The 71,293-nt window shown below is 45.2% G+C and overlaps 2 protein-coding genes and 1 pseudogene across 2 annotated transcripts; all 3 read left to right on the top strand.

Annotated features, from left to right (window-relative positions):
• Window positions 1–1,802: 1,802 nt before the first annotated feature.
• On the top strand, window positions 1,803–2,674 carry LOC118574519 (annotated as a pseudogene).
• An 8,200-nt stretch (window positions 2,675–10,874) lies between these two features.
• Rps4x (ribosomal protein S4 X-linked) lies at window positions 10,875–14,440 on the top strand. The gene is made up of 7 exons (XM_036174646.1): window positions 10,875–10,966; window positions 11,909–11,986; window positions 12,368–12,548; window positions 12,743–12,840; window positions 13,182–13,353; window positions 13,956–14,113; window positions 14,256–14,440. Exons 1-7 carry the CDS (start codon window positions 10,964–10,966, stop codon window positions 14,355–14,357), a joined length of 792 nt encoding a protein of 263 aa, XP_036030539.1. The 5' UTR covers window positions 10,875–10,963; the 3' UTR covers window positions 14,358–14,440.
• Window positions 14,441–49,101: 34,661 nt separating this feature from the next.
• Window positions 49,102–67,812, top strand: Ercc6l (ERCC excision repair 6 like, spindle assembly checkpoint helicase). Its single transcript, XM_036173913.1, has 2 exons — window positions 49,102–49,260; window positions 63,815–67,812. Exons 1-2 carry the CDS (start codon window positions 49,193–49,195, stop codon window positions 67,467–67,469), a joined length of 3,723 nt encoding a protein of 1,240 aa, XP_036029806.1. The 5' UTR covers window positions 49,102–49,192; the 3' UTR covers window positions 67,470–67,812.
• The last annotated feature ends 3,481 nt before the right edge of the window (window positions 67,813–71,293 follow it).

Here is a 71,293-nt window from a genome sequence, read left to right as displayed (position 1 = left end):
CACTGAACCTAGTAGAAGAGAATGCGGGAATGGCCGTGAACGCATTGGCACAGGAAAAGATTTCCTGAACAGAACACTGATAGCACAGGCACCAAGAGCAACAATTAATAAATGGGACCTCATGAAACTGGAAAGCTTCTGTAAAGCAAAGGACACCATCATTCAAACAAAACATCACCCTGCAGAACGGGAAAGGATCCTTACCAACTACATATTTGATAGGGGGTTAATGTCTTAAAAATATAAAGAACTTTAAAAACTGGATATCAAGAAAACAAACAGCCAGGCAGTGGTGACACACACCTTTAAGATCTATTTATTTGTTAAGTATACAGTGTTCTGCCTACATACATGCTTGCAGGTCAGAAAAAGGCGCCAGATCCCATTACAGATGGTTGTGAGCTGCCATGTGGTTGCTGGGAATTGAACTCAGGACCTCTGGAAGAACAGTCAGTGCTCTTAACCTCTGAGCCATCTCTCCAGCCTGACATATATCTTTAATCTCACACTGAAGAGGCAGAGGCAGGTGGATCTCTGTGAGTCTGAAGCCAGCCTGGTCTACTGAGAGAGTTCCAGGACAGCCAGGGCTACACAGAGAAACTCTGTCTCAAAAGAAAAATGAAATTCATGCCAGGTGTGGTGGTTCATGCCTTTATTCCCAGCACTCAGGAGGCAGAGACAGACAGATCTCTGTGAGTTCCAGACCTGTCTGGTCTACATAGTGAGTTCCAGGACAGGCAGGGCTATGTAGAGACTCTGTTTCAAAAAAAAAAAAAAAGAAATTCTCAGGTAAATGGATGGAGCTAGAAAAAAAAATCAGCCTGAGTGAGGTAACCCAGACCCAAAGGACAAATATACTTTTTTTTTTACGTGTGGGTGTTAGCCTTTAAGCCTTTGAAAGAATGCATGCCTGGCACTGTAATCTTGGCCAAAAGCCAATGGCAATGTGGTAGTATATGCTTTAAATTCTAGTACTCAGGAGGCAGAGGTAGGTGGATCTTTGTGAGTTCGAGGCCAGCCTGGTCTATAGTAAGTTCCAGGGCAATCAGGAATACAGGTGAGCTGTGTCTCAAACAAACAAAACAAAACAAAAGCCAATGGCTCAGGAGGCCATAAGCCCTAGAGGATGAACCTACTACTGTTGTTTTGCTAAATAGATATGTTCTCAAATTGCCTTCCAAACATTTATGTTCATGCCCATAGATTAGCGCTGCTTTCAGACCTTGACCAGAGAATCTTCATCTGCAGTGGGCAGCAGATCATTCAGGGACTCGTATCTGGCCAAAGTGCTTGGAATAAGTGAAGGCTGAGTGCTCGGCTCTAAATGGGACATCAATCCCCACCCAAGGTTCAAGGAAGAACACGGAAGAGGAGGAAGAAATTGTAAGAGCCACAGGATGGGGAGAGTGCTGTGAGTGCATGTCTGCTGGTATGACATGGCTGTTGTCCTCAGAAACTCGCAGCACATATGTTTGCCTGCACAAGAGGAAGCCAACGAGATCAAGCAACATTCCAGTGGGCCGTACTGACTGGACTCAGTCAATCAGCGGTTTAAAAAAAAAAAAAAAAAAAAAGAAAAGAAAGGACTTGAAGGTGGTAGGGGAGGTGTGGTGGGTGTGGAATGTAATGGGAGGGAGGAGGGGGAGGGGGATGTGGTCAAGATATGTCCTATACTCATGGAAAGTCAAAGAATAAAAGATACAAAAAAGAAAGGAAGGAAATGTAGGCGGAGGTAATAGGAACTTAATGGATACATTTTCTTTTTATGAAGAGGAAAGAATTCTGGCTTTCTCCTCCAGCCGAGCAAGATGCCCAAGGGAAAGAAGGCCAAGGGGAAGAAAGTGGCCCCGCCCCCCCCCCCCCACCCCCCACCCCACCCCCCGCCGTCGTGAAGAAACAGGAGGCCAAAAAGGTGGTGAATCCTTTATTTGAGAAAAGGCCTAAGAACTTCGGCATTGGGCAGGACATTCAGCCCAAAAGAGACCTCACACGCTTCATCAAATGGCCTCGCTACATTAGGCTGCAGCAGCAAAGAGCCATCCTCTATAAGCGGCTCAAAGTACCTCCTGCCATTAACCAGTTCCCCCAGGCCCTGGACGGCCAACAGCTACCCAGCTGCTCAAGCTTGCCCACAAGTACAGGCCAGAGACGAAGCAGGAGAAGAGGCAAAGGCTGCTGGCCCGTGCTGAGAAGAAAGCTGCTGGCAAAGGGGGACGTCCCAACTAAGAGACCGCCTGTCCTTCGAGGGGGGGGGTCAATACAGTCACCACCTTGGTGGAGAACAAGAAAGCTCAGCTGGTGGTGATTGCCCACGATGTAGACCCCACTGAGCTGGTGGTCTTCCTGCCTTCCCTGTGTCGAAAGATGGGGGTCCCCTACTGCATCATCAAGGGAAAGGCCAGGCTGGGGCAGTTGGTCCACAGGAAGACATGCACCACTGTAGCCTTCACACAGGTTAACTCGGAAGACAAGGGTGCTCTGGCTAAGCTGGTGGAAGCTGTTAGGACCAATTACAATGATAGATATGATGAGATCCGCCGCCACTGGGGAGGCAATGTCCTGGGTCCTAAATCTGTCGCTCAGATTGCCAAGCAGGAAAAGGCAAAGGCCAAAGAACTCGCCACTAAATTGGGTTAAATGTACACTGCTAAGTTTTCTGTACATAAATATAATTACAAACTTTAAAAAAAAAAGAATTCTGGAAACAAATGGTGAGGATTGCACAAAACTGTGAATGGATTCAATGCCACTGAATGCTACTATTAAGAATGGACAAGTGGGCGGGGCTGGGACATGGCTCAGTAGGAAAGTGCTTGCCACACCAGCATGAGGGCTTGTGTCAAATCTGAGTGTGGTGGTACACATCGGTGATCCCAGCAGTGAGGAGGCAGAGAGGGGGCTCCAGGAAGTGCTTGCCAGCTAGCTAGTCTACCCGAAGGAAACAGCTAGCTCCAGACTCAGTGGTGGGTATGCATGCATGCATGCGTGCATTTGTTTGTGTGTTTGTGTGTGTGTGTGTGTGTGTGTGTGTGTGTGTGTGTGTGTGTGTGTGTGTGTTTTAAAAGAGGGGCTGGAGAGATGGAGAGATTGCTCGGTTAAGGAAACTCACTGCTCTCCCAGAGGACCTGGTTTGATTCCCAGCACCCACATGGCAGTTCATAGCTGTTTGTAACTCAAGTTCCAGGGAATCTGATACCCTCTTCTCGCCTCCTTGAGTACCAGGCACACATATGGTACACAGACATTTATGCAGCAAAACACATATATAAAACATATACATAAAAACAAATGAATAATTAAATAATTTTTTAAATAGACAAAATACTAACTTTGTTATACATACTTTACAACACAACAAAAATACTCTTTATCAAATCTAAATTGATAAAGATTTTAAATATGTTTTTAAGATAGAACTACAAGTAGTGGTTAACCCAAGAACCCAGGAGGCAGAGGCAGGCAGAACTCTATGAGTTCAAGGCCAGCCAGGACTACATAGTAAGACTGTTTGAAAACAAAAACCTAAAAAGGACAGAATCCTCAATCTAGTAGGTATTCAAGCTATGACAGAAGAATTCATGAAAATAGATCAAGTCCCTCCCATGTTTCCCAAAGGTAAATGGTCAGAGACAATCCACACAGGAGAAAATGGAATGAGTAAACAAGTATCTGGTGGAACGCTGAACATCACTAGCATGGTTTTTAGTGCAAATTAAAACAAATTACATTAGCAAAAGTTTAAAGTAAGCAATTACGGAGCTGGCACCAGTGTGGTGGAATTGCAAAGATCCTCTGGGAACCATTCTTAGCAATGCACAGATGCTACTCAAAGAAATTCCAGAAGCTTTAAGCACAGTACTCTTTGTTTGGGTTCTGGCTGGTCTTGGGGTGCTGAAGATAAAACCCGGGGCCTTGCATATGCTAGCCAAGAACCCTATGCAGAACCACATCCCTAGACTCACCGCTCCCTTTTGATGGGTGGTTATTTCCAGTCACTCCAGTGGACAAGATCGCACACCTAAGTTTAGGCTTGTGTGTATAAGATACCTCTCAGCTAAGGGTTCTTCCACCCTCGGTCCCCCACACAGACCTCCTGCCCTTCTCCCCAAGCATGCTGCTCTGCTGCCTTCTTGTTCAGGTAAGTACAAGAACTCAGAAACATGGCAATCACCCTAATTCCTTGCCCCTTATTGAGCTCCCCGCATCCATCACTTCCCAGTCACATCCTGTCATTATTCCATCTGCCATGCCTTTTTATTTTATTTATTTATTGTTTGTCTGTTTTTATCGAGACAGGATTTCTCTGTATAGCTTTGGTGCCTGTCCTGGACTAGCTCTGTAAACCAGGCTGGTCTTGAACTCACAGAGATCCGATGCCTCTGCCTCCCAAGTGCTGGGATTAAAGGCGTGCGCCACCACTGCCCAGCTTTGCAATGTCTTTTTAATCTGCCCTGCCTCTCTAATACCAAATTCACAGATCTGGGTCTCATGGGCCTCTTTCTTACTTGAATAGCTGCAATAACCCTGACCATGCCTTCTCTGTGCTGAAGTCCAATCCTAGATCCAACCTGCTTCACCACCACTTTCCTGCCAGCTTCCCAGCAGGTTCCCTCTTCCCCTGCTTCTACCATTATAATGTGAGCTCTTTGCAAGCAAGAACTAAGTCTCAGTCATCTCACCATCCCGAGTGCATAATACAGAGCTTGACACAGAGTAGGCACTCAATAAATGGCAGTTGAAGGAATGAATATTTCTTTTGCTTATCTGTTGGTTTCTTGATATTTTTAATTGTGTACTTAAATATATAAGCACTTGAGTGCATATGCTTATAGCTGGAGCTACAGGTGGTTGTCAGGCACCCAACATGGGTGCTAGGAACCCAACTCTGGAACATAGCAGTACATACTGAGCTGGAAAGATGGCTCAGTGGTTAAGGTCCTGGTTACTATTACAAGAAGACCCAGGTTAGATTTCCAGAATCTACATGGTATCTCACAACTGTCTATCTTCCAGTCCCAAGGGACCCAATACCCTCTTCTGGCATGTGAGGACACCAGACATTCAAGTAGTATACAGTCATACATGCAGACAAAACACCAATACACATAAAATAAGTAAACATATAAAAAAATTTTTTTTTGGTTTTTCGAGACAGGGTTTCTCTGTGTAGTTTTGGTGCCTGTCCTGGATCTCACTCTGTAGACCAGGCTGTCCTGGAACTCACAAAGATCCACCTGGCTCTGCCTCCTGAGTGCTGGGATTAAAGGCGTGTGCCGCCGCCACCCAGCAAAAAGAGTAGTACACTTTCTTAACCTACAGTCCTGGGTTTAGTCTAAGGCAATCAGCAAAGTGAAGGGAAAGAGCTATTAAAGAAGCTGTCCACCATAGCAATATTCCTAGGAAAGACAAAGGAGAAAAGAAAAGGAAAGGAAATGTTCAACAATAGAGAACTTTTGTTAATTATGGGGTGACCACTTAGTGGAATATGATGCAGCTGTTAAAACGGTAATTATGAAAATTATGTAGTGATTCAGAACGTGTTCCTAATATAATCAAAGCAGAATAGAAAATGGTCTGTATGCTGGGACTAAAATTACATAAAAGTATGCATATACACAAACTGATCAGAAAAAGAACAGGAGAGAGGACAGATGATGTGTTCAGGGTGTTTGGGGAGGTGCTATTTGCAATTTACTTACCATGTTCCAAATTCCCTTCATTATTGTTACAATGTCATTTGTGCATAAATATAAATTGAGAGCGAAGAGAAAATACTGCAAAGGATGTTTTTGGTTCTCTCAAGTTCTTTGTCAAGCTGTGGTATAAAAACAAACCAACAGCCTGGGAAGCAAGAGATCAGGCTGTTCATCTCCCCAACACTTCCTCTAATGAATGGTGTGATCTTGATCTAGAGGACAGCTCTGACCAGCCATTTCTCCTGTCCTTTCTAAATGGATATCTCATGGTCATCCCTCACTCCTCAGATCAACTCTTTTCTCTTTTTTCTTTTCTTGAGTCCAGTCTCAGATAATCCATGTGGGCCCTGAACTTGTTAAGCTGACAAGGATAACTTTGAACTCTACCTCCCAAGTGCTGAGACTACAGGGCACCCACAGTGTTTGAATCCCGTTAGCTTCACCACACCCTTCACAGTGAGTGCAAAACTAAAAGCATGCAACCTTCATTAAATCTGGTCCCTCCATTTCCTTTCTAGCCCCCCCCCCTCAGTTGTTTTGTTTGTATCTTGCCACAGGGTCTCACCATAGAGCCCAGGCTGGTCTCAAACTCACAATCCTCCTGACTGCCTCAGCCTGCAGAGTGCTGAGATCACATGCCCAACTTAATTGCTTCTTTCCAATAATTAGTTATAACAGAAATTACTATAAAAGTTGACTTACTGGTCTCTCAGAAAATTGGGAATCGATCTTCCTCAAGACCCAGCCATACCACTCTTGGGCATATACCCAAGGAATGCTCAATCTTACCACAAGGACACATGCTCAACTATGTTCATAGCAGCATTATCTGTAATAGCCAGAACCTAGAGACAATGTAGATGCCCGTCAACTGAAGAATGGACAAGTAAAATGTGATACATATACACAATGGAGTACTACTCAACAGAGAAAAACAATGACATCATGAGGTTTGCAGGCAAATGGATGGAACTAGAAAATATCATCCTCAGTGAGGTAACCCAAACCCAGAAAGACAAACATGGTATGTACTCACTTATAAATGGATACTAGATATAAAGCAAAGGACAATCACACTGCAAACCACAGATCCAGGGAGGCTACCTAGCAGGGAGGACCCTGCTAATAGTATGACTAATAGGATGACTGTGGCTAATAGTAGGTTAACCAATCACTGGGCAAGCTTTAGTGAAACATTTCACTATTAAGAAAAGAATTTGTACCGTATCAAGCTGATGAAAGAATATGCTGGCTGTACTTCCAGGAAGGGAGGCTAAAATCTTTTTAGATCATGGATTAGCCTATAGAAAAATGTCTGCCATAAATCAAACAGTGAGGGGGAAGATAAATAGGAATCTCACTTACACAACTTAAGTAAAACCTAGCCCAGCAGTGGTGGCGCACGCCTTTAATCCCAGCACTGGGGAAGCAGAGCCAGGCAGATCTCTGTGAGTTCGAGACCAGCCTGGTCTACAGAGCGAGCTCTAGGGCAGGCACCAAAACTACACAGAGAAACCCTGTCTCAAAAAACAAAAGCAAACAAGCAAACAAACAAAAAATAGCTCTCTGAAAAAAAAAGTTGTCTTAGTTTTAAACAAGGACTCCTTTCCCTCCTTAACACTGTCTGGTGGGGAAAGAGCTAAGACAACACCTTTCTCTTGTTCCTTTGCAGATCACTAATGGGTAAAGAGAATACAGAAACAGAGATCTGTAAAATGGAACCTCCTGAGTCCGGGAGCTCAGGCCCACAGTGGGAGGAATAGTATAGGAAGATGGCAAGATGAGCAGGCTGCTGACTCAGCTTGTTCATTCTGCAGCTATTTACCAAGTGCTGAAGTGCCGAGTTCTCAAGTACTCTGTCAGTGGTGAAGGGTCTGCGGGAATGAGTTAGGACAACTCTGTTCAGCTCAGCAGAGCAGGCAAGCCAATCACTCCTTCCTGCCTGTTGAGCTAAGTGTCCTAGGGAAGCTTTGGAGCTGGGAAAATGAGGGATTTACCCTGTCTGAGGTCTGGCAGCTCTCAGACAGAGAGTGGAGCTGTGGGCATCTCGAAAGCTGAGGAGTGGGATTAGGTGGTACCATGAAAAGGATTGGGCTGCTCATGACAGTTCTAAACTGAGGAACCATGGGCTTCACAGGCAGTCTTGAAAGAGCCAGCCTCCAAAATGGAACAATAGTGTGTGTGCACGCGTGTGTGCACACGCTTGCAAACACACACATACACACACACACACACACACACACACACACACACACACACACACACACACACACGAGCTCCCAGGGGATTTGAGAGCCAGAGGATGGGAGGAGTGCTGTCTTCTGAACAGCACTGAATTTGTGGCCAGTGTGCTCACGAATTCAGCAGCTGTGGTTTCCTGCCTAAGACCTGTGAAAGATACAGTCATTAACATTCCTGCATGGAATGGGGGAGGGGCTCATGAGGCTCCATCCCTAGCTGGAGAGCTATGGGCTGTTAATGGCTACTGAAGAGTCTTTTTTCTTTCTCCCCCCCCCCCGAAAAATTTGTTTTCTTCAGGGATGTAGTCACTGTTAAGTTGCCCATGATCCAGTAAACAACCCCACACCCATGTACATGCAAGTAAGATTTAAATTCAGTGGACTTTTTATTTGTTTGGGTTTTGTGGAGATTTGTTCTGTTTTGTTTTTGAGATAGGGTCTCACTATGTAGTCCTGTACCACTACACCCAGCTACTTCAGTAAGTTATGAGAGAGAGAGAGAGAGAGAGAGAGAGAGAGAGAGAGAGAGAGAGAGAGAGAGGAAGTCAGCCAAGTGTGGTGGTGCATGGCCTTTCTTTCATTCCAGCACTTGGGCAAAGGCAGACAGATTCTGTGAGTTCTAGGCCAGCCAGGCCTAGAGACCCTGTCTCAAACAAGGAAACCAAAATAAAAAGAAATTAAAGTTCAAAGGGGCGTGTTGGGAAGGAGTGTCCCAGAGGGAGCAGGATATGAAAGGGGAACAGACCAGAGGAGGGTGGTGGCGGCGGCACATGCTTTTACTCCCAGCACTTGGGAAGCAGAGGCTGGTGGATCTCCGAGGCCAGTCTGGTTTACAGAGTTTCAGGACAGCCAGGGCTACACAGAGAAATCCTGGGCAGGGGAGGGGTGTGTGTGCATGACTATGACCAAAATACATTATACACACACATGAAATTGTCAGAGAATCACTACAATATTATTTCTTTTTAAATAAAATAAAGGGGCTGGAGAGATGTCTCAGCTGCTAAGAGCACTTGTTCTTATAGAGGATCTAGGTTTAATTCCCAGAACACGGCACCTCACAACAACCTATAACTCTAGTTCCAGGGAATCCAAGGTCCTCTTCTGACCTCTGGGGACACCAGGCATACAAGTGGTGCACAGACTACGCGCAAGCAAACACTCATACACACAGAAAAATAAAATAAATAAACCTGAAAAATAAATCAATTACATTAAAAACTAATGACAAAGCAGTAGAGAATAGTGGTTCCCAGAGCCTGGAAAGGATGTAAAGAGGATGGTTAGTGGATTGTACAGTAGGACAGTGATGACTGAAAATATTTGGTTGAATGCTTCAAAATAGGTAGTAGAGAAGGTTCTGAATGCTTTCAACACAAAGAAGTTCTAAAGGTCTGAGGTGAAAGATGCAGCAATTACTCTGAGCTGATCACTATACATTAATTACATGCATAGGCATATCATACTGTGCCCCATAAAGCTGTACAGTTGCTATGCATTTTAACTAAAAGTAAAGACAAAGCCTGGTGGTGGTGGTGGTGGTGGTGGTACTTACCTTTAATCTCAGCACTCAGGAGGCAGAGGCAAGAGGATCTCTCTGAGATCGAGGCCAGCCTAGTCTACAGAGCAAGTTCCAGGACAGCCAGGGCTACACAGAGAAACCCTGTCTCGGAAAGCAAACAAAAAAATTAAAAATAAATAAATATATAGTCTGCTTGCTTGTAGTCTGAGGCACTTGGTAGGCTAAGGTGGGAAGACTGCTTGAGTCCAAAAGTTAAAAGCCAGCCTTAGAGAAAATCTATCTCTCCAACAAAACAAAACAAAACAACAACAAAAAAAAACCATCAACTATAACATCTACACAGCGGTGTGTGCGTGCGTGCGTGCGTGCGTGTGTGTGTGTGTGTGTGTGTGTGTGTGTGTGTGATGGGGGGTTGGTGTATGACTGCACACCCAACACTCAGAAGGCTGAAGCAGAAGAACGATGAAATTGAGGCTAGCCTGGGTTACCTAATGAGGTTCTGTCTCAAAAGAAATACACATATGTATACATACACACATATATTATATACACATATGCATTTTATCCATATATATACCTGTACATTTAAAAAGGGTGTGACTCCTCCCCAGCAGTCATTAATGCCAATACATCACATCTATATGATTATTTAATTATGTGTGTGTGCGCGCACACACACACATAGATATGAGAGGATGAGGAGGAGGAGAGGAGAGAAGAGCAAAGGGAAAAACTCCTTCATAATAGTTTGAAGGGATTGGATCTCTGGGGTTTTGGATGGACAGAGTTCACTCACCTGGGGGAGACCACAGATAACTGAGAGAGCTCTGTTCCTTCTCCAGCAGGAACTGGAGAATAAGGGACAGCTTCAAAGGAGGAAAGCAGAACAACCAGATCTATACTGGCTAGGTAACCAGACACTCTCTAATGTTCCCTCTCTTCCCTTATAGTACGACAAGTGCCCAATGTGTTCTACAGGAATGGATGGGCTGGGTGCCAGGCTCAAGGAGATATCTTACCCTCTCACCCTGGATGGTCCATTTGCTTCAAAAGCAAAAGAGCAAAGTACCTTGGGCTCTATTTAGCTCTTAGTATGGGGCTAACTGGCTCAGGAACTCGAAGATGAAAGAAACCTTTTATAAGAAAAGTATCAAGTATTAAAACGTATCTTTTTATCACCCAACCATCTGTGGGAGCATTCTCCTTGCAGGCAGATATCTGGTGCGGTTGGTCTGGGCATTCCCAGCACTCATCATTCAGTTTGGAAAGGGACTCAGCACATAAAGGAGAACAAGTGGAGGTGTAAGGAGGAACCAGCTTCTCAGCCTCGGTGTCCTAGCTTTGGACCTCTGACCTCCCACCAGCAGATGGCAAGAGAGAGTCCCCGCCCGCTGGGAAAGTCTCAGGCTGGGCGGAGCATTCCAGGCTCCGGCGCGCGCAGCCTCCGACCCTAATTTCTACGATCACCGGAAGAAGGCGAGTCTCTTTCCGTTCCCAGCGCAGCCATGGTAAGGCAGGGGTATAGTGAGCTCTTGGGTTGCATCAGCTTCCATCCTCCCTGACCGAGGCTACCCGGGGTGACCAGGGGTCGTGCAGCCGACTGTAGGGTGGAGGCAAATGCAGCACTGCTGCGGGATGGCGGAGATGGACTCTGCGGCGAGGGAAATAACTGGACTGGGCTAGGGAGGGAAATCTGTTGCAAAGGGCGAGGCCTTTGGCTCGATCACACTTACCCTAGCCCCTGGAGAAGCGTTTTTTCTCCCAGGCAGGGAATTCGAAAGGCCAGGAGTGCAGACTGCAAGCCTGGGGCAGGTGGACGCATTCTGCTTGGAAAATGGACTCTTGTCTCATTTGTCTTTTTGACACGGACTTACTTTACATTATATAGCGGGTAAACTTGTGTGAGAAGCATTAAAAAGGCTTCCCTCCGCATTTGAATGTGGAAATTGGTACCAGTCCTTTCTTATACAAAGGAGCAGTACACGTGGTAATGCCGAGGCTAGATTGATTTCTGTACCTGAAACTTTTGTCCAGCTGTGTGCTAGTACTGCACTTTTTGATTGACAGTTGAGATAACGTCCTGGGCCATTTTCTGTTGCTGTCTGCCTGTGTGTCTTGGGTCCAGTCACTGGGCGCTTCACAAGCATGGTGCTATAGACAGACAGAATAGAATTTTTGTGACCAGGCACACTTAAGCAGTATCGTGGTGTAAATGTAAAAGATTGTAATCTCTAAGGTACTTTGTATAGTGGAGCACTGGGAGCTTGTTAATACTTACCTGCCTCTTCGTTTTACTTGGACCCTGTGCTTTAAACATTACCCACATTTTGTTGACCGGGAAAATGTGAAAGTCAGTTCTATTAAGGAAATTACACAGTACGCTTTGTAAGCCTGCTAGTTGAAAAGACCGGAAACGTTGTTAACAATGTTTCGTTTAAAATTTCCTTCAGGCTCGTGGTCCCAAGAAACATCTGAAGCGTGTGGCAGCTCCAAAACATTGGATGCTGGATAAATTGACCGGAGTGTTTGTAAGTATTGTGGTGGAAATGCCTTAAAGTGTACCTTTAGTAAGCTTTATTCATGAAGCGGAATGCAGAGGATCTTTGGTTCTTCTTTACTCTTATAGACCTGTTTCCTACCTTGGTTTTGATAAATTAGTGTTTCATTTACTCCACGTGTTTAATAGTATACTTACATCGATGCATAGACTGGGTCTTAGGGTTGGCAGACCTTATCCGTTGGAAGAGGAAATGCTGTGGAATTTAAGTTAAGGCACAAGATACTTTTGTAAGTTTCTAAACACACCCGTGTAAATAACCAAAGTTTTGGTGCAGTAAATAGTCTCCTCTGTTTTGCAGAGCTCAAAACCAGGAGGTAGGTTAAAATAACAGTTTTAAAATACTTTACAGGCTCCTCGTCCATCCACTGGCCCTCACAAGCTGAGGGAATGTCTGCCTCTGATCATTTTCCTAAGGAACAGACTTAAGTATGCCCTGACTGGAGATGAAGTAAAAAAGATTTGCATGCAGCGCTTCATTAAGATTGATGGCAAAGTCAGGACTGATATAACCTACCCTGCTGGGTTTATGGGTGAGTCTTTAGAAAAGACACTTGGTAGTGGCCACCCCTTAACTCCTTCCCCAAAATGAATGGCAGGTGAACAGGAAATTCCCATTTACTTTAAACTTTAATGTGGAGTCCAAAACGGGGTGTGTGTCCCCCCAACCCCCAGTTCATTGTGGGGTAATGAGGATTGCTATGGTGACCTTATTCTTTGGTATCAGATGTCATCAGCATTGACAAGACTGGAGAGAACTTCCGTCTGATCTATGACACCAAGGGTCGATTTGCTGTTCATCGTATTACACCTGAGGAGGCAAAGGTGAGTGGGGGTTAAGTTAGAGCATGGGAGTGAGGTAGATGGCAGTGATGGTGTGCACTTGGGAATGAGTTCACAGTTGAGTGAGGGCCTGCTTTAAATTAGTTTGGTGCTGGGTACTGAGCATGGTTTCTCACATAGTGAGCACATGCCCTGCCTCCAGCCCCTCTAGTCTCTGTAAGGTCTGAACTTCTAATACTAATACAGTGCTGTTTGTGGAGCAGAATGCACAAAATGCAGTTGTGTTTTTTGAAGCCAGTGACTTGAGACCTAAAAACAACTTAACAGGGTGTACATGAACTAGAGTAAATGAGTTTGTTTAACCCCTTTATTTATGCTTTTAGTACAAGTTGTGCAAAGTGAGAAAGATCTTTGTGGGCACAAAAGGAATCCCACATCTGGTGACCCATGATGCTCGCACTATTCGCTACCCTGATCCCCTCATCAAGGTGAATGACACCATTCAGATTGATTTGGATACAGGCAAAATAACCGACTTCATCAAGTTTGACACTGGTAAGCATCCTTTGTCTCCTGTGTGACTTGTAAAAGTTTTGGTTGGGTTCCTGGGATTTTTCCAAATGTAAATTTTGTTAAGCTTTGTGGAGCACTTGATTTTCACTGATCTAAATGCTTAGAATAGTCTTGGTGGCTGGGGGAGAGGTATGAGAGGCACCTGCTCCTACAATGGTCCAATTAGTGCAAAATTATCACCAGCTGATCAAGATGGCGGCAGATAGGCTGTAAATTAAAGACCAGGCTAGACAACTTAGGTTGTCAGAATGTATAGAGACACTCATTTTCAGGCTAATGGTGATGTAACCACCTTTAGTACTGGGATGTTAGTCCCTGGGGTATGTCATTGCAACAGCTTTACCTCGGGGCTGGAAGTGACCCAAGGCTAGAAGTGACCCTGACCCGGGAAGGAGAGATAAAATCAGGACCGGAGGGGTTCACTAGCTGGTAATTGAGGGTTGGAACAAATCTTAAGGCTACAGGTGCATACAAGTAGCTAGACTGGCGGAAGGGCTAAATTGGCTTGGCTTTTGTTTGGGGAGGGGGTTGATTAGGAGTTTATCTTGTACTTTGCTTGAGGCACATTGTTTCTTCCTGCCTAGGTAACCTGTGTATGGTGACTGGAGGTGCTAACTTGGGAAGAATTGGAGTGATCACCAACAGAGAAAGACATCCTGGCTCTTTTGATGTGGTTCATGTGAAAGATGCCAATGGCAACAGCTTTGCCACCCGGCTTTCCAACATTTTTGTTATTGGCAAGGTAAGTCTGGGTCTCCCTTCCCAGCAATCTATGGTACATGGAGGTGTATCAGCCTATCACTGGCTTTAGTTCCGGTAAATTAAAGGCCAATTGTGTCCTATACTATCCTGCTAATGGAGTTGTTTTAAATCTTTCCATCTAGGGCAACAAACCATGGATTTCTCTTCCCCGAGGGAAAGGAATCCGCCTCACCATTGCTGAAGAGAGAGACAAGAGGCTAGCGGCCAAACAGAGCAGTGGGTGAAATGGTCTCTAGGGGACATGCTGGAAAAGTATTTGTACAAGCCTTTCTAGGCGATGTGCTAGATTAAACAGCATGATGAACTACTTGTGGTTTTGTGTCGCTTTTTTCAAAAATAATTTGTTGGTGGTCTATAACGTGAATATTGATTAAATTCTGGGGCTGACTTAGATCTTCTAGTATCTGTCTGTGGGATCCCTCTGTTAACAAGTCCTGGGTGACAGAGAACTATGGAGGCTATATATATAGAGCATGGGGGACCCTAGGATGACTGGCTTATAATAAGTTTTGGTTTAACTCAATTACTGAGCAAGCCTCAATGAAACATCTCACCATTAAGAATTTATGCCAGGCAGTGGTGGCACACGCCTTTAAGGCAGAGCCAAGTGGATCTCTCTTGAGTTTGAGGCCAACCTGGGCTACAGAGCGAGTTCCAGGAAAGGCGCAAAGCTACACAGAGAAACCCTGTCTCAAAACCAAAAAAAAAAAATTATGCTGTATCAAGCTGATAATAGACTAATTAAAAAATAAAAATTTTTAAAAATTCCTGGCTGAGTCAGACACCTATGCAACTTTGTATTCAATACTGACACTCTGACCCAGGGCTTTGGTATACCTATATAAGTGTCACTGAGGTTTTTTTGGTGGAACTGGAGTTAGACAGTTGTGAGCTGCCATGTGGGTGCTGGGAATTGAACCTGGGTCCTCTGAAAGGAGGCAGTGCTGGTATCACTGCATTTTAAGTGAACTAAATGAGTAGCCCTGGCTGGCATGGAACTTAGAGTGATCCTCCTGCCTTCCTGTCCCACGAGCCATATACAGAGTGAAAAAAATCTCCAGGCACTAGACTATCAGTCTCCCAAGAGTATATTGCTTTGATTTCTGCTGGTGTCTGGAGGCCTTGTGGTTTGATTTCTAAAATCTTAAGTACTCATGTCAACAGTAAAGCGGACAAATAGCCCTGAGATAAGACAGACCAAAATAAACATAAGTTTATCCACTGCGGTTTATGTCCCTGCACCAGCAGCAGGATGGGCTTTACACACTCCTGTCAGCAGTAGGATCTGAGGAGCAGCTGATATGTCTACTGGAAGCAGTATTTTTTTGTTTTTCGAGAGGGTTTCTCTGTAGTTTGGTGCCTGTCTTGGATCTCGTGCTGCAGACCAGGCTGGCCTTGAACTCAGATCCTCCTGGCTCTACCTCCCAAGTGCTGGAATTAGGTATGAGCCAACCATCGGCCGGCTGGGAGCAGTACAGTATTCTATTAAATAACCTAGTGAGTTAGGAATAGGTGTGGAAATAGGAGCTAGCCATGTGCTGATGGTGTTGATGAGGAGGTTGGTATGCAGGAAGCTCTACATATTTCATAAATTATTAAAAATACTTAGCATGAGGTCTGCTTTTTTTGTTTTGTTTTTTTGAGATGGTTTCTCTGTAGCTCTAGCTGTCAAGGAACTCTTATCTGTAGACCAGGTTGGCCTTGAACTCAGCTCGGCCTCCCAAGTGCTTGGATTAAAGGCGTGCACCACCATCACCCAGGCTAGACTAGCCCTTTTAAATTTTTCAAATTGGCAAAATATTTACAGTGTGGAATGTCTCATTAAATATATATACATTGTGGAATGGTTGAGAGCCACCACTGACTTGCTAACATTGGATGACACAAACCCTTAGCTTGTCTATCCCTGCCATCTCAGCCCAGCAGCCAGAGGAATGGTACCTTTAGGTGTAAGTTCAGGTCTTTCAGAGGCTGCATGTGGCTCCCACTGACCTCAGACCAAAGCCGCAGCCATCACCTGCAAGGCCCTTACAAATGTGCCCTCAGACCTCATCTACCCATCCACCCCACCCCCAGTCTATTCCAGGCACACTGGCCCCCGGGCCCTTTCCTGTTGGAGGCAGCCCAGTCTCAACTCGGGCCCAAAGCCTCCCACTTTAGCCTTCCCGGTCCACAGGACTAGTTAGTGCCCCACTGCCATTCCCCGTGTGTGCCTTTTCCCTCCTGGCATAAGATGATCATCCCATCATCTGGGGAGAGAGATTATCATGGCACAGTAGCTGTGGCAAGTAACTGAGCAGAACAGTGTACAACCAGTCTTCATTGTAAAGGTAATGGAGCTACTGACTCCTGAGTAGGAGAGGGAAGGGGTAAAGAACCTGTATGTTTAGCCAACCCTCCAGCTGCAAGTGATCATGGGAAATGCTTGGGAAAAGGATAGTTAACTAAAGGGGAACTTGGTGAAGCTTCTGTAAGGCCGTCTGTCCTTCATGATGGGGTGGGACTTGGAGGTAATGCACATGTTTTTGGGTCACCAAGGCTCCTTCCTATAAGTAATCTCTCACCTGGGTGTGCTCTTAAACACAATACACCATAGATAGCTGGGATATAGGGGTGAACCCCAACACCTGGCTGCCTTCCTACTTACCTCACGCTCCTCTTCCGTCGTTCCTTCTATCTCCTTTCTTTCCTTCCTTTGTTCCTCAACCCTCTTGCCTTAGCCTTTGAGTAGCTGATATTACCAGCGTGTGCCACCAGGCCCACCGAGGAAACTAAGCAACTAGCCTCAACTTGGGAAATGTTTGGGAAAGTTTGATGTAGGTTTGAAGAGGGATTATCTTTTCAGGCAAACAGTCTTTTGCTGAGCACACAGCAGGGGTCTGAAGTGGGTTCAGGACCACCATGAGAAAGCTTTAAATTTTTTAGGGAAAGGGATATTTTACACTTCCGGGAAGTGGCCTTTCTTTGTTAATGTGTCTTTGGGACAGTCACGACTTAAACTACATAACAGGATCACTCTTTCTCTGGGTAGGGGAGTGGTGTTTGTTAATGTGACAGTCGTCAGGCTGCTGCTAACCCCCAGGTGGGGTGGGGCGCGGCGGCACTGGGTGTTCTTGTCCTGCTTACAAAATTACACGTGTGTGTCACAGCCCTCTGGGGTTTGGTTCACTAAGAAAGAAAATTTCTATCTCAATACCAGGTTGTATTAATGGACTTAGGAAATTAGGCCAGTATCATCAGAATAAACTATAGGTTTCCAAAACAAATGGCTTATGTGTACTGTCTAAAAGAATTGAGAAGCAGGGCTGGAGAGATGGCTCAGAGGTTAAGAGCACTGACTGCTCTTCCAGAGGTCCTGAGTTCAATTCCCAGCACCCACATGGTGGCTCACAACCATCTGTAATGAGATCTGGTGCCCTCTTCTGTATACATAATAAATAAATAAATCTTTAAAAAAAAAAAGAATTGAGAAGCAAACTAGTGTGGTGGAACCCACTGTAATTTAAAAGGACTACAAATTAAAATTGGATTTTAATGAACTGAACTTAAAAGCCAGGAGATAGTGGCACACACCTTTAATTCCAGCAGTCAGAAGGCAGAGGCAGGTGGATCTCTGTGAGTTCAAGGTCAGCCTGGGCTAGAGAGCGAGATCTAGGATAGGCTGCTCAAGCTACACAGAGAAGCTCTGTCTCAAAAAACCAAAAAAAAAAAAAACCACTTATTATTTTGTTGTTTGGCTTTTTGGCTTGGTTTGGTTTTTGTTTTGCTTTTTTTTTTCCCATGCTGACCCCAAACTTGATCTGTAGCCAAGGATGACTCCTGATTCTCCTTCCATGCATGTTTGGCCACACTATGACCAGAGACAATGAGAATGCAGTCTTCCTCTGTAGCCCAGGGTCTTTAATTTACTTCACAATCCTCTTGTCTTAGCCTCCCAAATACTGAGATTACAGACATACACCAGTGTGCTTAACACACTTCAAATCTAATCTGCATTTTTTTTCTTTTTGATTTTTCGAGTCAGGCTTTCTCTGTGTCTGGAACTCACTCTGTAGCCGAGGCTGGCCTCTAATTCACAGAGATCTGCCTCCTGAGGGCTGGGATTAAAGGCGTGCACCACCACCCCACTCTAACCTGCACATTTAACATCGTCTCCATCATGTCCTTCTAGAGCAGCAGATCTCAACCTTCCTAAGGCTGTGACCCTTCAACACAGTTCCTCATGCTGTGGGGACCCCAACCATAACATTATTTTTGTTGCTACTTCATAACTGTAAGTTTGCTACTGTTATGAATCCTAATGTAAATATCTATGTTTTCTGATGGTCTTTGGTAACCTCTGTGAAAGTGTCAAAAGACTCACCCAGAAGTGGTTATGACCCAGTTTGAGAAGCGCTGTTCTAGATAATTAGCCAAGCACTGATTTACAATGTCTGGCAGCTACAGGTATGATTTCATTCAACAGGGCATTGGGAATAGATCCCTGTGGTCCCTGCATGGTATAACAGGCTCCAGTAACCTTGAGGGCATCGATTAGAGTAAAATATAGTGACATAAATATGAAGTGTTGAGGGCTTTTTTTATTTGTATTCGTTTTGGTTTTGGGTTGTTTTTTTGGGTTGTTTTGCTCGTTTGTTTTTTGTTTGGTTGGTTTTTTGTATTAGGGCCTGAGCTCAGGTCCTCATTCTTGTTAAGCACACGCTCCACCAACCAAGCTTCACACTCAACTCTGGGAAATAATGTGTTCAGTCTTTCATGTCTCTGTGTTTAATGTAATTTACTTAATCGTAAGTTTGTATATTAAAACCTTTTAAAATGTCCCTAATATTTTTAGCACAAAATAACTGTTTCTAAACCAGAATAGGGTCTCACTATGCAGCCCTGGCTGACCTAGAACTCAAAAAGATTTCCTGCCCCTTCATCCTAAGTGTTGAGGTTAAAGGCATGTATCACCATGGTTGGAGACTCTGAAAAATTAAGTTGTCTCTGCCAGTCTGGTACAAGCCTGATGCAGTACACCGCCCTACCATGCTACAAGGTCTATCTTGGTCCTGTCCAAGTGTGCTATCTCAGTACCTTTCATGAGGGCCCTCCTCTGCCACCTGGCTCATAGAGCTCTACAGAAAGCAAAGCTACTTCATCTGACCCCAGCCCAGTCTCTCTTCTACCGTATGGTCCCATCCCTGGAAATCAGCTCGAATCCTGTTACTTGCTCTTAAACTTAAACACCTCTTGGTTCAAAGGCATTGACTATTCAGTCAAAACCAAATTCCTTGGGCTTCTTGCAAGACCCCCTCTCTCTCTCTCTCTCTCTCTCTCTCTCTCTCTCTCTCTCTTTCTCTCTCTCTCTCTCTTTCTCTCTCTCTCTCTCTTTCTCTCTCTCTCTCTCTCTCTCTCTCTCTCTCTCTCTCTCTCTCTCATATTTTCGAGACAGGGTTTCTCTGTGTAGCTTTGGAGCCTGTCCTTGATCTTGCTCTGTAGCCCAGGCTGGCTTCGAACTCACAGAGATCCACCTGCCTCTGCCTCCCGAGTGCTGGGATTAAAGGCATGCAAGACCACTTCTTTTACAGTGGCCCTAAGCTACTTATCTGTTGAACTGACTACACAGGAGCTCCCAATTCATTGTTCACTACCACATCTTTCTTTTTTCTTTTCCATAAGATTTATTTTAATGCTTTATGTACATGTGTGTAAGTCTGTGTGAATATATGTATACGATGTGTGTGTAGGTGCCCATGGAGGCCGTGGAGGCGCCTGTATCAGATCCCTTGGAAATGTCATTACAGATGGTTTGGAATTATTGTATTGGTGCCACTGAGGTGTCTCTCCAGTCTACACACAAGCTCTTTGTTGATTTGAAGTCTACACAGTCACTTAACATCTGGACATTTCCTCTTGAGTGGTCTCCAAACAACTAAACTCAGCATATCATAAACAGAACTCATCATTTTCCTCCCCCATCCCACTTTCAATGACCCTTCTATTCCTGTAGTTCTTGACTTTTTCTTTTTTCTTTTATTTATTTCACCCCTTTTCCTATATTTCCTTTTATTTATTTACTAATTTATTTATTTTGAAACAGAGTCTCACCATGTAGCTCTGGCTGTCTGGCCTAGAACTTGATATGTGTAGACCAGGCTCAAGTGATCCACCGGCCTCGGCCTCCTGAATGCTAGGATTAAAAGTGGGCACCACCACACCCAGCACCCTCCGTTTCTTTTTTTGTTCAGGGTCTCACCCTGTAGCTCAGGCTGACTTTGAACTTGTGGTTCTCCTATCTTCCTGCCTTCCAGGTTCTGGAATTACAAGTGTATACCATCACACCTGGCTCCATCACACCTGGCTCCTAACTGTCCTTTAGGCCCCCCAGTTCACCCTGTCCCCTTCTTTCTTCAGATTTTTTGGACACTTTTTTTTCTGCAGGAACAGTTTTTCTTCACTCTGCTCTCCTGCCGACCCTCTTCCCTCACTTATTGTTCTAGCTGACTTTCAACTGTCCTCCAGACTTCAGCTGAGATGCTGCCTGGTCTGGCAAATCTCTGGAAAATTAGGGGCCCATATGCACTGTTTCCTGCTCTTCCATCTTCCAACACACATGACAACTGTCTGCTTAGCCTGGTATCAGTGGTACATGCCTGTAATCCTAGCACTTAAGAGATGAGGGCAGGGAGATCAGAAATTCAAGACCAAGCTTGACAACTTAGAGAGTTCAAGGCTAGGCTAGGCTACAACCCAAAATATTTAACAAAAGCCATGCCCCACAAAAAAAGTCTGTCTCCCCTGAGTGACTGTGAGGTTTATAAGAGCACGTCATCCATAGCTCTGTACCAAGCACTTGCCCAGCCACTGGCATACTGGATCTGAGCAGAGGAGTTTATGAGTGAATGAATGAGAGGGACATCCTGAATTTTCTCTAGAAGCCTTCCCTTCCATCTGTCTGTTTGCCTTACTGTGCCGCCAGTACTTTCTGGCTGCTGAAAACAAAACCAGAATGCATAGTTTTTGCTTGTGCTTAAGGGGACATAGTTGGAAAATGTCGCCTTCTGAAATTGGAACTAATAGAATCAGGATTTAATAGATGAGATCAGCCATCTGCAAAATAATCCACTTTAAGAGTTGTTTGTAAATATGATACCACTGAGACAAGGGTGCTTTTTCTGTCTCTGTGGTGATCCGCAGGTTGCTGCAGGCTGGGAACCTGGCAGATATAAAGAAAGTGATAATGTCAATCGATGGTAACCAGATTGCAAGTGATATTGCTGTACAAACTGGACAGCCTGTGTCCATATGGGGGCTTGAGGAGAAGTGAGCCAAAGAACACATTTTCTATGTTTGATAATCGTAGCTTACAAAGCACGGCTGAGTGTGTTACCTCTGAATCTCCAAGTAACACAATCTCCAAGAAGATCCCACCAGAAAGCCATTTTACAGATTAAAAAGAAGTCCACTGCTGGGCAGTGGTAGCACACGCCTTTAATCCCAGCACTCCGGAGACAGAGGCAGAGGCAAGCAGATCTCTGTGAGTCCAAGGCCAGTCAGGTCCACAGAGTGAGTTCCAGCCAAGGCTACTCAGAGAAACAAAACAAAACAAATGTCCACCCCTTCCTTCATTAAGAGCGAGAGTGTTATAAACTCAAGGACAGAAATACCTCTGGAGGATTGGGAATGTGTCTCATTGGAAGAGTACTTGCCTAGCATGCATGAGGTCCTGAGTTTGATCCACAGACCATAACTTGGGTGTGGTAGAATACACCTATAATCCTAGTACTTGATGGAGGCAGGAAGACCAACCTTCAGCTTTATCCTCAGCTACATAAAATGGCTGAGGCCAGCCTTGGCTACTTGCGATCCTCTTTCACACACACAATTATATAGACTATCTGGGCAGATACAAGAAGTTCTCAGAGTGACCAGGTAATCAACCCATCCACTTTTGTTCAATCGCACTTTGTCATACTTCTGGCTTTGGAGAAGCTTGTCTTAGGGCCTAGGACACCTTGTGAAGGGAGGTGGAATGAGAGAGAACACTGCTTACTGCCAGTGGATCTCTTGTTCATTCAGCAAACATTAATGGGTCTATGAGCCCAGCAGAGTGCTTGGAATTCGAATATGGTGGCAAATAATTCATAGGGTTCCTAGTTGGTTCAGTGGCACATATCTGTAGTCCCAGCTACTCTGGAGGTTGAGGCGGGAGGATCCCTCAAGCCTAGGAGTTTGAGATTAGTCTAGCTAACTCAGAAAGACCCCATCTAAAGAAAATAAAGCAAGATATCCAACTCCTTATTAAATCGATGACCAAAATTTCAAGGGGCCAAGAAGGAAATGAGTACAGTATAGTTAGTGTAGGAGATGCTCTATGAGGAAAAGCTTGTGTGTGGGACCCACAGACTGGCCATCTTCACTAGTCTGGGGGTAGGCTCTTAGCAAAACAAAAGGGCTGCAGGAATCAGCCAACGGTTTCAAGAAAGGTGTTCCGGGAAGAGAACAGATGAGGAGGAGGTCTGGGGAGGGAGGGTCTGTGACAAGTCAGTGAGGAGAAGTGAAGTCAGGGAATCACAAGACCCAAAGTAATATCAGAAAGACTTCCTAGTAACAGGTTACATGACAAAAGAACAAGAGCTATCTTGTTAAAATCATCATCACTAGTCTACTAAATCAATACTGATTTATCATCTTACTAGTCCTGATAATTTTATTTACACAATTATTTTTTTCTTTCCTTTTGTTTTTTTTTTTCACTTTCATTTTCATTTTTGTTTTTGAGACAAAGTCTAGAAATGTAGCCATGGCTGGCCTGGGACTCACTACGTAGACCAGGCTGGTTTGGAATTCAGAGATAGCCTCTGCCTCCAAAGTGCTGTGCTGGGATTAAAGGTGTGCCATAATGCCTGGCCCCTGCTAAGTTTGAAATAAGCAGAGGTAACTGGCAGAATATTATTAAGGTGTGTGATTGCCAAAGCTGGTGTGTTGTGTGTGTATTCCTGTGGTTCAAGTCACCCCTGAGGCTGAGAGGTAGGAGGAGCCCATGAGTTTGGTGTCAGCCTCAACAACTTACTCGGAGGCTGTCTCTAAAAGAAAAAAAAATGGCTGGGTGGTGGTGGCTCACGCCTTTAATCCCAGCACTCGGGAGGCAGAGGCAGGTGGATCTCTGTGAGTTCGAGGCCAGCCTGGACTACATACAGAGTGAGTTCCAAGAAAGGTGCAAAGCTACACAGAGAAACCCTGTCTCGAAAAAAAAAACCAAAAAAATAAATAAAAAAGAAAAAAATGTTTCCAGGAAACTCAGGGTGTAGATCAGTAATGAAGTGAGTATATGCCTAAAATTTGCTAGGCCTAGGTCTCAATCCCCAGTACTGGAAAATAGTAAAATAAAAATTAAATGCTACGAAAGGTCATCCTTACTATGAGGTGTTGCTGAATATTACTTTAACTAGGCAAAGATGTATTACATTTGTTTATGCTGAGTTTGTTCAGCTATGTAAAGGTGTGTTACATTTGTTTCTGCTGCATTTGTTTAATTACGTAAAGATGTGTTGCTGTGTCACCTTGCCTGCCTAAGGCACCCGATTGGTCTAATAAAGAAGCTGACTGGCAAATAGCTAGGGAGAAGAAGGGATAGGCAGGGCTGGCGGGCACAGAGAACAAGTAGGAAGAGGGATCAAGACTGGAGAAAAGAGAGAACAAGGGAGAAAGAGAAGGAGACGCCTGGGGCCAGGCAGCCATGCAGGAAGCGGGAAAGTGGGACATACAGAATGAAAGGTTAAAAAGCCCTGAGGCAAAAAGTAGATGAAGAGAAACAGGTTAATATAAGTTATAAGAGCTAGTGGGACAAGCCTAAGCTAAGGCCGAGCTTCCATAACTAATAATAAATCTCATGACTGGGGGCTGGCAGTCCAAGAAAGCCTGCTACAATGAAGTGGCTGGCTTGGCATCAGAATCAAATTTTCAATGAACTCCAGAACCCATCCTCTAAGTTGGTCTAATGGGACAGCACCTCATCACACAAGTACAGGAATTTGGATGTAAAGAAAGCCATCAAAGGATTTTGGGTCAAAGAATGAACATTCAAATTCTGTTCTAAAACTCACTCTGGCTGCTGAGTAGGGGAGAGGCCAGAAGGAGAGAAGAGACTTGGTGAAGGCGGCAGAGGTCTGTGTCTTGGACAGCTGGGCCTTGGACTAGGTAAGCAGTCCAGAGGGTGAAGAGACGAGGGGGACACACACGAAGCAGAAGTCACAGGACTTGGTACCTGATAGGATGTGAAGAGTGAGGACAAGGAAACAGGAGGCCTACTCCCAGCATCCTGGCTTCAAGAAATGGACAAATGATTCATGGGTGTATGGTGAACTCTTTCAATCCCAGTACTCAGGAATGTGAGGTTGGCCTGTGCTACACAGTGAGACGCTGCCTCAAAAATAAATAGATAAGGGGATGTGCAGGCTAGTTTTAGGTCAACTTGACCCAAGCTAGTCACCTGAGAGGAGGGAACCTCAGTTGAGAAAATGCCTCCAGAAGATCAGGCTGTAAGCAAGCTGTGGCTATTCTTTCCTTCCTTCTTTCTTTCTTTCTTTCTTTCTTTCTTTCTTTCTTTCTTTCTTTCTTTCTTCCTTCCTTCCTTCCTTCCTTTCTTTCTCTCTCTCTCTCTCTCTCTCTCTCTCTTTCTTTCTCTTTCTCTCTCTCTCTCTCTTTCTTTCTCTTTCTCTCTCTCTCTCTGTCTCTCTCTCTTTCCTCCCTCCCTCCCTTCCTTCCTACAGGGTTTTTTTTTTTTTTTTTTTTTGTGTGTGTGTGTGTGTGTGTGTGTGTGTGTGTGTGTGTAGCCCTGCTGGCCTGGAACTCAGAGATCTCCCTGCCTCTGTCTCCTGACTGCTGGGATTAAAGGTGTGTGCCACACCCAGCTGCTATTTTCTAAACTAGTGATTGATGGGGGAGGGCCCAGCCCATTATGGGTGGTCCTGCAGGCTGAGCAAACCCTGAGGAGTAAGCCGGGAAGAAGCACTCCTCTGTGGCCTCTGTTTCAGCTCCTGTCTCTAGGTTTGAGCTTTGAGCAAGGTGTCATGGTGCACGCCTTTAATCCCAGCACTCTGGAGGCAGAGGCAGGAGGATCTCTGGGAGTTTGAGGCCAGCCTGGTCTACATAGCAAGCTATGTCTCAAAAAAGGCAAAAAATTCAAAATAAAAACACACAAATAAAGACAAGCGTATTGAGTGGTACATGACTTTACCTCACCACTCAGGAGGCAGAGACAGGTGGATCCTCTCCAGCAAGGGTAGGTTTGGCCCTTTATGGCTTCCAAATCCATTCTCCAATCTGACTGCTCAATAAAAGCACTTAAGGAATTGTATAAGCAGGGATAGTAACCAAAATGCTTTGGGATATACTATGATTACTGCTATTTTAAAGATTCTATCAAAGTATTTACTCATCAGAAGAGAACTTTGAGCTTGGCTCCCTTTCTTCAATTTGACCAGTTTTTACATTGAGTCACATCATGATAGTTGTGTACTCACCGTGGAGAGTGTTAGGCCTCAAACCCAGGACAAACAGCTAAGGTGCCTATTTGACATATCAAAGTGGACCTGGCCACCATTCTCTCCCAGCATTCCTCAGTCCCTACCTGTTACAGGGTATGACTGGCATACCCCACCTTCCACTCTGAACTCTCCAGCCCAGGGGCTGGGCTGCCCTTCCCCCATCTGCAATTCCGTGTATAATCCAGCCATTTTGGTTACCTGGTCCTTTGTCTCTTGGCCAGGTTGCCCCTCTTGGTTGGCAGCTCCTCTCCTCTCTCCCCTCCCCCACCTCTCCTCCCCGCTAGAACTCTCCCAGGTGTCCCTGCCTCTGGCTATGCTCTCCCTTTGTCTATAATAAACCTTCTCCTCTATTATACCTGGGACCAGTCCTCCTGTCCGTTCCTTGTATTTCTTTTTCTTGGTTTTTTGTTTTTTTTAGAGGAGTGGAAGAGCAAGGTAAAACATACATTTTTGTTGTTTTTAAAAATATTATTTGTTGCTGGGCAGTGATGGTGCACCCCTTTAATCCTAGCACTTGGGAGGTAGATCTCTGTGAGTTTGAGGCCAGCCTGGTCTACACAGAGAAACCTCATCTTGAAAAACCAAATATATATATTTATTATTTATTATTTTTGTATGTGAATGAGTATGTGTGCATGATGTATGTGGGAACACATGCCATAAACACATGTGTGGAAGTCAGAAGACATGGGGTCAGTTCTCTCTTTCCCCTTTACGTGAATTCTTAGGCTCAAATCCAGGTCTCCAAGCTTGCTTGATTCAGTAATTGTCTACACCCATGAAGCTTTTCTTGCTATCCCAGTTTGGTTTGAGAAACTCTCACTCTGTAGAACAGACTGGCCTCAAACTTGCAGTGATTTTCCTGCCTCTGCCTCTAAGATGCTGAGATTACGGGTGTATATACCACACCCAGCAAAGTCCCTAAATCCTAGTCTCAGAAAATCCCATTGAAGCCTGCCAGCGGTAGAAAGAAGGCCTGGGAATGAGGCAGGATACAAATCCAGACAGTCTGACATCAGATATCCTGGGGTGGAGGGCTTGGCGTGGGCAGTTCTACTTGGTGGGGACCTAAAGAAAGGTCAGAAAGACTCACGCTTCTGTACGATAAGCACGTGCTGATAGTGAGCAGCTTGAGGCCCGGGGCGGTTCAGGTCAGAACACAAAGAAAGTTCCCAAAGCCTCTGCCCTGGGGGCTGCATGTTTGCAATTAGTATGTCTCTGGCTGGTGGGAGGAGGTCCACCTAGTCTGGAAGTCAACCCAGATATTTGTTGTGATTCTACACAGTGACAACCTCTGCAGCTTCTCAGCGGGAGAATCTGTCGTGTCATAATTACGACTAGCTCATCCTGTAACTCGGAGGGCTTCAAAGGTCTTCCTGGCCGGGCCCGGTCCAAAGCAGAGCTGGGGAGACAGCAAAAGCTTGGCCTCCCAGTCAGCCTTCAACCTTCCATTGGGGCCCTTTGCTTGCACATGACTTTGGGTGTGTCAGACTCTCTTCACACCCAGGAACTCCATGTCCTCACACAACCCCTCCAGAGAAAGGTCATCCACAGGCCTGTCCGCCTGCCCACTGGTTTCATCTCCCCTTCCTGGGAGAAAGATAACCTCCTTTACACCTCTTCTCTGCCTAACAAAGCCCCACTCATTCATCACTTTCCTTCTAGATGCAGCTCCACTCAGAAGCTTCTCCTGCTACCTCCCAAAGGGGAGATCAAGAAGGCAGGAATCAAGGGCTTAGAAACACCTAGTTTATGCCAGCTGTCAGACTGGGATTTTTACATAAGCATCTCATTAAATCTTCACAAACTAGCAGAGAAGTCCACACCTGAGTCTCAGTAGACAGAGGCTGAGGTGGGAGGAACCTTTGAGGCCAACTTGGGCAACATAAGACACATTTCAAAAGCAAAAAGAATTCCTCACAACTGTCAATGTAAAAAAAAAAAAAAAAAGCACAGCTCTCATCTTAAATGGAATAAGAAGATCATTTATTCTGGAGCCATTTTGAGTGATCATAGTAAGGGAACACAGATTTAGGCTACCCCAAATTCCATGTTCCAATGCGGAGCAGCAGAGTTTTTATAGTTTTAGAGAACAGAGAAAGTCATAAATCAAGGCAAATATAAAATACACTGGTGGGTGGCTGGAGAGGTGGCTCAGCAGTTAAGAGCGCTGGCTGCTCTTCCAGAGGTCCTGAGTTCAATTCCCAGCAACCACATGGTGGCTCACAACCATCCATAATGAGATCTGGTGCCCTCTTTTGTCTGATGCCCTCTTCTGTCATGCAGGTATACATGCAAATAGAGCACTCATACACATAAAATATATAAATAAATAAATCTTTAAAATACATTGGTGGGAGAATGGGCATGGTGGCTCACACCTTTAATCCCAGCACTTTTGAGGCAGAGGTAGGAGGATCTCTGAGTTTGAGGCCAGCCTGGTCTACAAAGCAAGTTCTAAGACAGCCAGGCTACATAGAGAAACTGTCTAAAAAATAGTAATAATAAAATACATTGTTGGGTACATGAGAGGCAGATACATAGAGATGGGAGAAACCTTTCTTTGGTTTTTGGTGTGTGTGTGTGTGTATGTTTTTGTTTTGTTTTGTTTTTGTTTTATTTTTGTTTTTTGTTTTTTGGTTTTTTTTGGTTTGTTTTTTTTAGTTTTTCAAGACAGGGTTTCTCTGTGTAGTTTTGATGCCTGTCCTGGATCTCGCTCTGTAGACCAGGCTGGCCTTGAACTCACAGAGATCCACCTGACTCTGCCTCCTGAGTGCTGGGATTAAAGGCGCATGCCACCACTACCCAGCGGGAGAAGTCTTTCTGTAGGCACAAAATACTATCTGTGGTAGCTTGAAAGTCAGTGGCTCCCATAATCTCATAGGGAGTGGCACTATTAGGGGTGTGGCCTTGTTGGAGTAGGTGTGGTCTTGTTCGAGGAAGTGTCTCTTTGGAGGCAGGCTTTGAGGTCTCATATATGCTCAAGCCATGCCAAGGATCTCAGTTCACTTCCTGTTGCCTGAACAATGTAGGACTCTCAGCTACTACTCCAGCACCATGTCTGCCTGCACACCGCCATGCTCCCCACCATGATGACAATGGACTGAACCTCTGAAACTGTAAGTGAGCCACACCAAAAAAATCTGATAAAAAATAGAGATGAGTTCCAGGACAGGATCCAAAGCTACACAAAGAAAAAAAAAAATTGCTGTGGTCATGATATCTCTTCACAGCAACAGAAACTCTAAGACACAATCTGATGGCATTCTTAGCTTTTGAATTGGTTGAAGTTAGTTACCTGCTAAGTCAATAGATTCTAAGAGGCTTTTATCTATTATCACAAGATGTTAGCTCCAATAAGGGGCATGGGTGAAGGGGCAAGGAACCGCTGTTGCAGAAGGCCCAGAACTTAGCGTATACCTCCCATTTCTCTCTCTCCTTTGTCTTTCCCTTCCTTGTTCCCAGGGACTGGTCCCTGCCTCCTGCCCTCAATAAACCTCCTACACGGGCCCTGTTGTATGGCATGACTCCTTCCCACCATTTTTTTTCCAGAGCTGAGGACCGAACCCAGGGCCTTGCTAGGCCACTGAGCTAAATCCCCAACCCCCTTCCCGCCATTTTTAAAGTACAAGACTATATAATAAGTATCTGCCTCAATAAAAACAAAAACAAACACAAACAAATGAGAACAAACCACAGGCCAAACTGGGTCACTGCTGCACTCTCAACTCTGCAAGGGCTCTCACTTCGAGTGTAGTATAAATTCCTCTGTTCACTCAGATGGCTTTGGTGAGCCAGTCTCCTGCCTTTCTACTTCTCCCCCCCCCCCACCTCTACTCTCTTGCCTCGGGGCTTTTGTACCTACTGCTTCTGCCAGGAACACTGTCAGAAAGCTGCGCGCTTGCTCACTCACTGTTTTTTGAGACAGGGTTTCTCTACGTAGCCCTGGCCATCCTGGAACTTGCCACATCGTAGACCAGACTGGCCTCGAACTCACACAGATCCACCCACCTGGGCACTAAAAATGCTGGGATTAAATGTGTGTGACCCCACGCCCAATTTCTCTTATTGCTTTCAAATCTTCATTTGAATGATCCCTATGTGGTATAAAACCTGCCCCATCCTCCAGCACCAGCACTTTCTACTTTCTTGCCCTCCTCACCCACTGCGATGGATTATTTTTTCTGTCAATTTGACAACACCATGGGGAAGACAGCAAAGACTTCGAAACTAGCTCTCATGTTACTCAACTTGGCCTCATTCTCACTATCTAGCTGACCTTAAACTCCCGATTCCCCGCCACCACCTCCCAGGTCTTCGATTACAAGCATTTGCCTGGCTCTAGAAACTTGGTTAAATATTATTTCTGGGTGTCTATGAAGCACCCAGAATGATATTAACACTTGAATTGGTAAAGGCTGGAGGTATTGACTCAGAAGCAGGACCCTGGTCCTGAGGTCCTGGATTCAATCTTCAGCTTTGTTTAAAAAAAAAAAAAAGAAAGAAAGAAAAAAGAAAGAAAGAAAAGAAAAAAGCAAAGCATACTTGAATTAGCAGAATAAATCGAGCAGATCACTCTAGCTGATGTGAGTAGGCCTCCCTCCCTCAGTCCCTTGAAGGACAGAGTACAACAGTCAAGGGCTGAGAAGAAAGAATGCCTTCTGGTTTGTTGAGGTGGGGTCTTGATATGTTACCCAGGCTGATCCAACTTTTCTGGTTTTTTTGTTTGACTGATTTTCTGAGACATGGTTTCTCTGTGTAGCTTTGATGCCTGTCCTAGAACTAGCTCTGTAGACCAGGCTGGCCTTGAACTCACAGAGATCCACCTGCCTCTGCCTCCCGAGTGCTGGGATTAAAGGCGTGGGCCACCACCGTCCGGCTCCATTCCTTATAGTAAGGAATGTGTGTGCTTCCACCCTGCTGGTTCTGTGTCTTTAGAGAATATGTATGAATACCTCTGACACTTTTTCTTTTATAATTTGTCCCTCTCTCCACTTAAAGTAAGTGCTTAATAAGCAACTATCGAAGATGGGTGTGGTGGCTCACACATGTAATACCAGCCACAAGTTTGAAGTCAGCCTGGGCTATGTAGTGATTCCAGGCCAGTCTGGGTTATGGGGAGTTGTTTGTTTTGAGACAGGGTTTCTCTGCGTAACAGCCCTGGCTGTTCAGGAATCCCTCTGTAGACCAGGCTGGCCTTGAACTCACAGAGATCCACCTGCCTCTGCCTCCCAAGTGCTGCTGGGATTAAAGGAGTGTGCCACCACTGCCTGGCTGGGAAGAACCTTGGTATTCCCTCCCCCTCCCCCCACCCTAGAGCTGAGGACCGAACCCAGGGCCTTGCGCTTGCTAGGCAAGCACTCTACCACTGAGCTAAATCCCCAACCCCAAAGGAAGAACCTACTTAAAAGACAAAATTCCAAACCAAAAACCAACTAAGTAAATAAACCCTGATTGAATGGACATAGCCCTCTCACAGGATCTTTCTCTACAGCTCACTCTCACAGGAAGCTATGAGTCATGCAGTGGGCAAGAGCTGACATTCTCTAGCATTCCCAGTGCCAAGCAAAGTGCCCACTACCATAGGGGCCCAGTATGTAATAAAGGAAATGTTTTGCTATGCTTGTCCAGAAGAACATTCCAGTTTCCAGACAAACAGGACGGAGCCCTCTTCAGTGTCTGAGCCACTCCCGCCCCCCACCGTCCGAAGCCCTCCCTGAAGCGCCAACCCTGGCAGGGCTACTTGCCCAGTACGCCTGCTGCCCTCTCTTCTCCAAGTCCTTCCCTAGCACCGGCTTCTCACCTGTCTGGGTCTTGGCTATTATCTGGGAGGCGGCAATTGCTGCTAGCAAATTGGAAGTTGTTTTGCTCAGGGCTACGTCTCACAGGGGTCCGTTTGCCTGCTTTCTGGCATTTCTGACATTCCAGGGAAATGACCTAGCAGCTGCCTGGGCTCAGTGAGTGCCTGAAAGATTGTGCAGGGAGCTGGGGCGCTACTGGACTAATAGGACAAAGGAGGCCATTGCTCCTTCTTGTTGTCACCTCACCGGCCCCAGTTCCTCTGTCGGTGTCAGTTGGGGGGGGGTGTAGAAATGAGGTCTGGAATAGTTTGCAAAACAAAGGCCCGCTGGCATTATGATAGGAAGTCATCACGGCAGCTACCATTTCCCTGCTTCTCTCAGCTTTCTACCTCATCACAGCCTGCCATTGTAGCACAGCGGGAGCAAGGCCCCTGCTAGCTCTCTTCTATTCTGTGCAAAACCACCACCGCTGGAACATCTTTTAGGGACAAGGCCCACAGAGACAACCTCAAGCTCATCCGGCGGGGGCGAGCCACTGATCAAATTCTATTCACTCTGCCTTCCGGTTGTTCAGATCTGCTGGGATGAGGCCAGCTGGAATTAGTGACAAATTTGAAGCAGAGAATATTGACAAAGAGGTGCTGTTTTATTGCCTGCAATGACTCACTGTTTAATTCAAAGGCGATAATTTCCAAGGCAGCTCTCCTAGTCAAGGAGAGCCTCAGTTAGCGAATAGGTAAAACTGCTAATCACTTAACCAGATCCAGACCTTCAGACTAAAATCAGCTTTGTTCCCTTCAAGGAGCTGAAAAATAACCCTTCCATCTCCAACCCCTTCTTCCCTCTCCAAATCTGAAAGCCTTGTTGGAAGACTTTGAAAATAAGACAGCACCCAAACCAAATATGTCTTGCGCCAATCACACTGTACCAGCACTCTAAGAAGGATATATATATATCCCAGGATGGCTTTGTACTCTGACAGTCCTTTTGCTTCAGCCCTGTGTGTTGGGATAACAGGTATGTGCCATCATGCCAGGCTAAGATTTATAGGTTTTAACATTAGGAATCGAACCCAAGACCTTACACATGCTAAGTGAGTGTTCTACCTCTCAAATTAGATTCTTAGCGGGGGGGGGGGGGGGGGAATTAAAGTATCTTCTTTGCTCAGGCCCTACCTCTAGGGATTTTGATTTAGTCAGGGATGGGACCTTGACATTTTTTAAAACTGAGGGATAATTTAGATACAATAAAATGCATAGGTCTTAAGTGCCTGTCCTGGCTACTTTTGTTAGTCATCTGAGAGGAGAGAGACTCAATTGAGAAAATGCCTCCATAAAATCTGTCTGTGAGTAAGCCTGTAGAGCATTTCTTAATTGGTAATTGATGTGGAAAAGCCCAGCCCATTATGGGAGGGGTCACCCCTGAGCTGCTGGTCCAGGGTTCTTTAAGAAGCAGGCCAAGGGAGCTATATGGAACAAGCCGGAAAGCAGCACGCGTGCCTTTCTCAGCTCCTGCCTTCAAGTTCCCATCCGGTTTAAGTTCCCCGTCCGTGGCTTCCTTCATTGAACTGTGGTTCCGGACATGTAAGCCAGATAAACCCTTCCTCCCCAAGATGCTTTTGGTCATGGTGTTTCATCACAGCAAGATTTATCCTAATTAAGACAGTGTCCCAATACAAACATCCCCATTGCTCTAGCTTCTGCGCCTGACCCCTGCCAAAGACAACCTCCACAGTGATTTCTATTAGAGATTCATATTGATTGTTCTTAAACTTCTTAGAAACCAAATCAAGCAGTGGTAACAAATGGAGACTGGCCTATCTCACTTAGGATAGTGCCTCTGAGATTCATCCAAATCATTGCACTGATCAAGCAGTTAATTCTTTTGATGAGTGGCATTGCTTTGTGTGGTATTTTTGTTGTTTGGGTTTGTTTGTTTTTGCTGTTGCTATAATGAAATACTCAAACCTATGTAATGTAATATATATTATTTATATAGGTTATATATACATACACACACACACACACACACACACACACACACACACACACACACACATTTGGTGACAGGCTCTCACTATTAGCCCTGGCTGTACTGGAACTTGCTATATAAACCAGGCTGGCCTCAATCTCATAGAGATCCATCTGCTTCTACCTCCCAAGTGCTGGGAATACAGCCATGTGCCACTACTCCTGGCATAAATCTATGTAATTTATAAAGTAAAGTAGGCTTCTGGGGTACACACCTGTAGTCCCAGCACTCGGGAGGCTCAGGAAAGAAGAGCTCAAGTTCAGGGCCAGCCTGGGATACGTAAGATTTTTGCCAAAAGTGAGGGAGGAGGAGAGAGACCAAGAGACTGTTTTGGTTCATGAGTCTAGAGCTTGGGAAGTCCAAAAGAACAGTGTCAGCATCTGCTCAGCTTTTTGTGAGGATCCTGTATTCCTCAACTCATGGCAGAAAGTCGAAGGGTAAGGGTGGGTATAGGAGAGACAAAACCTAATGGCAACTTTGTTGGACAGAAAAGCAATTGCATGCTAACTAGTCCCATACCCCACAAAAGTTAAGAGTTCACCTGAGTGTGGATTCCTCATGAGGAGCACATCCCTTGATTAAAATGATTAGATGATTTACCACCCCTCAATACCATCAGGAATCAAGCCTCAACATCAGCTTCAAACCACTGCATGCGGACATACCAAGGAATAATCCACATATTCAGGGACACTTTGGGCTATTCTCAGATTTTGGCTATCAGAAATAAAGCTGCTGTAAATATTCTTGAGTAAAATCAGTAGATTTATGTTTGATTTTTGAGACTGCCAGTTTCCAAAAGAGATCATACCAATTTAGATTTCCACCAGTCAAATAACAAAATTACAGATGTGCACCTTTGCCCAAACTTGGTATTATCTGGTTTTCATGGGTTTTTTGACATAGTTTTGAGATAGGGCTACCCTGTTTTCTAGTCTGGCCTGTATCTTACTATGTAGCCTAGGCTGACCTCAAACTGGCAATTCTCCTGATTCAGCATCCCAAGGCCTGGAATTAAAGGCAAGGCCTGGAATTATAGATATTGAGACACCATGCCCGGCCTTCACTATAGTTTTAAATTGCATTTCTCTAAGACTAATTATTATGATAGATATTTCATGTGTTTATTAACTGCTCATTTTTTTCATAAGGTATCTATTCCAGTCATTTGCTCATGTTTTGGGCTACAATTTTATTATTGGTTTCCAGGAGCTCTTTATAAATGTCATTATGTATTGATCCTTTGACAGACAATTTTGTATTATAATTATTTAAGTTCTCTAGTGGGGCTGGGCATTGGTGGCGCATGCCTTTAATCCCAGCACTTGGGAGGCAGAGGCAGGCAGATCTCTGTGAGTTCGAGGCCAGCCTGGTCTACAGAGTGAGTTCCAGGAAAGGTGCAAAGCTACACAGAGAAACCCTGTCTCGAAAAACAAAAAACAAAAAAACCCAAACAAAACAAAACAAAAAAATAAAGATCTCTAGTGGGGCTGGGGAGATGGCCCAGTAGTTAAGAGTGTGTACTGAAGCCGGGCAGTGGTGGCACATGCCTGTAATCCCAGCACTCGGGAGGCAGAGGCAGGTGGATCTCTGTGAGTTCGAGGTCAGCCTGGGCTACAGAGCTAGTCCAGGACAAGCTCCAAAGCTACAGAGAAAAAAAAAAAGAGTGTGTACTGCTCTTGTAGAAGACCTCAGTTCAATTCCCAGCACCCATGTCAGGCAGCTCACAACTTCCTATAACTCCAACTCTAAGGAATTCAACACCTCTGGCTCCCAAGAGCACCTGCAAACACACACACCCACACACCCACAAACACACACTAAAAATAAATCTTTAAAAAAAGATCTCTAGTGAAAGAAGCTGGGTATGGTGGCACATGCCTTTAATCTCAGCACTGGAAGAAGCAGGCAGATCTCTGTGAGTTTGAGCCTACCCTGGTCTACATATCAAGTTTCAGGCCAGCCACAGCTACACACGGAGTTCCTGTCTAAAAAAGAAAAGATCTCTAGCACATCTACTATGAATCTGAGGTTGAAAATTCCTGGCAAACTAAAGATCGGCCCCAGATGCTCTCTACTTTCATGGGTACCAAATCTATCTTCTCAGGCTGTCTGTTCACTGAAAGGTATGATCATTATTTTCTTGCCACCTGGGTATCTGGTCTCATTGAATCTGCCAGACACTGCTGTATGACCTCACACAAGGTGACTCATCTCTGAACTTTGCTTCCTTCATCTGGTAAAGGACACACTGATTCTGGAAAAGGGCCTTGCATCAAACAGCTGTTCATAACATGTCACTTCTTGAAAGGGATGCTTGAGGTATGGTTCTGGGAGCTCTCTGCTCTGGGCCCCGCCACACTGTAAATATGCCCTGGTGCCAGTTGTGGGTCTTTGCTCCATACCTGCAGAGACCTAGACTGGCCACGGTCCTGGCTGCGTTGTTCTCACCCTGCCTTGATGAATTTGAACACAGCATCCCAAGGGCCCCCAGGCTCTTTAAGCTCAGAGCAGATGGCTAACAAGTCAGTTCTCTAGGACGTACAGTCCCAGACTCAGATCTAGGCAGGGGGCCAAAGCCTTCAAAGGCTCTAGAAAAGCTTACCCCTCATCCTATCTCCCTCCCCCAGTTGTCTCTGAGAGCTTAGAGTTTTACTGTAAGCTGTTCTCTCAGTGCCAGTGAAGAAGCAGGAAGAAAAACAAACATGGAGCTTACGTGCCTATGTGGAGGGAGGGTTCTCCACTGGAGAGAAACCAAGAAAAAGCTTATGACATTCCCATGAGTGTCGGTGGACTAGGAAGATGGGATTCTGGGTACTTGGAGTCCACCAACACCAGGCAACGGCTGGAGCTACCCATCTTGCAGCCAAGTATGGGTGGTTCTGTCCCAGGATAAGATCTAGGAAGGAAACAGAAGAATGTCCTGATCCCGGGTCTAACTCACTCTTCTCTACTCCCTCCAGCGCCACCTTGAGGTAGGTGTCAGAGGGATATGGGGTGGTACTGGCAAGAGGGATGGCCGGAATGGGCAGGTGCTGCCCTGCCCCATTCCTGTCTCCATTATGGCTTTGAATGTATCAAACCCACCCAAGGTTTTATTCTGACCCTAACATGGTGCCCCTGCTTCCTTTCTGGAGTAAGATTTTGAAAAATCATCCGTTTTTTGTTTTTTTTTCATTCATCTAACACATTTGCTGACATGCACATAGTTCTGTGCTAGGCCAACACTTTGAAAAGAAGAGCTAAGCCTTCACAGAGCTCCCTTGACCATGGGGGGAGGGTGGATATAAGTTACCAGGCAGCTATATTCCATGGATTCTATCCATGTACCAAAAGCAGGATGTGGGGGTTACAGGGGAGGACTCTAGGGAAGGAAGAGGGAAGGGAAAACTGAGCGAATAGGAGACGCTAAGGAGACAAGGAAGGGTCCAGGAACAGTGTGAGAAGGCCCAGAGGAAAGCTGAGCAGCTGCAGACACTCAGCTTGAGCAGAGTGTGGGCATACATGTGGGGGAAGGGGTGTGACACGAGGTAGGAGAGCTTGTTGGAAACACTTGTAAATCATACTGAGAAGGCAGGACTTGATCTTGAAGGCTGGGCAAGCTGAGACAAGGGCATGGTTTGATCACTCTAGTTTCTTGGCGATCAGACGGCAGAGAACTGGTACACATGGAAACTGCAACACAAATCAGTGCTCCACTACAGTGGAGGCTTGGGGTGCAGCTCACTGGTGGAGCGACTGTCCAGCATGTGTAATACCCTGGGCTTCCCCTCCAGTAACAAACACCCACACACATATGTGAGCCACATAGTGAGATCCTGTCTCCAAAACCTATCTTAGTAGTAGAGTACTTGCTTGGCAGGCAGAAAGCCCAGAGTTTGATCCCCAGTACTGAACAAAAATAAAATCTAAGACCACTTTAACTGGGTACCTTGTAGCACATCCTGTAATCCCAGCACCTGGGAGGTAGAGTCAGGAAGCCCGAGGGCTTCGGGCCAGCCAAGGTGACTGCAGTGGTCCAGGGAAGTGATGATGGTGGCTTAGACCAGGATGGCGGCAGTGGAGGTGGGGAGAACTGGTTGGATTGGGAATGTGTTTTAGCGGTAGAGCCAAAAAGCCTTCCAGATTTGTTGACTGTGAGTGAAGAAAGGACAGGAAAGTCTCAAGGATGCCTCTCAGTTCCTGTCCCTCTCTCTTCTTTCCTTCCCTGTGTTGTGACTGGAACCCAAGACCTTTTGCATGTTAGGTAAATCCCTACCAAACATGGAGTCACATCTATAGCCCTGCTCCTCTGTGTCTGTTATGGACGACTGAGATGCCGGAGTGCTGTTCATGGGAATGAGGAATATTGAGGGACGGTATCATCTAGTGGAGGATGGGATATGAATTCAGTGTCATGTTGGATTTGAGTTTCTGCGATGACGTTATCTTATAGCCAATTTGTCAACGAGGTATGAAATTCAGGAGAGGATGAGCCTACCAACAGAGTTCTGAGGTCTTGGGAGTGGGAGAGTAGGCTAGAGTGCAGGACACCATGCCCTGGATAGGGACACTTTCCTATGAAGGGTTCCTTACCCTTTGGCACTGGAAGGCAGATTGAGGAGGCACTTGTGTTAGTTAGAGTCCTCTAAAGGAACAGAACTGGGCTGGAGCGATAGCTCAGTGGTTAAGAGCACTGGCTGCTCTTCCAGAGGACCTGGGCTCAATTCCCAGCAACTACATGGTGGGTCACAACCATCTATAATGGGATCTGGTGCCCTCTTCTGGCCTGTAGGCATGCATGCAGACAAATCACTTGTATACATAATAAACAAACAAACAAACAAACAAACAAACAAATAAATCTTTTAAAAAAGGGAACAGAACTGATAGAGTACATATACATGTACATACACACATTTATTAGAGTGGCTTACAGGCTGTGGGACTAGCTCCCTACAGAAAGGCCAAGAATCTGGTAGGTGTTCACGGTCCATGAAGCTAAATGTCTCAAGAGTCCCAAGGAATCCTAGATATCTGGTAGTCTTCAGTTTACACTGGAACCCTGAAGTACATTATAATACCAGCAATGCCTCAACAGCAGGATAGAGTGTGGGGCTGCAGAGATGGCTCATTAGTTAAGAGCATAGGCTGCTCTTTCAGAGGTCCTGAGTCCCATTCCCAGCACCAACATGGTGGCTCACAACCATCTGTAATGGGATCCAATGCCTTCTTCTGGCCTGCAGGCACACATGCAATCAGAGCACTCATATACATAAAATACATAAAGTAAGTCTTGAAGAGGGAAAGCAGGCTAAAAGTAGAAGTCCCTTCTTCCAGGTCCTTTGATGTGGGTTGCCAGCAGAAGATATGATCCAGATTTAGGTTGATCTTCCCACTTCAAATGACCTAACCAAGATAAGCCCCTCACAGGCATGCCCAGCTGCTTGGATTTTAGTTGATTTCAGATGTAGTCAGATTGACAACCAAGATTAGCCAGCACAGCAAAGATGTTGCAAAGACCCTGCAGGAAATCCTCGTAGTTTCTTCCTTTACCCTCATCCTATCATCCTGGCTGCTGAGCTGACTTGAGTTTTAGAATAAGATTTTTTTTTTTTTTTTTTTGTTGGAGCTGAGGACTGAACTCAGGGCCTTGCGCTTGCTAGGCAAGCGCTCTACCATTGAGCTAAATCCCCAATCCCATAGAATAAGAATTTATCAAACCCAAGGGGCCAAGCCCACTCCCATCCATTCTCAGGAAATTCAGTTTTTGCCTCCCCCTGCTGGCAGAGCTGGAAATGACTCGCAGCTGGGGTCCTCACTTTTCTTTCTTTCTTTCTTCCTTCCTTCTTTTTTTTTTTTTTTTTTTTTTTTTTTTTTTTTTTTTTCGAGACAGGGGACAGGGTTTCTCTGTGTAGCTTTGGAGCCTTTCCTGGAACTTGCTCTGTAGACCAGGCTGGCCTCGAACTCACAGAGATCCGCCTGGCTCTGCTTCCCGAGTGCTGGGATTAAAGGCGTGCACCACGACTGCCCTGCTGAGCCTTTTCTTCACCCTCCTGAAAAACCCTCTTGTGGGGCAGACCTTTAATCCTAGCCCTCGCTGGCAGAGACAGGCAGACCTGTGTGAGTTTGGAGGCCAAGCTGGTCTACACAGTGAGTTCCAGGACAGCTGGGGGTACATGATGAAACCTTGTCTTAAAACGAACAACAAAAACATCAGGCCTTCCTATCCATTCTTTTAGAGCCCCACCTACTTTATAAGAACACTAGCTGGAAATAGTGATGGCGAATTGATTATGTGGAAGCATAATTTAAACTCCTAACTTTTAAAATATTTTTTATTGTTGTTTTTTAGTTTTTCAAGACAGGGTTTCTCTGTGTAGCCCTGGCTGTCCTGGAACTCACTCTGTGTAGACCAGGCTAGCCTCAACCTCACAAGAGCTCCACCTGCCTCTGACTACTCCTGAGTGCTGGAATTAAAAGGCATGCACTACCACCACCCAGCAAAATAATTGTTTTTAAAAATGATTTGGCCGGTTGTGGTGGCGCACGCCGGTAGGAGTTACTGAAGGAGGCAGAGGCAGGAGGATCACGAGTTTGAGGCCAGCCTGGGCTACACATAAAAAAAATGATTTGATTTGATTTATGGGTAGGTATATGTATCTGTGTTGGTAGGTGAACATCATCAGTGCAGGTTCCCATAGAGGCCAGAAGAGGGTGATTGGATCTCCTGAAGCTAGACTTACAAGAAGTTGTGAGCAGCCCGAAGTGGGTGTTGGGTACCCAATTTGGGTCTTTGGCAAGAGCAGCAAGGGCTTGTAACCAACTAAGCCATCTCTCTGGTCCCCCATCATTTTTTTTGTCCTTTCAAATTCACTGCATTCCTTGACCGTGAAGGCTTAATTTCATTCTTTAGAGCTAGCTCCAAAAGCTTCCCCTTGTGCTGTACTTGGTGGTGTATGCCTTTAATCCCAAGCACCCCAGAGGCAGGCCAGTCCAGTCCTCTTAGTGAATTCCAGGCTACAGCCAAGGCTGCATAATAAGACCCTGTCTCAAAACAAAACAAAAGCTTCCTCTGGTCTTAGTCCCCAAGAGTAGTATTTTGCCAACACCAGCTTTGCCTTCTGCCTCTTCATATGCAGGAAGCCATGAACTATGCTGGAAGAGTTCTGACAGGCTGGGAACCCAGGCTGGAGTCTAGTTCTGCTTCTGAGCCTTCATGGAGTCTGTTAGTTCTCACATGCTTGTGTGGTTATTGTTCATAAACTCTTGGAAAGCAATGACCTGCCTTGCCTACCACTTTACCCCAGCACCCAAGGTCCTTGCTTGCTGCTTGCTAAAGGCTCACCACAAAATTGTTGAACACATGAATTTGTAAAGGGATGAATGAATCCTTGTCTTTGCCTGTTGCCGCCGCCGCCGCCACTACCACCACCACCACCACCTCCTCCTCCTCCCTCTTCTTTTTTTTTTTTTGCCAGGGCTGAGGACCGAACCCAGGGCCTTGCGCTTGCTAAGCAAGTGCTTTACCACTGAACTAAATCCCCAATTCCCTCCTCCCTCTTCTTAAAGGATGAGATTATTCATTCTTGATTACAGCCTTAGAGGTTGCACAGTCCATGCTTGGGCAGAACATCACAATGGTGGCAGTGTGTGGCAGAAGAGGTTTTCATCTTGTAGTGGACAGGAAGCAGAGAGGAAAAAAATCTTTAAAACATTATTCTCTTGCAGTGCTGGAGATGGAACCCAGGGCCTCACACATGCTAGGCAAGGAAAACAGGTTGGACCTGCTCTGGGTTCCTCTATAGTGTGCAGAACTAACCGTAGCTTCCAGGCTGTGCCTAGCCTTCAGTTACTCCATTTTAAGTATGAGTGCCAAGGCAGAATGACTCTATATCTTGTTTAGACAAATAAACCTCCATTTGCTGGCACAACAGGAACACAAACTGATGGTTTATTTGTACCAATAAATAATCACACCTGTTAATATAGCAAACCCTGTAAAATACACCAGACACAGGAGTGTACCAATCACACAAGATATAACTCCATTATCTGGGACTATAAAGAAAAGAAAGTACCATAAGAATGAGACATGGTGGGGTTGGGGATTTAGCTCAGTGGTAGAGCACTTGCCTAGAAAACACAAGGCTCTGGGTTCGGTCCTCAGCTCCGGGAAGGGGGATGGGGGTGGGAGAATGAGACATGGCAGGTACACCTGTCACCTGGTCAATTAACACAAGCCTCATCTAGGACAATTGTCACAGTAAAGGACCTTTGCCATGGTACCCTGGTTTTTGTTTCCTTTACCTGTGACACACAGCACATTTTAGATTGATGCTTTGCATGGTGGCTCATGCCTATAATCTCACGAGGAATACCATGAGTTCAGGGCTAGCCTGATTACAAAGTGAGTACCAGGCTAGCTAGAGCTACATAGCATGTCAAAAAAATTATATCAATAATAAAGAGACTGGAATGAAAGAAGCTGTGATTGCTAACAGCCATGAATAACAAGTAAAATCAGGAGTACTTGCTGAATTAAAGCCAGCACAATTTCTATAACTCGTCATTAAATAACTCTGACATTGTACAAACACATAAACATGGCTAGAATTCTAATATAGCTATCGAATACAGCTCACTTACTACACTAGGTAAATGCTCAACCCCCACGTACAATCCCAGGCTCTCATATTTTACGAGACAAGTCTCATTATGGAGCTCAGGCTAGCCTGGCATTCTTTTTGGAGTTCAGCATGGCCTGGGACTCTTGCTCCTTCTGCCTCACTTTCCTGCATGCTGTGATTGCAAGCATGTTCTGCTGCTCCTGGCTTCATCTGCTCTTTGGAGCTAACTAGTGGAGAGTCTAGAGAACTTAGGTGTATAGTCATTTCCTCACGTGGTCTGCTCCTCAGATTAGATCACTGCACAAAAAGAAGCAAGGGGCTGGGGATGTAGCTCAGTCAGTCAAGTGCTTGCCTAGCATACACAAAGACCTGGGTTCGAGCCTCAACACCATATATAACTAGCTGTGGTAGTACATGCCTGTAATCCCAGCACCTGGAAGGTGGAGGCAGAAAGCTCAGAAGTTTCAGGTCATCTTCAGCTACACAAACTTCAAGGACAGTCTGGGTTTTATGAGATCTTGTCTCAAAAAACAAAAACAAAAACAAAACAAAACAAAAGGGTGGAGGAGATGGCTTCTTCGGGAGAGGCGCTTGTCACCTGAGTCCTTGGAACTCAACATGGTGGAAGGTAAGAACTGACTCCTGCAAGTTGTCCTCTGACTGGCCTACACCATGAACCCACCACAAACACACTTGCCACCCCTAAATAAATACGTCAAAATGATTTTTTTTTTTTTTTTGGTTTTGCAAGATAGGGTTTCTCTGTATAACAGCCTGGCTGTCCTGGATCTCGCTCTATAGCCCAGGCTGGCCTCAAACTCAGAGATCCACCTGCCTCTGCCTCCTGAATGCTGGGGTCAAAGGTGTGTGCTTCTACTGCCTGGCTTAAAATGATTTTATAATACCAAAAAACCCTCAAAAAGTAGATTGCCTGAGTTATGGAAAAAAAATGTGTTTTTTGGAAGAGAAGTCCTAACGCCTGTCAAAACCCCTTAGGGTTATTTGTTTCGTTTTGAGATAGTCTCATGTAGCAGAGGATGACCTTGAACTCTGGTCTTCCTACTTGCACCTCCCAGGTGTTGAGGCAACACATCACCACACCTAGGTCTATGTGAAGTGCTAGAGCTTGAAACCAGGGCCCTGGGTACTAGGCAAGGACTGAAACAACTGAGCCATGAATCTGTTTAACCCTTCCGTGCTTCAGTTTTCTCATCTGTAATGGGATGATGGGAACAACAATGTCCAGAAAGGAGTAAGAAGCTTAGTACAGGTAGAGTGTGTAGGATAGGGCCTGGGTACAGGTAGAATGTGTAGATCAGGGCCTGGGTACAGGTAGAGTGTGTAGGACAGGGCCTGGGTACATACAGGTAGAGTGTGTAGATCAGGGCCTGGGTATAGGTAGAGTGTGTAGATCAGGGCCTGGGTACAGGTAGAGTGTGTAGATCAGGGTGTGAGTACAGGTAGAGTGTGTAGATCAGGGTGTGAGTACAGGTAGAGTGTGTAGATCAGGGTGTGAGTACAGGTAGAGTGTGTAGATCAGGGTGTGAGTACAGGTAGAGTGTGTAGATCAGGGTGTGAGTACAGGTAGAGTGTGTAGGACAGGGCCTGGGTACAGGTAGAGTGTGTAGATCAGGGCCTGGGTACAGGTAGAGTGTGTAGATGAGGGCCTGGGAACAGGTAGAGTGTGTAGATCAGGGTGTGAGTACAGGTAGAGTGTGTAGATGAGGGCCTGGGTACAGGTAGAGTGAGTAGATCAGGGCCTGGGAACAGGTAGAGTGTGTAGATCAGGGCCTGGGTACAGGTAGAGTGTGTAGATCAGGGCCTGGGTACAGGTAGAGTGTGTAGATCAGGGTGTGAGTACAGGTAGAGTGTGTAGATCAGGGTGTGAGTACAGGTAGAGTGTGTAGATCAGGGTGTGAGTACAGGTAGAGTGTGTAGGACAGGGCCTGGGTACAGGTAGAGTGTGTAGATCAGGGCCTGGGTACAGGTAGAGTGTGTAGATCAGGGCCTGGGTACAGGTAGAGTGTGTAGATGAGGGCCTGGGAACAGGTAGAGTGTGTAGATCAGGGCCTGGGTACAGGTAGAGTGTGTAGATCAGGGCCTGGGAACAGGTAGAGTGTGTAGATCAGGGTGTGAGTACAGGTAGAGTGTGTAGATGAGGGCCTGGGTACAGGTAGAGTGAGTAGATCAGGGCCTGGGAACAGGTAGAGTGTGTAGATCAGGGCCTGGGTACAGGTAGAGTGTGTAGATCAGGGCCTGGGTACAGGTAGAGTGTGTAGATCAGGGTGTGAGTACAGGTAGAGTGTGTAGATCAGGGTGTGAGTACAGGTAGAGTGTGTAGATCAGGGTGTGAGTACAGGTAGAGTGTGTAGATCAGGGTGTGAGTACAGGTAGAGTGTGTAGGACAGGGCCTGGGTACAGGTAGAGTGTGTAGATCAGGGCCTGGGTACAGGTAGAGTGTGTAGATCAGGGCCTGGGTACAGGTAGAGTGTGTAGATCAGGGCCTGGGAACAGGTAGAGCGTGTAGATCAGGGCCTGGGTACAGGTAGAGTGTGTAGATCAGGGCCTGGCCAGCACTGCTGCTCTTACTCTGCCTCATCTCTCTATTTCACATTCTGAACTCTCCCACTAAGCCCCATTATCTGATTTCTGTTCTGTGAGCTGAGGTGACTCAGTGCAATTTGCAGATTAGATAATTTTTTAAAATGACTCTGTTACAGAAGTCTTCAAACACACTCAGAAGTCCAGAGAAGAGGATCAGAGAACTCTGTAAGGAGCCCCAGAAATTATCAACAATCTTTGTTTACCCCTCTCTTTTAAATGTAAGTTCCAGGTGTCCTATTATTTTGCCTAAAAATAACCCAATATGCTTCAAACAGATAAGGATTAAAAAAATAGTACCATGGGCTGGAGAGATGGCTCAGGGGTTAAGAGTGCTGACTCTTCTTCCAGAGGTCCTGAGTTCAATTCCCAGCACCCACATGGCAGCTCTCACACCTGTCTGTAACTCCAGTTTCAGGGGACCCCCACATCCATGGCAAAACCACAAATGCATATAAAAATAAAATAAAATATATTTAAAAAAGAAATTCTTTTAAAAAAACAGTACCATTATCACACTTAAAAATTAATAATAATTAGGGAGATCTTTTCTTTTCTTTTTTATTTTTTCCACAAACGGGTCTTACTATGTAGATCTGGTTGGCCTCCAATTTACAGAGATCCACCTGCCTCGGCCCACCAAGGGCTGGGATTAAAGGCATAGGCCTCTATGCCCAGTTTAGGGAGAGCTTTTCTTTCTTTCATTCTTTCTTATTTCTTTTCTTTTTCTTGTTTTTTTGTTTGTTTGTTGTTTGAGACAGGGCTTCTCTGTTTAACCCTGGCTGTTTTGGAACTCTGTAGATGAGTCTGGCCTCGAACTCACAGAGATCCGCCTGCCTCTGCCTCCCAAATGCTGGGATTAAAGGTATATGCCACCACAGCCCGGCTAGGGAAAGCTTTTCAAACCCCATTCCCTTGAGAGATGTTGGGGCAACAGGAACCCTTGATTCACTGTAGATGTAGAAAGGGGATAGCCCAGAGTTAATATATGCAAAGTGCTTTGAATAGTACCCATCACGTGCCAACGGGATACAGAACTGTTATTAGGAATCTTTTATCCACTCTAGGTTTCCCCTGAACTGTCTTATTTCTGGCCTGAGTGAGGATAACCAATACAGGAGAGGCTTTAGAGCCCTCGGGTGAGCAACTGGGACTCTGGAAGGCACTCGAAATGGCCCAAAGGAAGCAGCAAGGTTGGGGGACGTAGCCCAGTGGAAGAGGCTTACCTAGCAGCATGTACCACCACCCTGAGTTGGACCTCAATACTCCCTGACAAAACCCAGGAAGCAGCAAGTACAAGGCTTCAAGGTGGAGGGGAACCCCCTCCCCAAGCAGAGTGACAATGGTCTGAGAAAATCCAGATGACTTGATGACTTGCGTTTGATCACCAGAACGCACATGGAGGAAAGAGAACCACGTTCTGCAAGTGCTCCTGTGACCTTCACACATATGCTATGGCATGGGCACACACACACCAAATACATAAATGGAAATATTTTTTTATTATATGTGAGACTGGGTTTCTCTATGCAGTCCAGCTTTCCTGGAACTCCCTAAGTATACCACGCTGGTCTTGAACTCAGAGATCCTCCTGCCTCTGCCTCCCCAGTGCTGGGATAAAAGATGTGCATCACCATAGGTGGTATGTAAATGTTTTTAAATTTCAATAGACAAAGGGAGGGTGAAGCCTTCCTTCTCATTGATAGGGCCCTTGGGGATCACTTCAAGCTAGGAAGGCAGATCTGTAGTGAGCTGCCCCTTTACATACAATATACGGAGGGGCAGCCCACTCCAGTAGCAACTAGGAACCTGCTTTGCTTCTTGAATTCTGCAGGGCTTTAAGTGACAATGGAAGAGCCCCAATCAAAGCACAGCTAGAAACCTAGAAATGGTCTGTCTCCCTTAGACTCCATATGAACATCTGTTTGGAGACAGGATGATGTCATTATGTAGTGCTGGTTGCTCATCTTTTTGGGCCCATAGAAACTTGTTGCAGTTCTGGCAGCTCAGAAGTTCAAAATCAGAGACATGGAAGGATTGGTGTGGTGAAGGGGGATCCCTCCCCTTCCAAGATGCTGCCTATCTACTTCATCCTCGGCTGGGGAGGGAATGCTGTGATATCACATGGCAAAAAAGCAAATAAGGCCCGTTAGATGCTTCCAGACTTTTCATAAGGCACTAAACTATTCAAGAGGGTGGAGCCCTTATAACTTAATCTTGCCCCAAAGGTTTCACTTCCTAACCTCCATCACAGGGAGTTTCAATACATAATTTTTCTGGGGACTCAACCATAGCACACATCAATCCAAACTTGTCTTCAGGAAAAGATGTGATTCAAACACTTCCCCAGGGTAAACAAGCCTCCTCCAACTAGCTCATTCACCTCATTTCTCAGAGCTCTTCCTTGCAGCAATGGGCAGTGTGACATTGAAAGAACACACACTTACAGCCATAGCAACTCCATAACAAACTCTGGCTCTGCAATTTCCTAGTTTGGGATTCTGAGGTAAAGTCACCCTATTTCCTATAGCATATTTCCACAAAAAAAGGGACCAGCAAAACATTAAAGGGCCTCTTAATAGAGAAATTGGACTCATAAACCTGAGTTCCAATCATTCAAGCTGGATGTATGGCACGAACCTGGGATCCCAGCACTCATAGGACTCCAGCAGGAAGATTAAGAGTTTGAGGACAGCCTGGGCTACAGAGTGAGACCCTACCCCACTAAAAAAAACAACAAAAAACCCCCCAAAAAACTAGGGTTGGGGATTTAGCTCAGTGGTAGAGTGCTTGCCTAGCAAGCACAAGGCCCTTACAATCAAAGCCTAACCCGGTGGCACACACTTGTTAATTTAATACTAAAGAGGCTGAGGAAGTAAGATTGTTTGAAGCCAGCTCTGGCTACATAGTAAGATTCTATATAAGTATATAAAAACCATCCCAGCATGGTGGCACAGGCCTTTAATCCCACCACTTGGGAGGCAGAGACAGGCAGACCTTTGTGAGTTCAAGGCCAGCCTGGTCTACAGAGTAAGTTCCAGGACAGCCAGGGCTATGTAGAGAACAAGTTTCAAGAAAACAAAACAAAAATCATATAAGCCAAGAAAATAGCCCATCTTCTCTAAGATCTCTTTTGCTTCCTAATGATCTATGACATTTATTAAAAAGCTTCAAATCCTCAGGACAGACAGGAATAGGACTGTTCCATGGAATCACGATGTCCATGTCTTCAACAGTGTGTTTTTAATCCTGGCTGGCCTTGAACTCATCACAATCCTACCTCAGTCTCCAGAGTTCTGAGACTTCAGGAGCAAACCACCACAATGGCTTTCTTACCAGTATATAAACCAGAATAATTTTGTTGGCACACAACTTCCTACTCTTTTATATTTTCGTAAGGCCTGAGCTTTGCCTTTGAAAATGACTGCATCTTAACTAGAACTTCTAAAGAGGTGACCACATTACAATTGTGTTTGTTTAAGGAACCTAGAGCCTCACACATGCTAGACAAGTGCTCTGCTACTGAGGTATATCCCCAGCACTCTTCATTTCTTAAGGCAGGGTTTCACTAGGTTGCTCGGGCTGGCCTGAACTCTTTCTGCAGCTCATGCAGATTTTGAACTTGCAATCCTTCTACCTCAACCTCAAAGGTGCTGGAATTCTAGGCTTGTGCCATGAAATCTAGCTATTTCTTTGTTAAATTTAATTTTTTCTCAGACTTTCTTACATTAGTACTGTCTTAACATGATGTCCCCTTTCCAAACCTTTCAAACTCACAACCTCTTCTTTATAAAACCTGCTGAATTCATTTAGTATTGCTTAAAAAAGAGCTTTAGTCTTTGGTTTTCGGCCCCCTACATCCCTCTTTGTTTTTTTCTGAGACAGGGTCTTGCTTTTATGTAAGCCACTGTGGGCTGGATCTTCAGATCTTCCTGCCTCTGCTTCCTAAACACTTGTGCACCACTACCACCAGCTTAGGCTTTGTCCTTGAAAACCTTCAGTGTCCGTTTGAGGTGCAGGACTTCATCTCTTAGGTGTTTGAATTCCAAGTATGTTCAGTGCCGAGCACTGGCAGGAAAATGGAAACCTCTGCGGGCCATTACAATAAGACAGCTTCCACTCACGAGTTCAAGAGAAACACGCGCACTTTTTACTCACACTCTCAACTCCTCCACTTCGCTCTCAACACTCTCACACCGCCGCACAGTTTGGAAGGGAAAGAAAACATCAGCGGTCACGTGAAGACGTAGCCCAATACGCAACGCCAAAATAGCCAACTAGCCAGCTAGCGCCAGTGCGCGAAGACGCAGGCGCAAGACCTTCCTGGGCGGGGCTCCGGAAAGAGCGCTGGAGCACCGGATCCCGGATTGGCCAGGCTGGAGGCGGACGGTTGGTTCTACCAGTCTGGTTCGTGCGCCGAGCTTGTGTAAGGCGGGAGCGAGCGAAATTCAAGCGTAGCTTTACTGCGAATCCATTTCCCTTGATCATGGAGGCTTCCCAAGGTTCAGCGGAAGTGGAGGCTTTGAACCCACAGCTGGCTGCGAGTTATCTGAGGTATGCTTGGGCATCCCGGCGGGTCTAGCTCGCCGCTCCTGGCCTGGAGTTGGGGGTGGAATGGCTCCCACGCTCCTCTAGAAACCGCTTGTGGATTTGACCAGATTTCTAACCTGGGGAGCGTCTTCCCACCCCTCACCCCACCCCACCCCGCCCTGCCGTATTAGTCAAATAACTATCCAGTGTGAACTATTTAAGAGCCCGATTTCAACTAACCGATGAAGTCCTTGAGTCCTTCCAACCTGCCAGCCGTCAGGCCTGGGCGGAAAAGAGGAAAAATGGTCCCCAAGTTGTTAGTACATGGGATCTGAAAAAGAAATGCTATGTAGTCTTTGATAGATGCTGTAAAATGCTTCATTTCCTGACCAGAGTGTTGACATTAAAGGAAAGAATGGCCAGTTATAATGGTCGGTGAGCGAGGGAAGGCATCATCCAGAACAGGAACCGTTAAGCCGTGTGACTGAATATGCTTTCACCAGATGGCTGAGTCGGAACTTGGTAATGTAGAGGGGAATATTTAACTATTAAAAATTGTAGGACAGGGCTGGAGAAATGGCTCAGAGGTTAAGAGCACTAACTGCTCTTCCAGAGGTCCTGAGTTCAATTCCCAGCACCCACATGGTGGCTCACAACCATCTGTAATGAGATCTGACACTAACTGCTCTTCCAGAAGACTCAGGTTCAATTTCTAGCATCTGTATAGTGGCTTACAGCCGTTTGTAACTCCAGTCCTACAGGATCCTGTGCTCTCTTCTGACTTCCACAGTCACTGTACCCATGTGGTGCACAGACATACACACAAGCAGGCAAAACACCTGTGCTCATAAAATTAATTTTAAAGAATCTACATAAAACATAAGCAAAGGACTTTTTCTTAAAAGCATACTAATGTTTTTAAACATGCTTATAGTGGCAAACAAGCGCATGAAAGGATGCTCAAAACCACTCATTGTTATGCCTGGATAGCGGGGACCCCCAAAAGACCACCACGGAGACCGAATCCCTTATATAAAAGCAAAGAGCCTTTATTTTCAAGCTCAGCTTGGACTCTGTCCGACACAGCAGTGAGAGCAGAGAGCCCTGAGCTCAGGCAGGGTAGGGTTTTTATCATAGCAGAGGTTGGGGTGAGAGGATTTCTAGAGTTCGGGACCCTGATTGGCTGACATTGTCTAGGGGTATCTGTAAAAGGGAAATAGGTGTGTATTAGGCTCAGGGACATCTGGTGATCTTATTTAATCTAAGGGTTGAAAAGTTTGGGGATGTCTGGTACTGCCCCTTAGATGCTGGCTCATCCCTAGGTTAGCTTATGGCTTTTCCTGGATCTGGGTGTTGCCTGCCAGTGAGCCTGTCACAGAAGCTGTGTCTGGGCCTCTAAGCCTGCCATGGCAGCTGTGTGGTCAAGCTGTTTTGCCCCCCCCCCCCACTCATCAGTAGAGGGAAGAAAATCACAACTACAGTGGGGTGTGTGGCACCTCCCCTCCCCCGGACTGGACTTAGAGGTGGTTGTGCTGGCAATTAAGCCAGTGCTCTTAACCACAGAGTCATCTCTCCAACATATAGGTGTATGTTGTTAACTTGTAGATTTTTTTTGAGGCAGGTTTTTACTGTGTGTAGCCCAGGCTGCTCTTGAACTCTCATCCTTTTTTCTCAGCCTCCAGAGTGATGGATGGTATTACAGGTGTGTAACACCAGGTCCCACTGAATTAAAGTTCAGTGTCACCAGTGGACAAAGCTACCGGTATTCTGAGGAGTTTTCCCTTAAGGGATCTCTTCTGAGGCAAAAATGTAGCAAAAAAATTCATGACAAACTGGAGTGAAGGCCAGTTAGTGAGTCTATGAATATTTAGACCTGGAGTCAAGTAAGAAAAGGACAGTACGTGGGTGTGTGCTTCACAAGACAGTTGGCTCTCCTGTGTCTTCACAATGGCTATCTCTATATAAGTCTGTGGCTTTCCAAGTCAGATATCTCAAAGGATGTAGTTTACAACAGGGTTTGATTAAATCAAGCTTAAAATTTAATTAAATTAAGTAAGAAAATATGAGCTGGTTTACTTGTTTTCCTTAAAGAATGTTCTTTTACGAGTGAAAGGTTTGTTTTTTGTTTTTTTTTTTGTTTGTTTTTTGTTTGTTTTTGTTTTGTTTTTTGGTTTTTCGAGACAGGGTTTCTTGGTAGCTTTGCACCTTTCCTGGGACTCACATAGTAATGAAAGGTTTTATGAGGTTTGTTGTTTAGATTTAGGGCTGAGAAGAGTGCTAATTTAGGGAAACTCAAGGTTACAAACTTCTGGCCTTAAATAAACACAGTTTATTTGTTGTTTTTAGCATTCTTGTTTGAAATGCCCTTAGAAAAACACATTCTCGTAGGGAGTTTTGGCTTTGTCAATGTGTTGAGGTTTCTTGATGCTCCATCAGCAGGAAGGGCAAACTAGGTCTCTGAACATTCACTCATTAGATTTGCAGATATATCCCCCAATTATATAAGTTGACTTTTAGCTCTTTAAATTTTGTCTTCCCCACACCCAGGGTATCGTTTGTGTGTGCACACACGATGGTACATGCAGAGGTCAGAGGATAACTTGCTCGAGTTGGTTTTCCCCTTCTACAGTGCTGGTCCCTGGGATTGGACTCAGGTCATCAGGTTTGATAGTATTGCCTTTGCACACTGAGCTATCTTGCTGGCCCCACTTGAACTTTTTTTAAATTACATTAACTTATGTCAGGGAGTATACTTGAATGCCATGGAGTGAATGTGGAGGCCAGAGAACAATTTACAGGAGTAAATTCTCCTGCTAAGTCGGGTTCAAGGGTTGAACTCAAGTCCACAGACAGGGCTGCAAGCACTTTTACCTACCCGAGCCGGCTCACTAGCAGCCTGCCTTTTCTCTATAAAACAGTTTATTGTGGAAGGTGCCTTCTTACTGTGTTATTTGATGCACAGAAGATTTTACTTTTTGCCCTTATTTATTTAACTCATAAAATAGCCTGGTTTCCTAAAGTAATACAGAGACTATTTGTCAGGTTAGAGCAACCAGTCCTTATAGGAGCCACTGGATACTCACTGCCATTGAGTGCAAGGAAGCCCTTCTTTCTACAGGTATCAGCAAAGCTAGGAAAGGGCTTTTTGCCAGGCATGGTGGTGCATCATGTCTTTAATCCCAGCACTCAGGAGGCCGAGGCTTCATCTAGTAGTTATAAATTCACAATCAAAAGTTTAAAGTAGTATAAAATCTTAGGAGCAAAACAATTTACAATGTTCAATATTTTTGTGTTTTTGAGACAGGGTCTCATTATCTAGACCGGACTTACTGAGGTCTGGGATTACAGGTGTGTGCCAGCATATCCAACAAGTATTCAAGTTATGTTTTGTTTTTAGGCAGAAAGGGTTTATTTTAGCTTATACTTTCAGGTTACAGACCATTACTGTGGGAAAGTCACATTATATTCACAGTCAAGAACAGAGAGAAATGAATGAATGAATGCATGCTTTTCAAGTTTTTCTTTTTTCTTTTTTGAGACAGTTCTCTGTGTCGCCCTGGCTGTCCTGGAACTCACTCTGTAGACCAGGCTGGCCTGGAACTCATAGAGATTCGCCTGCCTCTGCCTCCCGAGTGCTGGAATTAAAGGCATGAGCCACCACCACACAGCTACATTTATAATTTTTTTGAGTGTATATGAACAAATCCAGGTCCTCTGCAAGAGCAGCAAGTGCTGTCGATCATTAAGCAAACTCTCAATCCAGGTAAAGTTTTTTCTATAAAAATGTATTCGTGTCTGTGTGTGCATTATTTGTGAGTGGTGGCATGGGTGTGGAGGTCAGAGGATAACTTTGGGTTTTTTAGAGTCTCTCAGTGTAGCCTAGGCTGCCCCTGAAACTAGAGATCCTTAAACCTCTCAGCCTTCTGAATACAAGGATTATAGACATGTGTTACTATGCCATGATAAGTTTTACTTTTTCTGGATAGAAATTCTGTTTTATATTTTCACAAATATGAGCTAAGGTGTGTGTGTGTGTGTGTGTGTATAAAAATACATGTGCATGCTTTATTGTATATGTTGCTAGTGATAGCAATTTTGAAAAGGAAACAACAATCACCATCCTTTTTTGGTTATGCTGAAGGTTGAACCTGGAGCTTTACGCTTTACATATGTTAGTAGACAAGTGCTTTCTCATTGAGCTACGTCCTCAGCCCAATCTACACACCCGTTGATCAGAAAATTGTGAAATAAGTAATAGTGCATGCTTATCCGTACACTGGTATACCATGGAACTGTTAAACATGTAGTGTGCAGTGTGAAGGCATAGCGCGTTCTTCTCAGTTTCAGCGTTCATGCAGATTATCTTACCAGTACTCTGCCCTTTCAGTTTCTTGGTCTCCTTTTTGGAGGTTCTCTTATCCTTTTCCTTTATGCCAGTTAACGTCATAGTTGTACCATATGCCTTGCACTGCCAGTTACCACAGCACCTCCTGTATTGACCACCTTGCAGAGACATGGATGGATCCTGCTGCGGTTTGACTATGGCTTGATCTCACCGAAACTCAGGTGGAGATTTAATTGCCAAAGGAATGGTCTTGAGAACTAGTGGGCTCGGGCTCGGGCTCTGGTAAGGGATTAACTCTGAGAGCAAGTTTGCTTCAGTGTTAGTCACTTTCTGTTGCTATAACAGAATACCTGGGGAGACAGCTTAAGATTTACTTAGGTTCCCGGGGTGGGGGGGGGGGGTGGCACATACCTTTAATCCCTTGGGAGGCAGAGGCAAGTGGATCTCTGTGAATTTGTTGCCAGCCTAGTTTACAGAGCGAGTTCCAGCACAGTCACACACTGTCTTCCTGTCTCCAAAACCAAAACAACAACAAAGATGTATTTATGCTAGTGATTTTAGAGGTTTTGGTACATACTTGGCTGGCTGCATTGCTTTTAGGCCTTCCTTGGGTAAGGCAGAAGCCTCATGAGGGAGTAGCGTAGCAGAGGAAAGAGGAAGGAAGGGGAATGGCCTGGGACAATGTGTATTTCTCCTGCACACAGTCTCATGCTTCCCCCACTTGGACCCCATCTTCTAGGTTCCTCCCAATGATGCTATCAGATACTGATTTCATCAAGGGATTGATCAATCCTTTGATTAGAGTCATCAGGATCAAATTTGGGGCTCGAAAGCCCCATCTTTGAACATTACACTGTTACTAGGCCTTTAGTGCAATTTTTCTTTATCTTTTAATAATTAGGGTTTTTTAAAAAAATTTTTCTGTGCATGTGTGCATCTTTACACGCACATGTGGAAGTCAGAGAGTAACTCTTGTGAGTTGATTCTGTCCTTCCACAATGTGGATTCCAGAAATTGAACTCTAGCTATCAGATTTGGTGTCAGGTACCTTACCCTCTGAGCCATTTTGCTGGCCTGAGGTTTTACTTGAGGGTGGGGATAGTTGTGAGTGGATATGAGTGGATATGTGCAGATGCCTGCATCTGTGTGCAAATGTATAGAGGTCAAAGAAGGACACTGGGTATGCTGCTCTGTCACTCTCCATTCTGTTTCTTTGACACAGGATCCTTACTGAAACCGGAGCTAGGTTGGTGACTAGCAAGCCCCAGGCATCCCTGTGTCTTTGTTCCCAACAGCACTTCAATTACAGGCATGCACATAGTCAAACCTAGCCTTTGACATGGATGCTAGTGGATCCTTAGAGTTGTGCAGCAAGTGCTCTTACCCACTGATTCATCTCTCTAGCTCCAGTACATGAGTTTTTAAGATATGAATACATTTCTTCCTTCCTTCCTTCCTTCCTTCCTTCCTTCCTTCCTTCCTTCCTTTCTTGTTGCCATCCTCTTTCCCCTCTTTGTTGTTATTTATTTATTCATCCATTCATTCATTCACTCATTCATTCATTCATTTATTATGGATATAGAATTCTGTCTGCATGTGCGCCCTCTGAATGAGCAGCTACTGCTCTTAACCTTTGAGCCATCTCTCCAGCCCCATGAATACATTTCTTTCTTTTTTTTTTTTTTTTTGTGGAGCTGAGGATCAAACCCAGGGCCTTGCGCTTGCTAGGCAAGCAAGCACTCTATCACTGAGCTAAATCCCCAACCCTTTTTTTAAAGGGTGAATGCCTTTTATTGAAGGAGGGAGGAGGCTTACAGCACAATGGGAGAACTCCTGAGGGCAGAAGTTCGCTCAGGATGTTTTACAATCTTGCATCTAAGCTGTTAACGCCCAGTATGCAGGATACACAGACAAGGAACTTCCCTTAAGCAATGAATACATTTCTTATTCAAACCATAACAATTCCTTTTGTCCCTTATCTTTCTTTTTGTTTGTTTGTTTTGTCCCTTGTCTTTCTTTTGCATCCTGTTTCCCCTTCTACTTTTCTGCCATGCGTAGAGCATCATGTAGTATCCACCAGAAGCTGGACAAGTACTAGTACCATGTTCTTGGATTTCCAGAGCTGTGAGCCAGAAATAAACCTTTATAAATTATCCAGCCTCAAGTATTTTGTTATAGTAACAGGAATACACTGAAATGGACCCCCACTTAAATTTGGTTTACATACCAAGACTTCTGGTGCCACACACCCAACCAAGATGAATAAAAGTATATATATAGGGCTATCTGGAGAAAGAACAGATTTCTAACTCTGACTTGAAAGTGACTTGAGAAAACAGGGAAAGGACATATATTTGGGGATTTTATAGTGGCTGGGGTGGTACTAAGGTGAAGGTCCCTGTGTAGGCACTGAGACATGGCACAGTTTGAAATTCCTTCTGGTGCCAAAGGAGGGTTTGTTTTCTGCTTGCCCAACGTGAGCAGAAAGAGGTGGGGGCGGAACTGAAAAGAGTCAGCAGTTGTGTTAAACTTTCTCATTGCTATGACAGATGCCAGGCAGGGTTGTATTTATTTAGATGGAGTCTCATGTAGCACTGTGTAGCTGAAGCTGGCCTAGAACTCCCAAGAACTAGTATTATAGGTGTGTGCCCTCTTGCCTGGCCGGGAGGATTTATTTTTGTTCACAATTCCATAGCTTTCAATCCATCCTAACAGGAAGGGTGTGACAAAGCAGAGCAGTAACATGTCCCCAAAGACATTCCTCCAGTGATCTTCCTCTAAGGAAGCTGTTTCCCACTAATAGTATCATAGTATAAATCCACTAGGGGATCAGTCCATTCTTTATGTCAGAGTACTCAGGATCTTACTACTCCAGGAACTGTTGTTTACAAGCCCAGAGTTGTGTTTTACTAACTTATTTTTCTGGTGTTTTGTTTTTGTTTTTGGGTTTTTTTTTTCCCTGTAACTCACTTGGTAGCCCAGGGTGGCCTCAAACTCACAGAGATCTGCCTGGCTCTGCCTCCTGAGTGCTGGGATTAAAGGTGTGTGCCACCACTGCCTGACTGTTTTGTTGTGGTTTTTTTTTAATTTTTGTTTTTGTTTTGTTTTTTGAGACAGGGTTTCTCTGTGTAGCTTTGCGCCTTTCCTGGAACTCGCTCTGTAGACCAGGCTGGCCTCGAACTCGGAGAGATCCACCTGCCTCTGCCTCCCAAGTGATGGGATTAAAGGTGTGCACCACCACCACCTGGACATTTATAATTATACTTTGCTGTTCTAAATCTTGAGCATTCTGCTCTCGCCTTCCTTACTTAGTGTAGGATGCCAGAGTGAATAACCATTTGACATCACTGCATCACTGGGCTCTACATAGGGTCTTTTCACTCTCCCGTACTCAATTTGGGCCCTCATTTTTCTCTTTACATAGTCTGAAATTCAGAGTCAGTAATATAGAAACTTCCTTGCATTTAATCGTAAATTTCTTTTCCCTGACCCCCTGTATTTTTATCCTCTTGGCAAGACTACAACCTTCATGTGGATATTATCTTATATGGTAAGAAAGTGTTAAGGCCATGGTGGAATCAAGGTCACTAATCAGTTGGCCCTAAAATATAGAGATTTCCTCCAGATAATTGTAAGTGTCCTTAAAAGTGGTGGAGAAAGGTAGGAGATCCAAGTGATACTGAGTAGGGAGGACTCAACAGATTTTTGCTGGCTCATGAGATGGAAGTAGACATGGATTTGTACTGCTGTCCCCAGCTCTGATCTGTCCTTCTGTAGCTACCTCTCACCATGCCAAGTAAACTCCTACTCCAGCAGTCAGAAACTTGGCTCCTACAATCTGTCACCAGTCACTTACCTGTTGAAGTCCACTATCCATGAATTATTGCTGTTAAAACAGAAGTTCTCCTAGGCGGTGGTGGCGCATGCCTTGAATCCCAGCACTTGGAAGGCAGAGGCGGGCGGATCTCTGTGCTAACCTGGGCTACACAGTGAGTTCCAGGAGAGGCACCAAAACTACACAGAGAAACCCTGTGTCGAAAAAACAAAAACAAAAAAACAAACAAAAAAAAACAAACAGAACAAACAAACTCCCCCCCCACACACACACACAGAAGTTCTGGTGATTATAAAAAAAACAAACAGCAACCTCGTTCTCAGTTTCAGTTTCTCCTGTACGGTCATGTCACAACATGCATGGATCACTGCCGACAGCAGATGGGTGGAGGGGGGTCACACATTTGCACACATACTTTGAAGCAGTCCCAGCAGTTTTCATTGCAATGTGTGACATAAACAACTCGGGAGGGAAAGGGTTTATTTCACCACAGCTTACAGCCCGTCTTGAAGGAAGGAAAGTCAAGGCAGGAACTGGAGCAGAGACCACGAAGGGATTCTGTTTACTGGCTGGCTAGCTAGGGGCTTGCTCAACCTGCTTTTTTTTAACAAAGGCCAGGACCACCTGCCCAGGGGTGGTACTGCCCACAGTGGGCTGATCCCTCTCACTGAAACACTACCTTTACAGACTTCTCTGCAAGACCACCTTATGGAAACATTCTCAATTAAGATTCCCTCTTTCCAACCAGACTGGTAGTGTGCACCTTTAATCCCCGCACTTGGGAGGCACAGGTAAGCACAACTCTGTGAGTTCCAGGCCAGCCAGGGCTACATTGAGAGAGTCCGTCTCAAAAAAATCCCTCTTAGATATGCTATAGGTTTGTATATACATTTTATGTACAGGTTTGTGTCAAGTTGATAAAAAACTAACCAACACACAGTGAAAGTCCTAACCTCTTGATCTAATAGTCTGTGATGCACCCCCCCCCCCCCCCGTGTGTGTGTACTGTTAGATGTATAGGTGTGTGGGTGCGTGTATATGAGGGTACATGTGCATATATGCATATATCATGTGGAGGTCAGGTACAACCTCAGCTGCCATTCTTCAGGCTCTGTCCACCTGCTTTTTGAGATAGGATCTTGCATTGATCTGGAACTCACTAATTAGGCTAGCCTGACTGGCCAGCAAGATTCAGGGATCCTCCTGTCTCCACCCCCTACCCAGATTTGGGATTACAAGTGCTTGCCACTGCTCCCACTTGTTTGGTTTTTCAAGACAGGGTTTCTCTGTGTAGCTTTGCTTCTTTCCTGGATCTCGCTCTGTAGTCCAGGCTGGCCTTGAACTCACAGAGATTCGCCTACCTCTGCCTCCCGAGTGCTGGGATTAAAGGCGTGCGCCACCACTGCCTGGCCACTACTCCTACTTTTTGCATGGATACTGAGGAGCAGACTCGGGTCTTCATGCTTGTATGGCAAGCCTGTTCTGGCTGAACTGTTTTCACAGCCTTTGCAACTTTTGAAACATTTTATGTGTGTGTTGTACCAGACTTCTTCTTTTGGGCTACCAACCAGCTCCCAAATCATCACATGGAGACTTACTAGTTATGAAGCTTGGCCATAGCTTAGGCTCATTTCTTGCTAGCTCTTATAACTTAACCTATTTCTCTTCATCTATGTTTTTGCCTCAGGGCTTTTTACCTTTCTTCTGTATATCTTTCACTGCTTCCTGTGCCTGGCCGGCTGGTGGCTGCCTGGCTTCTCGCCCCAGGCGTCTCCCCCCTCTTTCTCCCTCATTTTCTCCTCCTTCTCTCTCTCCAGCCTAGATTTCTCCTGCTTATTCTCTGTGCCCATCAGCCCCACCTGTCCCTCTCCTGCCTAGCTTTTCAGCTATTTATTAGACCAATCAGGTGCCTTAGGCAGGCAAGGTGAAACAAATGCAACACATCTTTACATCATTAAGAAAGGCAGCAAAAACAAATGTAACACACTTTCCCGTAGTTAAAGTAATAGTCTGCAGCATAAACAAATGTAACCAATCTTTGCCTAGTTAAAATAATATTCCAGCCAGACAGTGGTGGCGCATACCTTTAATCCCAGCACTCAGGAGGCAGAGGCAGGCGGATCTCTGAGTTCGAGGCCAGCCTGGTCTACAGAGCGAGCTCCAGGAAAGGCACCAAAACTACACAGAGAAACCCTGTCTCGGAAAAAAAAAAAAAACGAAAATAATAACAACATTCCACAGCAGTGTGTGCCTGAGTGTGTGACTATGCACCATGTGCATGCAGGAGGCTGTGGCAGTCACTTCCTACCTTACACATTTTTGCTTTGTTTTGGAGATAGAATCTTTCCATGTATACCTTGCGATTCCGGAATTTACCATATAGATTGGAATTAAAGACAGAACTGAACCCATGATCTCTGCCAAGAGAGATCTCTTAACCACTGAATTCCCTGTGATGGTTTTAATACATTGAGTGGTTATATAAATGCACTGTGTGCAGGCTAGTTTTCGGTCAACTTGACCCAAGCTAGTCACCTGAGAGGAGGGAACCTCCATTGAGAAAATGCCTCCATAAGATCAGGCTGTAGGCAAGCCTGTAGGGAATTTTCTTAATGGTTCATGGGGGAGGGCCCAGCCCACTGTGGGTGGTATCTCCACTGGGTTGGTGCCCCTGGGTTCTATAAGAAAGCAGGCCAAGTAAGCTGGGGGAAGCAAGCCAGTAAGCAGCACCCTTCCATGCTCTCTGCATCAGCTCCTGCCTCAGGTTCATGCCCTGTTTGAGTTCTGTCCTAACTTCTTCAGTGGTAAACAGCAATGTGGAAGTATAAGTTGAATAAACCCTTTCCTTCCCAAGTTGCTTTTTGGTCATGGTGTTTCATCATAGCAGTAGTTACCCTAACTAAGACACTAAGTACACTTACTGGGAATATTGAGGCAGAACAACAGATCCACCCGGGACATGAGGTAAGAAAAACCTTAAGTGAGGCCTGAACTGTATCTTTTTTAAAAAACTTCTTACTGTATGTATTAATTATATAAAATTGTGGTTTCGTTATGACACTTTAATATATGTGTATGTGTGTGTGTATGTATAGACAGTACTTTGATGGTATTTATCTCCCTATTACTCATTTAAAATGATTTGTAGTACCAGCTGGTTATTTTGTTTGTTTGTTTTTGCAAATACCATGTTTTCCTTCTCTTCCTCCTCTTTTTGAGACAGTATTTATGTAGCCCTGGCTGTCCTAGAACTGCTGTGTAGATCAGGCAGGCCTCAAACTCACAGATCGGTCTGCCTCTGCTTCCTAATGCTAGAATTAAAGGTGTGCACCACCATGCCTGGTGATTTTCTTCTTAGTAATATCTGAGCAGTACTCCATTGTACATATAAATATATGTGAAAGGTATTAGTGTCAATCACCTGGCTACTTTTATGGCTCTGAATTCTTACATCCCAATACAGAGTCAAAAGGTCTGATGTTGAAGCCCAGAGATCTGTGTCTTAACAAGCCCCCTTCCAAGAAAGTCTATAGAAAATTGAGAGTCGTTGGAGATTGCATCTCGGGCTTTGTGAATGTTAGGCAAATGCTCTACCATTGAGTTATATCACCAGCCTGAGAATCAACAGGTTGTTTTTTAAAAATTTAATTAATTAATTAATTAATTTTAGCCTTTTGAGACAGTGTGTGGCTTAGGCTGGCCTTGAACTAACGATGTTCATGCCTCCACTGGAATTACAGGTGTGAGGTAGCAGACCTGCCTCTGAAAATCTTTGAAGGGTGAGTGAGGTGAAGTGAGCACAGTGAAAGAGGAGAGTGCTCCAGGAAGAGGCTGGTGGTGTGAGCCCGTACTTAGAGGGCACGGAGCATGATGGGTATAAGCGCTTAGAATAAAACGTGTAAGGGCCAGGCCTGATGGCCTCCCATCACAGCACTCAGGCCGGTCTGCTCTAGTCTACACAGCGAGTTCCACAATAGCCAGGGCTACATAGGAATACCTATGAATATCTCTAAAACAAAAATGTGTAAGGTAGGACGTGACTAGTAAAGGCAGAGGGGTCATAGGTTGCTGGCTATGTCAGAGAGGACTTGTAATACCAGATTAAGCAGCTTAAACTGCGTCCACCAGAGACTTTTTTTTTTTTTTTTGGTTTTTTGAGACAGGGTTTCTCTGTGTAGCTTTGCACCTTTCCTGGAACTCGCTTGGTAGCCCAGGCTGGCCTCGAACTCACAGAGATCTGCCTGCCTCTGCCTCCCGAGTGCTGGGATTAAAGATGTGTGCCACCACCGCTGGGCTGAGACCTTTTTGAGTTATCACCTTCATTGAATGCTTACGCCGGGCATTTTGCCTATTGATTCTATCCAGTTGAGCGGCATTCATTATATTCACGTAAGTGTGTGGTGTGTTCAGATAATTGTGCACCTTTCACTACAGCTACTTTTAGGACATCATCATTACCCTCCAAAGAAACTTGTACCTGTTTAGCCATCACCTCTCCAGCCCTAGTGGGTTGTAAAGTGGTGCCTCATCGTGCTTTGGGTTCTAATTTCCCCATAATTAACATGGAGCATCTTTTTATGTTCTTATTTACCTTTTATTTATTTTGTTTTATGTTTTGGGGCTTTGTTTGTTTTTGTTTTTATTTTTTGAGACAGGCTTTCTCTGTGTTGCCCTGGCTGTCTTGGAACTCGCTCTGTAGCCCAGGCTGGCTTTGAACTCACAGAGATCCGCCTGCCTCTGCCTTCAGAGAGCTGGGATTAAAGGTGTGCACCACCACATCCAGTTCTATAGTGTTTTTATTCTCATTTTTTAGGAACCTCCGTATTGTCTTCCATAGAGGCTATTCTAATATATATTCCCAACAGTATGTAAAGATTGCTCCCTGCCCCAGAGTTCTTGCTTCCTTGCCAGCATTTGTCTTAGTTATTCTTCTAAGTTGAATGAGATGGAGTTTCTTTTCATTTTTTACTGTTATTTGTGTGTGTGCGCGCGCGCACTGAGGTCAGAGGACAGCTCTGGGGACTTCCTTCTATAATGGCTTCCAGAGAATGAACGCAAGTTGCAAGCTTGTGCAGAAAGTGCCTTTACCGGCTGAACTATCTTGCTGGGCCAGGATGGAGTGTCACTGTAGTTTTTATTTGCGTTTCCCTGATGACTAATATCGAGCATTTATTCATATAATCCGTTGTCCATTTTTATTGTGTGTTTTGAAATAGAGTCTTTAACTCAGGTTGGTGTCCGATTTGCTGTGTAGCTCAGACTGGCCTTAAATCCCTAGTCCTTGGGTTCGATCCTCAGCTCTACAAAAAAAACTCCTAGTCCTGTCTCTGCCCCCCAAGTGTTGAGATTATAGGCGGAACGCTAACTGTATTTCTTCTTCTTTTGTTTGTTTTGAGGCAGGGTCTTAACTCTAGCCCAGGCTGGCCTAGAACTTTAAAAAGGCTTTTTTTTTTTTTTAACATCTCTCTGTCTGTCTGTCTGTCTATCTATCTGAGTGCAGGTTGGTAGATGCACATGACACAGCATGTTTGCAGGTCATAGGACAACCTGAGGAAGTCAGTTCTCTCCCTCTACCATGTGGGTTCCAGGGATCAAACTCAGTGGTCACGCTTGGTGGCAACCCCTCTACCCCGTTGAGCCATCTTATCAGCCCTGGCCTAGAACTCTTGATCCTCTTCCCTCAGCCTCTGAAGTGCTTAGAGTACAAGTGTGTATTTTTGTTTTCTGAGACAGGGTTTCTCTGTGTGCTTTTGGACCCTGTCCTGCATCTCGCTCTGTAGACCAGGCTGGCCTTGAACTCACAGAGATCCGCCTGCCTCTCTCTCCCAAGTGCTGGGATTAAAGGTGTGCACCACCACTGCCCGGCGTGTGTGTGTGTGTGTGTGTGTGTGTGTGTGTGTGTGTGTGTGTGTGTGTATTTTCTGTGCTAATATCTGCCACCCTGAATTAAGGGCTTTAGAAACCCAACTTAGTTACAGGCCTGGATGAACCTCAGCTGGTAAGATGCTTGCCTAGCATGCACAAAGCCCTGAGTTTGACCCCCAGCACCACACATAAAATTAAGCATAGCACATGACTATAATTCCTAGCACTTATGAGGTGGGTTAGAGGCTGGGGGATGAGAAGTTCAAGGTCATCCTTGGCTATATAGTGAGTTTCAGAAGAACTTCATGGGGTACTTGAATTGTCTTTTAAAAAAAAAAAGTCCCAACTACAGTCTGGATTCAGAAATGGACTCTGAAGCTTTCATAGACTATTCAGTCTGTTTCCTTTCTTCTATTCCCCCCCCTCTCATATTGGCAATTGACCCCAGAGGCTCCTTCATGCCAAGCAAGTCTTTTACCACTTGAGCTATATCCCTAGTCCCATGACATATTTATTTTCCTTTTTTAAAATAGATATGTACAAGAAGCCAAAGAAGCAGCTAAGAATGGAGATCTGGAAGAAGCATTGAAACTTTTCAATTTGGCAAAGGACATTTTTCCCACCAAAAAGGTGATCAGCAGAATCCAAAAACTACAGGAAGCTTTGGAGCAGTTGGCAGAAGATGATGATGATGAATTCACAGATGTGTGCAACTCTGGCTTGCTGCTTTATCGAGAGCTATATGAGAAACTCTTCGAGCACCAGAAAGAAGGCATCGCCTTTCTCTATAGCCTATATAAGAATGGAAGAAAAGGGGGCATCTTAGCAGATGATATGGGACTGGGAAAGACTATTCAGATCATTGCTTTCCTGTCTGGTATGTTTGATGCTTCACTTGTGAGTCATGTGCTGTTGATCATGCCAACCAGTCTCATTAATACCTGGGTCAAAGAGTTTGCCAAGTGGACTCCAGGAATGAGAGTCAAAACCTTTCATGGCTCCAGCAAGGGTGAACGTACTAGAAGCCTGACACGGATTCAACAGAGGAATGGCGTCATTATTACTACCTACCAAATGCTAATCAATAATTGGCGGCAACTTGCAAGCTGTAATGGACAAGCATTTGTATGGGACTATGTCATTCTTGATGAAGCCCATAAGATCAAAAGTGCCTCTACCAAGTCAGCAATATGTGCTCGTGCTGTTCCTGCAAGCAATCGCCTCCTCCTCACAGGAACACCAATCCAGAATAATTTGCAAGAACTATGGTCCCTATTTGATTTTGCTTGCCAAGGCTCCTTGTTAGGAACATTAAAAACTTTTAAAATGGAATATGAAAATCCTATTATTAGAGCAAGAGAGAAGGATGCTACCCCTGGGGAAAAAGCCTTGGGACTTAAGATATCTGAAAATTTAATGGAAATCATAAAACCTTATTTTCTCAGGAGGACCAAAGAAGAAGTACAGACGAAAAAGGCAGACAACCCAGAGGCCAAACTTAGGGAGAAGAATCCAGGTGTTGAAGCCATTTGTGAGATGCCTTCCCTTACCAGGAAAAATGATTTCATTGTTTGGATACGTCTTATGCCTTTACAAGAGGAGATTTATAGGAAATTCGTGTCTTTAGATCACATCAAGGAGTTACTAATGGAGACACGCTCACCTCTGGCTGAGCTGAGTGTCTTAAAGAAACTCTGTGACCACCCTAGGCTACTGTCTGCACGAGTTTGTCATTTGCTGAATCTAGAGACTGCCACATTCTGTGCTCAGGATGAAAATGAGCAAGAAGATGCCTCAGAGATGGACAGCATTGAACACCTAACTGACAATGCACTGGTGCAAGAGTCTGGAAAAATGTTATTCTTAATGGCCCTGCTAGAAAGACTTCAAGATGAAGGACATCAAACTCTGGTGTTTTCTCAGTCAAGACAAATTCTCAACATCATTGAGCGCCTCTTAAAGAATAAGCACTTTAAGACATTGCGAATTGATGGCACAGTTACTCATCTCTGGGAACGAGAAAAAAGAATTCAGTTATTCCAGCAAAATAAAGACTACTCTGTTTTTCTACTTACCACTCAAGTAGGTGGTGTTGGCCTAACATTAACTGCAGCAACTAGAGTGGTCATTTTTGACCCTAGCTGGAACCCTGCAACTGATGCTCAAGCTGTGGATAGAGTTTACCGAATTGGACAAAAAGAGAATGTTGTGGTTTATCGGCTAATCACTTGTGGGACTGTAGAGGAAAAAATATATAGAAGACAGGTTTTCAAAGACTCACTAATCAGACAAACTACTGGGGATAAGAAGAACCCATTCCGCTATTTTAGCAAACAAGAGTTAAGAGAGCTCTTCACAGTTGGGGATCTGCAGAACTCTGCAACCCAGATGCAGCTTCAATCTCTGCATGCTGCTCAGCGGAGATCTGATGAAAAACTAGATGAGCATATTGCCTATCTACACTCGCTGGGCATAGCAGGAATCTCAGACCATGATTTGATGTTTACCCGTGATCTGTCTGTTAAAGAAGAACTTGCCATGCTAGAAGACTCTCTATACATTCAACAGAGAGTGCAGAAAGCTCAATTCCTTGTTGAATCTGAATCTCAAAATACAATGGAAAGACAGAGAACTGGAAATGAGGAGGCCTGGCTCAAAGCACATGCAGTTCCTTCTCAACAGAAGAAAGGTCCTGAATTGAACAAACCCCAGCCTCCGCCTTCACGCATTCTAACTAATCCTCCCCAGGTAGAGGCTATCAGTTCTCAAGTAGCCAATATAAGCATTTGTGACCAGTCTGTGGAGAGTGAGCCCCAAGATCACTCCAAGGCACATGATGTTACTTTGCTGCAAGCTGATTCGCACCACCGTGAAAGTACATTTGATGCTGACACTGGAGCTACTTCAACCAAGGACACTGGAAATATAGGAGGAGTTTGGACTGACTCTTCGCTGGGACCTGCAAAGTGTTTTGCAGCTGAAAATGAAGCTGTGCAAAAGAAAGCATTCCAAGTGTCACCTGGGCAAGAGTCCCTGCCAGAGAACCTTCTGGGAACTTTTAATTATTTACCTAGACAATCCATCAAGGCTGATCTTGGGGCAAATTTAGATCTCCAGGATAGTGCACTGTTATATCACGGTAGTCCCACAGCAAATGAAAATCAAAACGTGGAGTCAGATGTACACACGATTGAAATATCTGATGTCCTGTCAGCATCCTCTAGTGCATCGCAGGGTGCTCAGGCAAGCAAAGCCCAGTTGGAGTTGGAAGAGAACCTTTTAGAATCACCACCACAGTATGTGTGTGATTTCAATCTTCTCCTGGAAGATTCTGCAGACACGAAACAGAATCTCTCCAGCAAGTTTTTGGAACATGTTGAGAAAGAAAATAGTTTGCAAAGCCCTGCAGCTAACTCCAGGGCAGAGTCAGCCCTTAGTCTTAGTTTGGATTCTTCTAATAAGAGTGATGAAGAACCAGAAGTGATTAGTGTGAAATCCAGAAGCAAAGCTAGAAGGATCCTCTCAGACAATGAAGATGAAGAAGATGCTTTTAAAGGTATTTCCAGCACAAGCTCATTAAGCATCTCTCCCTTTCAGTTCTCATCTGTGAAACAATTTGCTTCAACTCCCCAAAATGACACCAATCCACCTGGAAGGTTCTTTTCACCCAAAATCCCCGATAATGTGAATACATCCTTGAATTCCAGGAGATCTTTGGCTTCCAGGAGGTCTCTGATCAATGTGCTTTTAGATGATGTGGAAGATATGGAGGAAAGGCTTGATAACAGCAGTGAGGAGGAGAGTGCCCCAGGTCATTCAGAAGAAGAGAGCAGCGACGACGAAGAAGTCTCAGCAAGCACAGAACCGGGTCCTTCTGGGGAAGCACAGGCCTCGGGAAACAAACCCAGCAGCTTGTCTGTCTCTGAGCCTGGTTCTCTGGCCCCAGAGAGCTCTGCCTGTGGCCCTGAGCCTTTGTCAAGTGAGCCTTTGGTGGATCCTCCCCAGGATCCAGCAGCAGAGGCTGCCGATGACTACGAGACTCTAGTGGCTCGTGGCAAAGAACTGAAAGAGTGTGGGAAGGTACAGGAGGCTCTGGACTGCTTAGTGAAAGCGCTTGACATAAAGAGCGCGGACCCCGAGGTCATGCTCATGACTTTAAGTTTGTATAAGCAACTTAACAGTGCTTGAGGACCTCATAGCTGGTTAGTCTGTCTAAAGTGAAGCAATATAAAAGTTTGGCTCAGTATTTCTTCTCTTGAATAGTTCATTTTTTCCTCTTAGGCATATTTTACAAACTTTTAGAATTTTTTTTTTTTAATTTTTCGTTGATACTTCCTAAAGTTTTTGTGAAACTATTGGGTTATCTTTTACTCTGAAAAGGACCATCTTGTCTTATCAGTTCAGATCAGAAAATTAAAGTGACTTTTCTCTAGTGTTTTTTTTTTTCCGTTCATTTTCTTTCATGAAGTGATAGGCAGAGGTATACAAAAACTCTCTAGTTAGAACAAGAGCTTGTCATCCAGCATTTCCAGTCCTGGCCTAGCTGCAGACAGTACCTGTGCTGGCATCCTGGCACTCCTGGAATCTGCATTGGGATCTCTGCCAACTGGTTAGCCATTCTCCTCTCACTGTCTGCTCTGCTTCATACCAGTTGTGCTATGGGTTTGAGTTTTGTTTTTTGTTGTTGTGGTTTTGGGGTTTTTTGTTTGTTTGTTTTAGTTTTTTGAAACAAGGTCTCTCTAAGTAACCCTGGCTGTCCTGGAACTCACTCTGTAGACCTGGCTGCCCTGGAACTCAGAAATCCACCTGCCTCTGCCTCCTGGGTGCTGGATTAAAGGTGCTTGACCCTCCGCCGCATTTATGCTGGTATTTTAATGTTGTCACATCCTCTCTTTGGGTTGTAGACTAGATAGGATGTGATTCACCCTCAGAAATACATACAGCATAGTATATGCTATCACCCTCACAACCAAAAATATAAGAAATAGGCTGGTGTTTAGAAGGTGCCTCTGGATATTGATCAGATCACACAGGCCTGTGGTTTCATTCTTACCGTAACCTTTGAGGTGCAGAGTGCTGAACTGCCCGTGGTGAGATCGTAAGACATGAAACAGACTTACCCTTGTACTCAATGAAAAGCAACTGTGTAGCACTGATCTCTCAACTCTCATCACTTTTGACGCCCTTGTGGTTGGTGGTGGGAGTCCGTACTGAAACAGTTCTCTGTACAACAACCAATGCCCTGCTATTCAGTTCGGATACTACCCAGAGTTAGCATGACACTACAAGTTTTAGGACTCAGTTCCACAAAGACTGCCTCCACGGGGTAGTGTAAAAGAATTTTCTCCCATGTGGAAGGACTAAGCAATGTCTACCCCTCCTCCAAAGGTCCTAATGGCAAACCAAAGTAGGATTCATCCTGGGGAACCAGAGTGTATGGGCTTACTTACAGAGTGTATGGGCTTACTTACAGTGCATAGGTTGGGGGTTATTGAGCGGAGTATGGGTCGGCAAAGTAGTCCCACCAGCATGGGTGATGACTTCCCCTTGACTGCAAAGATGGAGCCCCTTCCTCGAATCCTTTCCAGCCTATGTACTGTAGCCCTCCACGAAACTAGAGGCCACATACAATTAGAGCAGCTGTGAATGCTTGGGTCAGCTTTCAGTGGCCCTCCCTGGCCCTCCTCGAAGGGAAAGTCAACAAGCCCAGCTGCGGTGCTCATCTGCAAGCAGATGCAGCTGCTCTGCTCAAAGGATAGCGCTGAGTACCACATGGCTACAAATCAGGTTCTCCTCATCCTCCGGGTCACTGAACTCCAAAACCGGTTTACTGTACTTAAGCTTATTAAAGAAAATGAACTTTAGGAACAGGGGAGAGAAAGGATTATTAGGTATAGGTATGAAGGAGGTTGCAGGGAGCTTCCACATCCCCAAGGCAACACCACAACCTCAGCAACTAGGTGAATTAGCCTAAACCTTCCCAAACTAGTTGTCTTTTTTTAGGGGGGGGTGGAGTTTCGAGACAAGGTTGCTCTGTGTAGTTTTGGAGCCTGTCCTAGAACTCTGTAGACCAGGCTGCCAGGCTGGCCTCGAACTCACAGAGATCCGCCTGCCTCTGCCTCCCAAGTACTGGGATTAAAGGTGTGCGCCCCCACCGCCCAGCAAACTGTTGTCTTGTGCAGTGCTAGGGATCTATGTTAGGGTAGTTTGGGACAATTAATGAGGGAAGTAAGCATGCTTGATTAAGTAGTTGGCCCTTAGTGATGAAGTAACTCGAGTCTATAACCGTTGAGGTTGGGCAGCTCCACTCCTCTAATGAAACCTTGGTTTTACAACTCCCTGCCTCCCATCCGAGAGCTGGAGCAGGAGGTGGGGGCAGGAGTCTAGCCACCAATCATTTCATCAGCAAACACTGTTCAAGAGGTTTTCAGGGTTTTAGGAGCCATGTGCCAGGAGCTAAGAACAAAGACTAATTTTTCTTAGCTCCCCCTATTTAAAGCTCCCAACCCTGCTCCTGTGTGGATTAACTATTACCCCACTCAGGTTCTGTGAATGCAGGGATTCACCTTGTTTTGTGCACTAAAAGTATTCCCAAGGTCTAGAAGAATTCCGTTTAGTTGACAACTGTCCACTGACCATCTGAAGATGAAGTCACTTAAATGGTTTGTGGAGCACCTATTCCCACCAAGGTTGTTAAATGAGGACAGGACACTGTCCCTCTTCTAGATGCTCTGCACACAAAACTACACAGGTCAAGTGTTCAGAGGAAGAAGCCTGGGCCTGACCCCTGAGGCCAGTTCAGCTTGCTACCTACCAATGAGTTTATCAGTGACTTCACAGAAGCTATTTCCTAGGTCTCCTGAAACCAGTGGGTCCCACTAGATCTCCAAGCCTGGGAAAAATACCTGTCCAGATATCCAGCTTCTGGCCTCTTCACCCCACATTCAAGATTTAAGGGGGCAGCAAAGGCATTTGGACTATGGCCTCAGCCCTGCTCCTACCTAACTGCAGGCAGTACACAGATCCTTTGCATGCCCCACTGCTCCTGGGTGTCCTGCAGCTTTTTTTCCCTCAAAGCCTTTTATTATTATTATTATTAAGAGATCTTCTATTCATTTTACATACCAACCACAGATTCCCCTCTCCTCCCTCTTCCTTTCTCTCCTTCCTTCCCACCTCCAAGGCAAGGTCTCCCATGGGGAGTCAGCAGAGCCTGGCAGGTCCAGGCCCCTCCTTCTAGGCGCCAAAAAGCTGGCTCATGCACCAGGGACAGGTCCCCCCCATCCCACTGCCTGGGACCCCCCAAACAGTTCAAGCTAAACAAGTATCCAGAGGGCCTATCCAGAGGGCCCAGTCCAGTACCATGGGGCCTCCTCAGCTATTACTCCACAGTTGGTGCTTTTCCACTAGTCCGGCTGGTCATCTCTACATTTTCCCAACCAGACTGCAACCCACAGCTCCAGGAAGGCTGTCTAGCAGGGAGGACCCTAGGAAGGGCACATGGATCGCCCAGTGAAGAAGTGGATGATATCTACATGAGCAGACTGGGGGTGGGGGGGCAATGGAGGACAGGGGATGGGGGATGAGAACATAGGGGAGCGGGAGGTTCCAGCTAGAGCAGTGACAGAGTGGGAGAACAAGGAAAGAGAAACCATGATAAATGAAGACATCATGGGACTAGGGAGAAACAGACTGCTAGGGAAGTTCCCAAGAGTCCACAAGGATGACTCCACCATAAACCATTGGCAATAGTCGAGAGGGTGCCTGAACTGGCCTACTCTGGTGATCAGATGGCTGAGTACCCTGACTGTCATCATAGAGCCTTCATCCAGTGACTGATGGAAGCAGATGCAGAGATCCATGGCCAGTGCCAGGCTGAGCTCCAGGAGTCCAGTTGATGAAAGGGGTTATATTTCTTTTCTTTTCTTTTCTTTTTTTTTTTTTTGAGACATGGTTTCTCTGTGTAGTTTTGGTGCCTTTCCTGGAACTCGCTTTGTAGACCAGGCTGGCCT

This window comes from Onychomys torridus, chromosome X (genome assembly GCF_903995425.1).
Source record: "Onychomys torridus chromosome X, mOncTor1.1, whole genome shotgun sequence".
Classification (NCBI taxonomy): domain Eukaryota; kingdom Metazoa; phylum Chordata; class Mammalia; order Rodentia; family Cricetidae; genus Onychomys; species Onychomys torridus.
Note: the sequence above shows the minus strand (reverse complement) of the source record. Positions and strands in the feature narration are given on the sequence as shown.

Bases quoted from the DNA above. Each gene is read 5' to 3' on its own strand.
- Rps4x (XM_036174646.1), top strand. The intron at 12,841-13,181 runs GTGAGTGGGGGT...TTATGCTTTTAG, and splicing joins TTACACCTGAGGAGGCAAAG to TACAAGTTGTGCAAAGTGAG. The intron at 14,114-14,255 runs GTAAGTCTGGGT...CTTTCCATCTAG, and splicing joins ACATTTTTGTTATTGGCAAG to GGCAACAAACCATGGATTTC.
- Ercc6l (XM_036173913.1), top strand. From the start codon at position 49,193: ATGGAGGCTTCCCAAGGTTCAGCGGAAGTGGAGGCTTTGAACCCACAG. The intron at 49,261-63,814 runs GTATGCTTGGGC...TTTTTAAAATAG, and splicing joins CTGGCTGCGAGTTATCTGAG to ATATGTACAAGAAGCCAAAG.